The sequence below is a fragment of the Osmerus mordax genome, chromosome 11 (genome assembly GCF_038355195.1).
Source record: "Osmerus mordax isolate fOsmMor3 chromosome 11, fOsmMor3.pri, whole genome shotgun sequence".
In the NCBI taxonomy this organism is placed as follows: Eukaryota; Metazoa; Chordata; class Actinopteri; order Osmeriformes; family Osmeridae; genus Osmerus; species Osmerus mordax.
In genome coordinates, this window is record NC_090060.1 from 6,548,229 (window position 1) to 6,618,647 (window position 70,419).

At 47.9% G+C, this 70,419-nt stretch overlaps 5 protein-coding genes across 6 annotated transcripts in view; 3 read left to right on the plus strand and 2 right to left on the minus strand.

The window, feature by feature from the left end:
* Positions 1-28,521: 28,521 nt before the first annotated feature.
* Positions 28,522-29,745, minus strand: bloc1s3 (biogenesis of lysosomal organelles complex-1, subunit 3). Its single transcript, XM_067246682.1, has one exon. It carries the CDS (start codon positions 29,592-29,594, stop codon positions 29,001-29,003), a length of 594 nt encoding a protein of 197 aa, XP_067102783.1. The 5' UTR covers positions 29,595-29,745; the 3' UTR covers positions 28,522-29,000.
* A 262-nt stretch (positions 29,746-30,007) lies between these two features.
* On the plus strand, positions 30,008-32,924 carry si:ch211-116o3.5 (uncharacterized protein LOC325902 homolog). Its single transcript, XM_067246775.1, has 4 exons — positions 30,008-30,170; positions 30,708-31,244; positions 31,331-31,663; positions 31,911-32,924. The coding sequence occupies exons 2-4, from the start codon at positions 30,818-30,820 to the stop codon at positions 32,534-32,536; spliced, it is 1,386 nt and encodes a 461-aa protein (XP_067102876.1). The 5' UTR covers positions 30,008-30,170; positions 30,708-30,817; the 3' UTR covers positions 32,537-32,924.
* A 129-nt stretch (positions 32,925-33,053) lies between these two features.
* Positions 33,054-37,781, plus strand: trappc6bl (trafficking protein particle complex subunit 6B, like). The gene is made up of 7 exons (XM_067246971.1): positions 33,054-33,108; positions 33,362-33,444; positions 33,535-33,605; positions 33,819-33,936; positions 34,047-34,130; positions 34,467-34,560; positions 35,439-37,781. Exons 2-7 carry the CDS (start codon positions 33,364-33,366, stop codon positions 35,468-35,470), a joined length of 480 nt encoding a protein of 159 aa, XP_067103072.1. The 5' UTR covers positions 33,054-33,108; positions 33,362-33,363; the 3' UTR covers positions 35,471-37,781.
* A 9,549-nt stretch (positions 37,782-47,330) lies between these two features.
* zgc:114130 (uncharacterized protein LOC570332 homolog) lies at positions 47,331-50,991 on the plus strand. 2 transcript variants are annotated; one of them, XM_067246552.1, is made up of 2 exons: positions 47,331-47,457; positions 48,784-50,991. In XM_067246552.1, exons 1-2 carry the CDS (start codon positions 47,404-47,406, stop codon positions 49,897-49,899), a joined length of 1,170 nt encoding a protein of 389 aa, XP_067102653.1. In that variant the 5' UTR covers positions 47,331-47,403; the 3' UTR covers positions 49,900-50,991. The 2 variants fall into 2 exon arrangements, with proteins under 2 accessions (XP_067102653.1, XP_067102654.1); XM_067246553.1 differs by having other exon boundaries at positions 48,787-50,991.
* Positions 50,992-68,688: 17,697 nt separating this feature from the next.
* Positions 68,689-70,419, minus strand: part of zgc:162730 (uncharacterized protein LOC564559 homolog) — a 1,791-nt gene continuing 60 nt past the window's right edge. The window contains exons 1-2 of the mRNA XM_067246953.1: positions 70,354-70,419; positions 68,689-70,150 (exon numbers count right to left, since the gene is read on the minus strand). The exon at positions 70,354-70,419 is cut by the window's right edge and continues 60 nt beyond it. Coding sequence (XP_067103054.1) covers positions 69,092-70,150; positions 70,354-70,386 — 1,092 coding nt within the window. The 5' untranslated portion in view covers positions 70,387-70,419 and the 3' untranslated portion in view covers positions 68,689-69,091. The remainder of the gene's footprint in view (positions 70,151-70,353) is intronic.

Here is a 70,419-nt window from a genome sequence, read left to right on the forward strand (position 1 = left end):
CACCAACACACACACACTCACATATACACACACCCTGACACACACAACCCAGCCTTTCTGATTGCCCGTTGGCTACTTGGTAATATAGTAGAAGCCATTATTCTGGGGCCTTCACTGTGAGTCAACAGAAATGGAGTTACTGTTGTTCTATATCAGCTACATATTCATGTGTTTGGGCTCTGGAGGATTCCGAAAAGGAACACATTTAAATATTTATCAGATTGTATCAGGGGTCATCTGCTTTCCACATACATTTGTCCTGTGGAATGTATCATTGTGTGAGCGAATTCATGATTGTGTCCGCACATATGACAAAGCACTTCTCCGCTGGGCTGAGACAACTGCATTACTCCCAGTGGAAGTACAGAACAGAAGAAGAAGTGAAGGGAGGAAGAGGAAGGGGAGTGTTTGGGTGTTGTTCCAGGAGTGGCAGCGGTGTGAAGGCTTCATGAAGTTCACATGAGTTCACTCATAACCTTGAGAGGCAGCAGGACTGAACTGGTGAGATCAAACACAGGGGCTTACCGTCAGGCAGACAGACAGCTAGCTGGGGGATTACACCCCCACCTCACCTCCATCTTCACCCTCTCAACCATGCCCCTACCACCCCCCCCTATACTGACACACACCTGAACCCCCTCTCCCCCCCCCCACACACACACACAACACATTCTTCTTCAGCTCCACCCTGCTCCAGCCTCTCCACCTCCACAGTGCTCTGGTGGTTTTCTCTGCCAGAAAGTAATCAAGCTCTGACACATTTAACACCTTGACTAAGCTCAGCTAGAAAGATTATTTAATTGAGAGGGAGAGGGAGAGAGAAACAGAGAGAGGAGAGAGAGAGAGAGAGAGAGAGAGAGAGAGAGAGAGAGAGAGAGAGAGAGAGAGAGAGAGAGAGAGAGAGAGAGAGAGGAGAGAGAGAGAGAGAGAGAGAGAGAGAGAGAGAGAGAGAGAGAGAGAGAGAGAGAGAGGAAGAGAGAGAGGAGCGCATTTAGTCAACAGCGAGAGAGAAAGAGGAGAGAGAGAAAACTGGGGAAGGAGGAGAGAGAAATCTTCATTCTGCTTAAAACACCCTCAGGTTAGTCAGTCAAAAATACCTCTGTCTTCCCAGCAGGCATAGCATGCAGACACTCCAGACTAAGCGTGAATGGCGGTTTGTTACATCACAGCTCTGCTTGTTTCACTCACACGGAGGGTTAGATAATCAGTTTTTCAAGGGCAGGCACAGGAAGGAGTATTTAGGCACATCGGTGAGACAATATGTGTTTTACTTAACGCACTATTTTCTATTTTGATTTCAAAGTGCAATGTTATCTTGCACGACAGGAAACAGACACTCCTGAGAGAAGGGGGGGGGGGGGATAGAAAGGGGATGAGAGAGAAAGAAGAAAGAGTGTCACTAAAACTAGAAAGTGCTAATTGACTGTTAAAATGTAACTTGCCAATAATTTTCTCTGTACATACAAACCCCCCCTCCCCAAAACACACACACACACACTCAGACACACACACACAGAGACACACACCTCCAATGATGAAAACAAAGCATGGCCTTTTTAGTCATCTTCTGATTTTCTTCTCAACCTGTAGGGATGTGTCCATCATACAGCTGGGCTGTTGTCCAGATAAAGAACCTCAATATTTCATGAACCCAAAGTCAACCCTGTACACTCCACAGTGGACAGATTTCTTGCAGAAAAACGTGTTCAATAATGGATTGTGTTCTGTCGTTGTTTTTGATCTCTGGCAGGCTGTGATGTGGTGTGCAGCGCTTGCTCTCATTGTTGTGTTGTGCTGTTTTGTATTCTTTTTTATACTGTTTTCCCCTGCTGGGGCAGGATTTTGTTGTACTGTGTTGTGTGGTGATGTTTTATTGTGCCGTGCTGTGTTGTGTTGTTGCTTTGCTGCTGTGGGTGCAGAGGGCTCTAAAACCATTAAACACACTCTTCATTAACTGCTTCATTAACACCATCCTTAGCAAAGCACAGCTGTGTCCCTGTACCCAGTCCAGTTGGGGGAGCAGGAGAGAGAGGGTGTGTGTGTATGGGGGAGCGGGAGAGAGAGGGTGTGTGTGTATGAGGGACCGGGAGAGAGAGGGTGTGTGTGTATGAGGGAGCGGGAGAGAGAGGGTGTGTGTGTGTATGAGGGGAGCGGGAGAGAGAGGGTGTGTGTGTATGAGGGAAAAGGAGAGAGAGGGTGTGTGTGTATGAGGGAGTGGGAGAGAGAGGGTGTGTGTGTATGAGGGAGCGGGAGAGAGAGGGTGTGTGTGTATGAGGGAGTGGGAGAGAGAGGTTGTGTGTGCATGGGTGGGGGGGGGGCAGAGAAGCCAGAAGGGAGGGAGAGGGGGGGGAAGGAGAGATAGAGAGAGAGAGAGAGAGAGAGAGAGATGAGAGAGAGAGAGAGAGAGAGAGAGAGAGAGAGAGACAGACAGACAGACAGACATACGGTGAGTAAGAAATAAAGAGATTTATGGATCAGAGAGAGGGAGAGAGGAGAGAAGGCAATAGAGAGAGACAGACAGATAAATATATAGGGATCAGGGGAGAGAAAGAGAGAGAAAGAGAGAGAGTGAACGATAAAGCAAGAGGGAGTGAGAGAGTAATGGTCCACATACGACCACATCCATCAGTGCAGGGTCATATTTCAAGGTTTAGGTTGGTTTCCAATGTTTTGACAGCAGCTTATCCCAGGAAGGACTCCTCTCCTGAGTGGAGCAGAGGGCCTGAGGCCCCTGGAGAGGCCCCTTAGAGGGGCAACGCCCCTGGTAACCATGCCTCAATAAAACATCTGAGGTATCAGAGAGGGCTTCAATAATGCAAGTCAGGATGAGAGTCAGGTACTCTTTCTAGCAGGGCCCTGTATTTACACTACAGTAGCTTCCCTGCACACACACACACACCCTCCTGGTCGGCCTCCTCCCTCCCTCCTCCCCTCCCTCTGGCCCTCCCTCCCTCCTCCCCTCCCTCTGGCCCTCCCTCACCCCACATCCCCCTCCCTCCTTCCCCACACCAAACCTCCTCCTTCCTCCCTGTAAGCCTCTCCCTTCCTCCCTGTCAGCCTCTCCCCCTCTCCCTTCCTCCTTCCTCCCTGTCAGCCTCTCCCCTCTCCCTTCCTCCCTGTCAGCCTCTCCCCTCTCCCTTCCTCCTTCCTCCCTGTCAGCCTCTCCCCTCTCCCTTCCTCCCTGTCAGCCTCTCCCCTCTCCCTTCCTCCTTCCTCCCTGTCAGCCTCTCCCTTCCTCCCTGTCAGCCTCTCCCCTCTCCCTTCCTCCCTGTCAGCCTCTCCCTTCCTCCCTGTCAGCCTCTCCCCTCTCCCTTCCTCCCTGTCAGCCTCTCCCCTCTCCCTTCCTCCCTGTCAGCCTCTCCCCTCTAACTTACTCCTTCCCCCTTCATCCCACACCTGCTTCTTCCCTTCTTTCCCCTCCCACCCATGCCAAACCAACACACCTCCATCTGAGGACGAGCGACATAAATCATTAACCTGGGAGAGAGAGAGAGAGAGAGAGAGAGAGAGAGAGAGAGAGAGAGAGAGAGAGAGAGAGAGAGAGAGAGAGAGAGAGAGAGAGAGAGAGAGAGAGAGAGAGAGAGAGAGAGAGAGAGAGAGAGAGAGAGAGAGAGAGAGGTAGAGAGACAGAGAGACAGAGAGACAGAGAGACAGAAAGACAGAGAAAGAAGTAGACAGAAAAGGAGAAGGGGATACAGAGAGAGAGAGGAGAGAGAGAATGGAAGAACACTAGAGAAAGGGAGACACACACAGGAACAGGCCCGGTAGTGTTTGTCAGCAGACAGAAAGTTCTGGAATGAATTCTTCTCCAGGGCTTCCAGTCTTCCGCAACAATCCTCAGGGTGTCCTCTTCCCTCCTTCCCTCCTTCCTCACAACTCTCCGCCTTTCACAGCAGGGAAGGATTCACCTAGAACACAAACTCACAAAGACATACACTGCCTGATCGGTAAACAAGTGGAAATAAAAACAGAAACTCTGGTCTCATTACAGAAGTGATGAAGGTCATCCTCTTGACCTGAGGTAGAAGAAGACAAATTAATCCCAGATGAAAGAGCAACAAGAGACTTAAACAACGTTGTATTTATTTGTGGATTGTATACACATCTCTGTATGCACTCGAGAATGACATAATCTAAGTTGTGTTCTTGAGGATTACATATTCTACTTTATATGTACTTGTGGATACTCTACATATCTCTTCATAATGTATTCATTTAGCAAGATGATGCTATCCAAACCGACGTACAAGGGGAGATTTGAATATAGAACATTTGGATCTGAAGTCAAATCCTCCACCACTGAACTGTAACTCCCTCTATATACACATTTGGAATACAAACACAATTGATTACTTATTTGTGTCATAAACAGTACTCCATACACACTTGCAGATTACATGAATGAATCCTTAGAGGGATTGGAGGGTCGTTGACAGCAGTGAAGAAGGAAATAGTAGCTGCAACTTGCCTTCTGATTTGCTGGTTGGAAAGGAGGACATCTTGTCTCCAGTCCTGTCCTTAGACTTAAGAGTACCGGGGATCATGGGTAAAATACTGAGGATTCTGGGTAAACGTCAGGAGGGTATGGGGTTTGGTTGAGAGTTCCTGGAGTCTTGTCTCTGCAGAGAGGAGAGCTCTCAGGTTGTTGACACGGTGTGAAAAGCTTTTCGTTGTTGTTAGTGAGAACTCAAACAGAGACATTGTGTGCTGGAGCAGCTGAGATGTGCCCTCTGAGTGGTTGATTTGGGTATGTTTGTTTTCCAATAAAGGCTGCAACAGTGTCTCGGGGTACTCAGCGTATCTGGGCTTCTTTTCAGTAGTTTTTTTCCAGGCCCCTGTGTGCCACCAAGAGCTGAAACCAAACCTAACCACTCTGACTGCAAGCTAGGATTATAGCAATCAGGATCCGAAAAAGTGATTTTTTTTAAATCTTTTTTATTGCCTCCTGTGGGTAACCTACAGTGCAGGGCGTGTGAGTGTCTGTGTGTATGTGCGTGTGAGTGAGAATGAATGTACTTGCGTGTACGTGGGAGTGTGTGTGCATACGTGTATGTGCCTGTGTGCCAGTGTGTGTGTGTGTGTGTGTGTGTGTGTGTGGCAGGCCTGGGCTCAGGGCGGAGCAGTGTCAGAGGGGAGGAGAGCAGCAGTGACAGCTGAGCCTGGGAGCTCGTGGGCTGATGAATGTGTGGCCTTGCTTTCTGGCACTCTGTGACTTTGGCTGAGGGTGGAGACTTCACGCGCCTGAGGACACACGCCTGCGCGTCATCCCTCCCCTCTGCTCTCCCCTGCTCATCTCTCCTACTCATCTTCACAGTCCTCTCCCCACCTCTATTCACCTCTCTTCTCCTCTCGTCATCTTCCTCCACCTCCCCGTTCCTCTTCCACTTCCCTCTTCCTCCTCCTCCTCCTCCACCTCCTTCCTCCTCCTCTGTGATACGTTAGTCTCCCAGTTCGATTCTCTGGTTAGTCTCTCCATTCTCCAACCAGCCAGCCCACATCTGTTCTCCTAGGTCCAGAAACCCTCTGAGATCATGTGGTGTTTAGCCACAGATTTACACCCAAAGTCCTCTGACGGAGAACATCCCCCACGTGTGGATTTACTAGGGAGTGTGTTTGAAGGCAGCTTCAAATGCCTCCCCTATTCCTGCCTCTTCTGGATAGGCAGTGTGTTTGAGGATGATAAGTAATCATTCCTTTGCGAACCCAGCACAGCACAGACCAGACAAATAACACAACGTCCGGGGATAAGAGGCTGTTATAGAGTTGTTATTGCAACTTATGACAAACATCACGCATTGTCTCAAATAAAGGGCTGTGTGTTTTTGATGATGGGGGAGACCTAGTGTTTCAGGTGAGTTTGAAGCGGGATTTGAACCCAACACCTTTGTGGTAGAAAACTCATATATCCTGATATGTAAATCGTTGACATATAGCGAGGCTGCAGGTTTCGAGGTGCCCTCTCGCCTGTACGCCAAGTAAGGACTATTCTGTGAGAGGCAGAAGGGGGTCCTAGCAGGGGAAGATCCACTCTTAGCCTTTCTAATTTCCCGCGAGAAAAGGCCAAACCCAAGCAAACAGTGGAGACTTCATTATAGTCTGTGGCCCTGCTGGTTGTGGTAATATACAGCTCTACCTGAGCTAAGTCCATAAGATGGAGCTTCCTGCTTGGTAGTATGTGTTTGCTTGTGTGTGTGTGAGTGTGTGTGTTTGTGCATGTGTGTGTGTGCGTGTGGTGTGTAATGTGAAATGATGTGCTGAGTCTTCCTGAGGTTCACACATGCACGCACAGACACATGTACCCACACACAACACACATACAGACAGATGGAGAAGAAGCTCGTGTGAGTTAGAGAAGGTGATATCTGCCTCATCAGCCGCAGAGTATTCATGACATGCAGGGAGGAACGGGAAGGGAGAGAGGGATGATTGTGGGGATGGAGGAGAGGGAGGGAGGGAGGGAGGGAGGGAGGGAGGGAGGGAGGGAGGGAGGGAGGGAGGGAGGGAGGGGAGGGAGGGAGGGAGGGAGGGAGGGAGGGAGGGAGGGAGGGAGGGAGGGAGGGAGGGAGGGAGGGAGGGAGGGATGATTGTGGAGATAAAAGAAAGGAAGAGAGAGAGAGAGAGGGAGGGTAGTGGGGGATGAAGGAGAAAGAGGGTGAAGGAGACAAACTGATAGGAAATATCGTGGAGATGAAGATGGGAAGGAGAGAGGGATGGTTGGTTGTGAAGATTGGAGGTAGAGAGGGAGGATAGTGGGGGTGGAGGAGAGGGTCTGGAGAAGTGGAAGGAGAGAGGAAAGATTGTGAGGAGAGAGTGAGGGAGAGACGGATGAAGGTGGGAGTACGAGAGAGAGGGATGGAGGGTGGAGGTTAGCCGCGGAGAAGAATAGAGAAAGTCTTCGTGCCATTGTTCCAGCCTATCTACCGAGGCTCTGGAAGCCTATCTCACTGAGAGAACTGGTGGCAGGCTCACAGCTGACAGCTCCCAGCTCACCTCCCTGTACAGTCACACACTAGCACCGCGCATGCTAATTCTCATTCTCCAGAGACGGTTTTATAAACAGGCTGAATAAGAACCATCTATTCACACGTACAACAGCCTTATCGGGTATCTGTATGCAAATTGTCCTGCACATTTATCTGATAAGAAGTCGATTGTTTTGTAGCTTTCTTATTATTCTTTTCCTCCAAAAACCTCATAATTCCTTCACACGCGTGTAACTTTTTTTCAAATTTGGCACACTGAAACTAAAGACCATTTATAACCTTTCCATAGCCCCTGGGCCAGTTTTGCCCCTTGTTGGCGCTACAGGCACCGTCCCAAGTCTACATCATTTCCTCTCCACCTCACAATTCCAAAATGCTAAAAAATGGACACACATGCCTCATTTCTCATGGTGTACCATGAAAACCTTGGACCCATAACATCAGTCTCATGCATTTTCCTGTTTAATGAAAATATGGAAAACCCTATGAAACTCTTCTCCTCGTGAACCGTAGATCCAATTGACTTGAATCAGGATCCTATGTGTGTACGATATGTGTCTATGCATCTAGGATACTGGTGCTCTCTCTAACTGGTGCGATGTATCTCTCCCCCCCCCCCCCCCCCCAGCTCCCTCTACCCCCCTGTCTGGGCATCTCTCACAAACACCCTCCACCCCTCCCCCTCTCTCCTATTCCCTCTACCCACTAACTGGGCACCTCTCCCCTCCTTCCTACCTACAGGTCTAGCTGTGGAGCCAACTCTCTCACTTTCACTGTCCATTGTCTTTTAACACTTTTTAAATGTGTCTTTATTTATCTGTGTGTAGCTCTATGTGGAACTGAAAGAGCTCACCTATAAAAACGGCCTCACGTTTCCCCCGTCCACTCAGTCTCCCAAGTCCTTCAGCTGAATTGTTTTGAGGGTCGATCTCAGTACGCCGGGCCCTGCATGTTAATTCTTGTTCTCAGAAAGTCATTACAGCCAACCTACAGTCCAGTAATTAAGACCCACCGTGTAATCTGTAGCGTGACTGGGACTCCACACTCACGCACACACACGCAGTCTCGCACACACATACATACACACAGTCTCGCACGCACGTACACACACATGCACACGAACACACACATATACAGCCACACACACATGCACACCTGCACACACACACTCCTGCATGCGCAAACGTACACACAAACACACGCACACAAACACACACACATAACTGTAACTCTCCCTTGAGCAGCTGCAGAATGTTTCCATCGGTAATGTGTTTATTGCCACGGAGACAGACAGGGATGTTTGGGAGGCCATAGAGGTCAGCTGTAATTATTATTCTTGGAGGGAAATTGGAATTGATTAGCGGTGAAATTACAATCAAATGCACAAGGCACCTGAGCATGTCCTCTCATTATGCTCCCTGGACACTGCAGAGGGTATGTAAACTTGACAGACAGACAGCAGTGAGTAAGTGCTGCACATTTGATTGTATTGAGTACAAAATCCTTATTCGGCATCATGAAACGATCCATATACATACACGACTTGATCAACCTGTTAACTGATTCATTGACAGATTACATCGTTAATCAATAACATCACCAAACATAGGTACGTTTGAGATAGAGAACATGATGATGGCAGCAAATGAGTTCCTCAAATTGGCAAGTTAATCCAGACCGTTCGTTGACTCTGACGTCCAAGACACTGTTTAAACTACGCACTTCTGATCTCTGATCTTCCGCTGTGCATACACCATTTGTAAAGCATCTGCTAAATGAACCAAAATGTCAAACTAATTAAATTACTCTGAGCCTCTTAGTGTCACCTGTGTGGGTTCCTGTCTGTGTCGGGTGGATGAAGTAGAACGTTCTAGGGAGATGACGCAGTGATAAGGAGGGGACACCTTCAGCAGCACGACAGGAACAGATGCCAGGCTCCCTCTTCTGTTGACTCAGTGCTAAATGTGCAACGTCATGGCAGCCGGACGGGCAGCGGGGCCGAGTCAGGGAGCGAGACGGGCTTCTGGAACGACGGCTGGTGAGAGGCAGTTTTGACAGTTAACTTTGTTGCTGAGTACCACACGTTGTCACAAAGCAGACATCTTCTTAGGTTAGCGGGCCAAGATCACTCCTCTTCATTTTAATGGTGTGAGGGACTTGTCACCGACTCTGGTCTGCGCCATCTATCTGTGTCACTGTCCGTCTCTGAAGGAGGGAATCCCTCACTGGGTTGCTCCTCCCAAGGATTCCTCCATTTCCTTCTCTCAGAGTTTCCCATGGAGGATTTCCTTGTTTTCTTTGAGGGTTTAGGTTGGTGTAAGTGCAGGTATGTGGGCATATGTGAAGCTCTCTGTGACATTCATTGTAAATATATACAAATATAGAAATAACATGTTATTTGATATGATTTGACAGACGGTGATACGCTTTTGGTGAGCTGATTCCAAACATACATGTACAATACATGTCATTTATCACACTCAGCCTGCTTTTTCAGTTGAACCACAGAAGAAATTTAAAATGGAGTTCAGCCTCAAGTTTTTGTTCTATTGGCAGAGACAGCGGCTCTCTGGTGTGGCCGGCTCCTCCAGAGTTGAGAAACTGTCTAACATTCCTGCAGGCTTCCCTCTGGCTATGCAGAGACTGACAATCTCTCTCTCTTCCTCTCTCTCCTTCTCTCTTCAGTCCTCGCTCATCCTCATCTTTCTCCTCCTCCTTCCTTCCTTCCTTCCTTCCTTCCTTCCTTCCTTCCTTCCTTCCTTCCTTCCTCCCCTCCCATACTTTCTCCCCCCTTTCTCTCCTCTCTCCTCCAAGCTCCCCTCCTTTTTCTCTTCTCCTCCGAGTGCAGTCCGCTCCACACTGCCTTGTTTGTTGCCTGCCGAGGAGCACATTCTAATGTTGGTCACGTGTCGGCCTCTCTCGGACCTCTTGATTGGTGGAGACATCCTGCTTTGATGTAGGAGGTGAAAGAGCAGCATGAACTGCAGGCCTGGCCTTCACACTAACAGCCGGGCTAATTTCCTCGTCCTGCCTGCATCTGCCTAACTCTGCCCACTCCGCCGTCAGAAGTCGTTTACTCTCTTTCCCCTGCCCTGCCTGGGAGGGAGGGAGGGAGGGAGGGAGGGAGGGAGGGAGGGAGGGAGGGAGGGAGGGAGGGAGGGAGGGAGGGAGGGAGGGAGGGAGGGAGGGAGGGAGGGAGGGAGGGAGGGAGGCAGGGAGGGAGGGAGGGAGGGAAAGATAGGGAGAGAGAGGGATGGAGATAGAGAGAAGGAGATAGAGGGAGAGAGAGGGATGGAGATAGAGAGAGGGAGAGAGAGCGATGGAGATGGAGAGAAGGAGAGAGAGGGGAAGTGATAGAGGGGAACATCGAGGTGAGAAAAGGAGAGGTGGATAGTGAGAAGAGGGAGGGTTGGAAAGAGAGATACTGGAAGTAGAGAGAGAGGGAAAGGGGGAAATAGAGGCAACAAAGAAAGAGCACACAAAAAATGATAAGGAGAGAGGGAGAGAAACAGAGAGAGAGAGAGGGAGAGAAAGAGTTTTGCAGGGGCCGTCTTTACAGCCTACTCTAATGGGGTTGATCGCTCGGCGCCAGCCTCCACACTCCAATCAGTATTCATTGGACGAGGACCCCCATCACTGCGACCATCGTGCAGAGCAGATGGGGTCGCTAGGTCCCCGTGTTTTAACGGCTTGGTGACGGAGCGTAGATTGGGGACGGAGCGTGTGCCGGCCTGAGGTAATTGTTTGGAAACGGCAGCGATATTTTGAACAGTGCTTTGATACTGTCTGAGGATGACCCTTGCTTATTCACCGACTGCCGGCGACTGCTGCCGCCACCATGAACGGCTCATGCCCAGCTGAGATGAAGCCCTCACAAGTCCTGGCCATGCCTCAGTTAGCAGTGCAGCAAGTGGGAAACGGTAAGCTGGAGGTGACCTCTTATGGAAGGTTACGACAGGTTAAAGCAAACCTTCTTCTGGTTAACGGATCATGGAGAACGCTTACCAGCGGTCAGGACGCCGATGTGTCCGACTTGAGCCCCCATCACCTGTCTGCTAAGGTCGTTAACCCCTGACGCCCCCCCCCCCTCCCAGCACACACACACCTCCTGTCACCTCATTACCTGTTAGACCTATTACATCACCTGGATGGGCCGCGAGCATCATGGGCTAAATGAGTGAGAATCTTCCTAGAGGAGCGTGTATAATCCCCGGACTTCTGTCCTATATCTGACAGTCCATTAAACTCTGCTGTAGCAACACCGTCCCTGCGCCCAGCCCAAGCCCTCTGTCCAGGGTCGACGGGACCCAGCCAGCCAGCACTAACTACTCTCCTGATTGCCAGGTAGGGAACTTTAATAGATTTTCTTAGAGAACGAGGCATGATCCTCTCCCTCACAGTTCCTCAAATGATCATTGCTATCATCACAAGTGGAGAGCTGGGTGATTAGGCCAGACTTGTCCTGTTAGGCTGGTCTTAATAACCTTGTTCTGGCAGACCTGTCCTTTTGTTCTCGACTGGTTCTGTTCCTCCAGGCTCCATCTGTTATTCCAAAGTTTCTGCTTTTCTTTCTTTGCAGGATTTGTTTGGATCAAAAAGAATAGAACGTTTCGTAAATGAATTGACAAGATGTGTCAATGACCTGTCTGGTCATTCTACCCTTGTGTCACATGTGTCTTTTATGACCTGTTCTGTTAGTCTGGTTCCTGTAGTCGGGTTCTGTCAGACAGATTCTGTCAATCTGGTTCTGTAAACCCACCAGATGATGTCAGATGCAGATGACAATCAAAAGATGTTGTCTTTCTGTCGTGAGTGTGACCTGTGAGAGTCACCCAGCAACCAGCGATGAATTATGCAGGCGACGTTGCCAAATATCCTTGTCAGCTTCCCCCGGATTGTTCCTGAAATACTTCTGCCCGTGAAACGGAATCAACAGCTTTGCGTCAGAGTCTCTCTGAAACGATCAGCACACGACGAGAGGAAGAAAACCCTGTTGACAAGATGACATCATGTGACCCTCTGATGTGGAACCGAGGCAGGGGAAGTCACATGGGGTGGTTCCTGCTCATGAAATATTCACAGGCGTTGTTCTACCACTCTAACCCTGGGGGAGCTGGGGGAATACTCCACTGCCAATCACATTGCTGCTCTAGCTGATGTAAAGCACCAGCTGTAAAGTATGTTTATGAGCACTTAGACTGCTCCCTGTCTGCCGTCCTCGGAAACAGCCATGGCACGCACGCACGCATACACACTCGCACACACACTCGCACATACATACTCATACACAATCAAAGGCCCACACACACGTACATACGCACACTTACACGAACAATCACAAGTACACATGCATCTCCATAAATCCCTATTCCAGATGAGGAGAGAGGGCAGGCCCAGTCTCACCAGACAGGCACAGACACTGCCTGGGGCAATGTTACCTGGAGCAACTCATGAGGACCAATGGAACAATTTGTGCAGCTACAAACTAAAAGAAAAACATCCTGACAGCTTCACTGCATCGCCATGACCTCTACTGTACAGGCTGATGTTATCCTTCTGGATTCCCTGTCAGTAAAAGATAAGGTTTGAGTTTATTTTCATGTGCACATTAACAGTTGGCTTGATTTTCGTGTTTCCCCAACTGTGGACACAAAGACGGATGATTTAGAAATCCCTGTGAACGATCTTTCAACGATCTCTCATTCTTATTTCCCTGTTACAACATCGCTATATTATTGTGGAAGCTTTTACTTGGACAGGAATTGTATATCTACAATACTAATGATAATCATTATCAGCATTCTTATAGCAAGAAGTGTTCTTTTTTATCTTTTATGAGGGCCTTCAAGTGATTTGATTGCAGGGGAAAAAATACAATATTGTATCAAGTTGTGGTTTTCAGTGTGTTTCTGTTAGTTTTCTGACAGGTGACACTGTCATGTTTCAGGTGTTTCCGAATAATGTCCTTGTTACCATTACCCAACATACAGGGCTTTGTCCCCTGGCTGATCTAACAGGGCTTCACTGAACGATGTGACTGAGTCAGTCACCGTTGGGTGTTTTCTGCTGAGGCAGCAGTTGTCTGTTGGACTTAAGGAGACTTCCAGCCGTACAGGCGTATAATGAGACGATCTGAAATTTCTGCAGGTATTCCGAACTTGATTAGCATTTTGTGAAGCGAGGCATTCCTAAACCCGTCCCCGAGAGACTGTGCAGTATTTATGGGGCAAACCTCATCTAACCAACTCAAGTTTTTATTTAGGGTATTTATTTATTTTTTACGATTCTTGATGAGCAAGCGCACCTTTATCTTCGGAGGGTGCATCCGTCATCCAATTCCCCTCCCAGCCCCGACAGACCGGTGTGTCAATCACCTTGGTTCTTATTCAGAGTTATTGATCCCCGGCCTGACCCGTAGACCCTGAGTGGATTCTTGGACGAATGTATGGGCCCTGGGGGGGTCACGAGTAACCGAGTTCATCTGATGTCGTAGATCAATGGACAACGTCGAACTTCAATGTTTAGATTTTTTTCCGATCGTAAGTGGTTTTCTCGCTTACGTTTGCAGATCTTAAGGTACGTAATGTAAATCAGCGATCCTGAAAAAAAGCCCTCACTGAATGTTGACATCCAAACAGATTCGTTTGATTTGCGTATTCTCTTGATTTATCTCAGCGAGAACAATTATGAATGCTTGACTGTGTTTGTACTTCCGGTGTCTAGAATGCTTCTCATTTTAAATGTCAGGTAAAGTTTTTCCATGACAAACATCCCAGTCTGATGGTGGTTTATTTATAGATTCCAAAGTTAAAGAGTTTGATAGGGTATGTTTTTTGTGTCCCCCATCTATCTCCAGAATAAAGTCCCAGCGCCTACGAAAAATATTGTTTATAACTTGTAATGAATGAACAGAGCATCTGGTTGGGCCATCTGCTAGTGAACGTAGGAAGCATAAAAACAACATTTTACAACTGTGTGGAAGGTATCCGACTCCAAACCCATAGTTTTCAATCGGTTTCTCTGGGTGTGACTGTAATGTGGTTTCAGAGCGAGCAGGGTCAATTTCAAAGGATCCATTTTACATGAACGCGTTCGAAGGTAATTGAGGTGCGTTTGATTTGTTTGAAAGATGCCACTCGTGAAACTGACCTATTTCAGGTAGTCAGTGAGAGTCAAGCGTGTGTGAAGGCTATGCAATACACACTTGACCTGAGTTTGTGGATGCGACCATGTTTACATGTTTACAAACCCAGGTTGTGACACAAGGTCTGATAACTTTGTCATCCTTCACTCAGATGTTGACAGTGGAAGTTTCTGATCACACTTTCAATTGGCAAACCATTGCATTACAGCTTTCAAGAGTCTGGTAATTTGTATCGAAATTGATTAAACCGTAATGGCCTCTTTACTCATTCTGAGTGTTTAATGTTTGTTCATTCCTTTATGACCGTACGCTCAGCGATACTTTATTAAATAATCCAGGCCAATTGGGCTTTCTGTTTGGCGTGGATAAAAAAAAAATATTACAGCAATAACATTCCGAGCTTTGGTAAATGCTGAATCGATGGTTATAAGCGTCATTCTGCCACAATATTTATAAAGAGAACAGATTTAACAGCATCAATAACCACAGGTTGTATTTCACAACACGAAACCTAGTGTGACCAGATTCTTTTCACTAACTAATCTGAGCTGGAATCGATCTGACGGACGTCAACAGCACAACTATCTCTAAACAAACGGATATGTTGTTAGCTTTGAGAAGACAGCTCTGACTGAGAGGAGGTGTATTATGTGTGTGTAAGTGTTGGGGTACTGACTGTATTTGATAAGCCTGACTGCAGTAATATCCATCATGCTGCTGGGACAGCTGATCCAGGACATGTGTGTTTGGGGGGTAACCTATATCCTGGAACATCACTTTCTACATCAAGCTGTCAGCCAGCAGGATAACACTGTACTCTGCACTCTCTCTCTCTCTCTCTCTCTCTCTCTCTCTCTCTCTCTCTCTCTCTCTCTCTCTCTCTCTCTCTCTCTCTCTCACAAACAATCACACACACACAGTAATACCGGAGAGATCTGGGTCCGCCACGGGAGGGAATGAGGGAACAAGGGAGGAAGAGAGAAGGAGAGGAGGGAGGTCTGTAGGGAGCCATGGAGGAAGCCTGAGGAAGACCTGGGATGATGGAGGGAGAATCTCAGAGAACGGAAGGGGAGGGAGGTCTGAGGGGGAGAGGGGGGAGATACCGAGGGAGGATAGAGGGATGGGAAAGATGGAGGTTGAGTCTGGAGGGAGTGTGAGTGGGCCCTCCCTGTTAAAGTGCTGATTAGAGATCTGTTCAACACTTTTCCTAATTCTCTTCTTCTTAGAGTCACCTACCCTGGCTCTCCTCTCGCTCGTCTCTACGGCGACCCTCTGTTGCCTGGCAGCACCGTTCTCTTCAAAGGGTTGCCGCCGCACGCCAGGCATCGGCTGATGATAAGAATGGCTCACACACACACACAAAGTAGTCTCAACCAGACAGCTCACAGTATCTCTTCAGTGGATGACAGGTAGCTGACCTAATTAAGACAGACCCCTGCTACTTAACTTTCATCACCAGCCTCCTTCCCCTCCTCCTCTGCATCCCCCATCCCTCTCCGGCTGTCATTCCCACTCTGTGCTCCGCTCAGCTCAAACAATACAAGTTCAGGAGGGTCTCCCTCGGCTCCAGAACACCAGAGCACCCTTCTGAAGCTGGGTCTGCACCAGGGTGTTAATAAAGTTTAGTTGGAGCAGGAAGTAGACGTGAGACGGGGTGGGGGGGGTAGGGTCAGGGGGGGTAGGCTGGGTGGCAGCTAACACCCCCCGCCGTGTGCCCCCCCCCACACATACACACACGCACACAATCACACACACACACAATCACACACACACACACTAGAGGACTCGCTGCTGCACTCTCCTGCAGAGCTGATGGGAAACACGCTGGGTGTTGAAACACACCAGAATCAGAATTCGGTTTATTCGCCATGTATGTTATACGAACACGGAATTTACTGTCGCAGGGAGGTGCAAACACTAAACATATACGAATCTTAAATTAAGTAAAGGTACAGAACTTTAACTATTCCTAATAACTAAACAATCTAAGAATAAAACAATTTAAATATATAAATAAAATATATATAAGAATAAGAATAAGAATGAGCAGCATGTCTGCGACATACACACAGTCGGAGACGCACACACACTGTCACACACACACATAAACACAGTCGCAGACACACACACACTGTCACACACACGCTCACAGTCGCAGACACACACACACTGTCACACTCACACATGTTCACAGTCGCAGTCACACACACACTGTCACACACACATACACACAGTCGCAGACACACACACACTGTCACACACACACGTTCTCAGTCGCAGACACACACACACTGTCACACACAAACGTTCACAATCGCAGTCACACACACACTGTCACACACACACACGTTCTCAGTCGCAGACACACACACACTGTCACACACAAACGTTCACAATCGCAGTCACACCCACACTGTCACACACACACACACGTTCTCAGTCGCAGACACACACACACTGTCACACACAAACGTTCACAGTCGCAGTCACATACACACACAAAGTCATAGTCACAAACACACACGCTCCGCTGGTGGGCTGGTAGACACAGATCTGAAACACAGACAACTGAATATTTGACTTTAGGCAGCTCCATCAGAGATGAATCCTGGGCCTTTTACATTCTCCTACGACAATACATCGTTAGTTCATTGCGTCAATGAAATTCACTTCACTGTAAAACCAAAGGACGTTCACTGTCTCAGTGTTGTTGCAATTTCATTTATATTTACTTTCACTAGCCACTTTTGAACATTTACCAATCCGTGTGTGTGCATTTGTGTGTGTGTGTGTGTATTTGTGTGTTTATATGCAATTCTGTACACATGCATCTGTGTGTGTGTACATGCTTGTCCATGTGTGTGTTTTATGTGTGTTTTTAAAGCCTCTACATTGCTCAAGGCAACTGCTGTACATGTGTGGTAGGTCAAACATGCCCTCTGATTGGCTGAGCCTTTGTTTTCCTGGAGCATCGTCTCTGTGGTTCATGAATGATGACCTCAAACGTGACCTTTACTGTAACAAACTTCCACAAACACCAGCATATTTCTTAGGCGATGTTGTAAATGATTTATTCCCGTTGACACGACATAGACCTCACCTCTGTAGCAGGTTTGGTCCGGTTCATTCTTCACTAGAAGTTACCATCCAAGACTGTCGTGAAAGGCTGGACTATGTGGTTCAGTTCTTTCCAAGTTCTGCATGGCAAGACAAACAGCTGATGTCCCTCCCTCTATATGTAGTCAACACCCCCCCCCCCCTCACACACACACACACACACACATGGACTCTCTCTCAAACACACTCACACATCTGACACTCAGAAAACACGCATACACATGCTTTCACATACACACACACTTGCTCACACACAAACACACTATCTAACAAACACACGCCAACATGCACACACACGCATCCACACACACACGATGTGCCGCAGTTAATTAAAACAGCCCTAGCTTAGCATATGCAGCCGCACTGCAGCTTGAAGTGGAAGCAAATAACCAAATACAAGCATGGTAGGCACCGTCACAGTTTAGCCATGGCTAGACTCATTACCACAGATGTCTGGTCTGGTAGAAGAGATCGCACAGTGAAGGACGAAAGTAATTAGAACAAGCAAACAAAGCTGCAGACTCCAACACATGTTCTCTGTGACAGCACATCAGGCAACGACACCTACAAAACAAAGACACTTACATAAATGCATTTGCCAGGGAGCCGTCGACGTGGAAACCCTAGTAATGAGTCATGTTATTCTGACAGGAGAACAGGAAAGGACGGCTGGCTGGGACAGGAAGTTGTGAAGGATTCACATGTCATATCCTGCCAGTCACCAAGGGATGAACAGGCTGGCTGGCTGGCACAGGAAGTTGTGATGCCTTCACGTGTCAAATCCTGTCAGTCACAAAGCATGCTATGCTAGAGGATCACGGGAAGGCCCCAATTTTTGTTATCTTTGCCCAGCAGACATGTATCATGTTATCCTTAGAGCAACTGTCTGGTGTCACAACAACTAAAAAACATACTATTTAACCACATTGACTTGAACACATTGCTTAAAATGTTATGACCCTTTAAAACCACCAAAGGCCCATCTCCTAAACCAGTCTTTAATCCACATTTGTGCCCCCCTTTTCCAACCCCAATACCCTGTCCAACCTCCACCATCCATCCTCCCACCCACCCAACCCTCCCTCCTGGCCTGCTAAGACAGCGACACGGGTCAGGGGGTGTGCAAGGATGGAGTGTGGATGGACCCAGGCCTCCAGGCCAGCCAGTTGAGACAGCACAGGCAGTCAGACACATCCAATAACAGCCTGTCCTCCTGCAGCCTCTATCCAGGCAGAGATACCATGACTGGGGTGTTCTTGGAAGGTATGTGTGAAGGTGAGGGCGGCATTTCATCTAGAGTGTGAAGTGTGTGTGTATATAGGGACCTCAAATTTTAATATGTGGACTAGTATAGATAGTCCACATATTAATTATTAATATAAAAATTACAATTTTAGGTCCCTATATGTTTATTGTATGCACCTTCCTGCCAAAGCAAATTCCTTGTCTGTGCAAACTTTCATGGAGAATAAATCCCCCCATTATGATTCCAGGCATAGATACCATGACTGGGGTGTTCTTGGAAGGTCTGTGTGAAGGTGAGGGCGGCATTTCATCTAGAGTGTGGAGTGTGTGTGTATTTCTGTGTGTGGGTGTGTGCGTTTGTGTGTGTTTCATGTGTGTGTTTTATGTGTGTGAGCCTTTTTCTGTATTTCTGTGTGGGTGTAAGTGTGTCTGTGTCTGTCTGTGTGTGTCTGTGTGTGTGTCTGCAAGCGAGCATGTGTGTGAAGTTGACATCTCACCCCGGCAACGTCCTGTGTGTTCTAAGGTGTTATTGAGTACTTCAGGGTGAGGCTGACCCCTGCAGAGGCTTGTTAGAGAGGCCTGCCACAGGGTTAACCAGCTCCTGCTCCGTAAAACAGTCCAGACCACCACTGCTCCAGCCTCACATCCTGGTCTATTGATTTGACCTCGGGGTCATGTGGCGTGCTAAACAGTGATGAATGGTTGTTGTCTGTCCTCGTGAGACCTAGGATTTTCTATTTATGACACCTCTTTCTTATGCAAATCTCACAATTTGAAACTGCTGCTGTAAAACGGTCGGTTTGAAAAAATCCACATTTGTGACGTCACAAATGTTGGTCCACCTTTTTTGGCTCTGGTCTGTACCTTTGTCACACCCCAAAAAAGTTTGTGCGCTGCTCTGTGTACTTCCACGGGAAGTACAAATAAGAACGTTTCAAAGTTTTTCAAGGATATTGAAAATGGACCACGGTCGTAAATTCAGTGTTCCAGGCTCTACAGGGAATGCTGACACTTTTCAAACATGAGCAAACATCCCAGGGGGCATGGCTGATGGCTATGTAAGTATAGTAGTAGGCTAGTAGTCTATGAGAAAATCCCTGTGAAGTTTGAGACTCAATTATTCATTTGCTCGAACCATTTCACCAAAGACAGTTTTGAAAACCTTGGACAATATAAAGCAGGATTTGCTAAGCCCCCGTTGCTGAAAAGAGGTGCTGTTCTGACTGTATGTTCATCACAACCACAAGCTGAAAGTAGCCTATGATTTTGTCACTAAGAGTTATTAGCAATGCAAACGTATCCTGTATCTAGCATAGGTAGAATGTGTGATGATTTTGTTTATTGGCAATGGGGCTAACGTCATTTCATTTTCCTGACTGTGTTTCATTCGAATAAATAACTTGTGTTTTCATGTAAATCTACAATTCACGATGCTTGTTTGGCTATGTTGCGTCTTTGCTACGCAGCTTCGCTCGTTGTAAACCAACCAATCAGCGCGCAGCTCATCTATATATTCATGAGCATGCCATGAAAGGGAGAAAACCTCTCGTTTTATTCCAGGGCTATTTCACAGGGTTCATCAGGAAGCATAGAACAGCACCCGGGCCATTTTCAGCCCAACCAATGAGACCTTAAGGAACAGTGTGAAATACCCTATAAAATCAGTAAATGACCACTTTAAAGAGCTGAGTTAAGTGTCGCAGCAGGTATATTTCCATAAGTGCTACACAGATCCTCCAGGTCATTGACAGTCTCCCCTGTGAGAGCAACCCTGACAGGTTGACAGAGAGTTCTGATCCAATCGTACAGCCCATCCACAGATATTTCACACTGTGTAGAACAATGGGGTGTTCTGATCTAGTTCTGCAGGCTGTAAGTCCACAGTGACTCTGAGTTCTGTGGAACACTAGAGTGTTTGGATCCAGACCCACAGCCAATCCACAGAGACAACAGATTCAGAACTGTGCAGAACACTAGGATGTTCTGATCCAGTGTCACATCCAATCCACAGAGACAACAGATTCAGAACTGCAGAACATTGGAATGTTCCGATCCATTCCATTTTCACAGTGACATAGGACCTTGTACAACAATACAATGTTCTGGTCCAGTCTGTCAGGTCCAGATGGTAGCAGAAAGACGACCTCCTCATCCCACTTCCTTGATCTGGGCTCTTTTCCCCCTGTCAAAATGTAAGGATGAAAGGATTTACCATCAATAGTGATCTGCAGTTATTCTGTGTGACTGTTTTAGCAGCAAGCTCATAGACTTTGAAGGCCACGTTATACAGGCTCCAGGCCTCTTACTGTAGGAATATAACAGAGAGAGAGAGAGGGGGGGGGGAGAGAGAGAGAGAGAGAAAGAGAGAGAGAGAGAGAGAGAGAGGGGGGGGGGGAGAGAGAGAGAGAGAGAGAGAGAGAGAGAGAGAGAGAGAGAGAGAGAGAGAGAGAGAGAGAGAGAGAGAGAGAGAGAGAGATGAACAAAAACTGAAAATGAAAGGACTGAGTCACTCAGAACAAAATAACTTCTATTTCTGCTTTTAGCAGTACTCCAGTTAGTGCTGAGGCTTGACATTTGCCAGGCCATTCGATACAAACCAACACAACACCAACAAACTATCTGTTTACAGCTGAGACCAACATGACTCATTCTAATGTGTTTTAATGTGTGTTAAATGTCAGAGTTATAATGGCGAAATCTAATCTGTATAGATGCCAGAGGCAGCCTCTCACCGTCCCCCAGCCCCAGTCCCAGCCCCAGCCCAAGCCCCAGCCCCAGCTCCAGCTCCAGCCCCAGCCCCAGTCCCAGCCCCAGTCCCAGTCCCAGTCCCAGCCCCAGCCCTAGCGTATGTAATACAGATTTCTTCTCCCAGATTCTCCACGCTAGCATCAGAAGGACTGGGGCACAGGGATGCGCCTGGCTGTGTTTAATATTATCCTCCAAGTGCATCTCATCAAACCAACATTGGGGTGATCAATATCGAATGCGTTAGCTGGAGTGCAATGCTGTGCTGTACCAACAAATCAGTCACAGTTATCGGCTGAGCTTTCATTTACCTCTGTGGTGGCCATGTTTTGTATCTAATATTAATAGGATCACAAATAAACTGAGGCTGCCCTTGTCCAGTGTCTACACACTTTATAACACACACACATTCTACCAGAGGTACGTACGTTCCCTCTACCACAAGCACACGCACCCTCTACCACACACACAAACACACCCTCACACACACAAACATACATCCTTTCATTCCCTGCATAAAAAGGGGATTTCCATGGAGACCAATCTGTCTCTGATTCAGCATCCAAGCTTATTTAGAAGTTAACACAGCCGTGTGATTCCTGCATCAAGTGCCTGTGAACATGGAGCTGGGGGAGGCCTTACAGAGCATGCCAGGCCAGGGACAGTAGAGAGACCAGGGTCAGTAGAGAGACCAGGGTCAGTAGAGAGACCAGGGGCAGTAGAGAGACCAGGGGCAGTAGAGAGAGCAGGGACAGTAGAAAGACCAGGGGCAGTAGAGAGACCAAGGACAGTAGAGAGACCAGGGGCAGTAGACAGACCAGGGGCAGTAGAGAGACCAGGGGCAGTAGAGAGAGCAGGGACAGTAGAGAGACCAGGGGCAGTAGAGAGACCAAGGACAGTAGAGAGACCAAGGACAGTAGAGAGAGCAGGGACAGTAGAGAGAGCAGGGCCAGTAGAGAGAGCAGGGACAGTAGAGAGACCAGGGGCAGTAGAGAGAGCAGGGCCAGTAGAGAGAGCAGGGACTGTAGAGAGAGCAGGGCCAGTAGAGAGAGTAGGGACTGTAGAGAGAGCAGGGCCAGTAGAGAGAGTAGGGCCAGTAGAGAGAGAAGGGACTGTAGAGAGAGCAGGGCCACTAGAGAGAGCAGGGCCAGTAGAGAGAGCAGGGCCAGTAGAGAGACCAGGGGCAGTGGAGAGAGCAGGGCCAGTGGAGAAGCGAGGTCACGTTAACCCTGCTCTTCTGCCGTCACTCCAGCTTGCTCAGGTGATTTTTTTCCGTCATCTCCCTGGATATCGGAGTTCTCTTTCACTTAACCTCTCTTCCTCCCTTCCCTCACCCCTCCCTCACCCCCAAAACAACCAAGTCAGGTGGCTGAGCGGTTAGGGAATCGGGCTAGTAATCTGAAGGTTGCCGGTTCGATTCCTGTCCGTGACGTGACGTTGTGTCCTTGGGCAAGGCACTTCACCCTACTTGCCTTGGGGAGAATGTCCCTGTACTTACTGTAAGTCGCTTTGGATAAGAGCGTCTGCTAAATGACTAAATGTAAATGTAACCCGCCGTGTTTGGGTGAGACCACACGGAGCTGAACATCCAGCTCGAGAACTACAGCCGCGCTGACCCTCTGGACTACATTTCCCCACTGAGACAGGAGTTTATCGGCCTCTCTGATAGGACGGTTTGGCTGCAAGCCAAGGCAGTGCTGGGGGCACAGTTTTCTGTACAGAGTCTCGCGGGGAGAGAGGAGCCTGAGAGATGGGCACAGACACTGCTGTACACAAACAGAGACACTGCCCTGGCCTTGTGTGCGTGTGTGTGTGTGTGTGTGGGGGGGGGGGGGTATGCTTGTAAGCTAGTGTTTGTGTGTGGGAGGGTTTGGTGTTTGTAGGCCTACTTGGGGGGAGGGGGAAGCGTGTCTGTGTGTGTCTGGGTATGTGGGGGGCTGTTTGTAGGAGGTGGGGGTTAGTAGTGTAAGAAAGGGTGTTTGGGGGTGTGTGGGGGTAGTTAGTGTTTGATTGTGTGGGTGTCATTATTGGGAGGGGGGGTGCGTGTGTGTGGGTGTTGTGTGCTTGTGTGTGTGTGTGCATGAGAGAGAGCGGGATAGGGGGACAGGGAGATACTCTGAAGGAGAGCGAAGCGTGGAGACTGGAGAGAGCAAAATAGACAAGTTAGAAGGGTGGAGATGGCGGGGTCACGGAGGTTGTGGCAAACCTCTTTGATGTCTGCAGTTAATTGGTTTTCTCCTCAGCCAGAGAGCGAGAGGAGGTTTTGTATGGAGAAGTGGAGAGTTTGTCTGAAGTGTTCTCACCCAGCAGTTTACTCCTCGTTACCTGACCTGTGCATCGGGGAAAAGTCCATTAACAACCCAGACTAACCTCAACTCATCTCCTTCAAACACTCCATAAGTCAATGTAAATACTGTGTCATCTGCTCACTTGATAGACTGTTACTCACTCAGGAAGTTATGAATGTGGCATTGGTTGAAAATCGAACAGACACTAGATGAAAACTGGATAGAACGGGAATACTAGCTAACTGCCACATTTGTTTGACACATTTTTACCACAATATTTGTTATGACTTACAGTACATGCTGAGATCACATCATTTTATTTAACACAAGTTTACCTTCACCAAAAATACAAATGTCAAAGTCACTGTAAAAGTTGAAAGTTAGCCAGGGTGTTTTATTTTGATCGTGTTTCCCTTTTCGCTATAAACTATGCAAACTAATGCGCCCGTACTTTGCGAGGGCAAATTCTAATGGGTAGTATAAAATATGGGACAGGGGCTGGGGCAAAACTCTGAAAGATACAGCACAGTCATAGTCACACCTTCTATGGAGGAAAACAAAAGTACATTTCTTCTTGATTTACTACTGTTGTTGCTCTAGGTGACACTAGTCTAATTGTATTGGTGTCGATTACCATAGCTAGGTTAAGTTGACCGCAGATGCCAAGGTGATTAAACCACTGCCTGTAGCTGCCTGGGTCATTCTACCGCAGAACTCAAACTGCCATCATGTGATCGGTCGTCAAGATCATGTTAACAAGGTCTTGCATCACACACATGCTCACCGAGTACGCTTCATCGGCAAGGCAACCCCCAGGCTGCTGTTGCAACAGATCATCCATGTAGTCATGTCCAGATCACGTATGATCCAGCCGTGATCAGCGATCAACCGGGACAGCCTCCTCCTCCACAGCGTCCTCCACCCCCCACGTCCCAGGCTTGACTGACAGTCAGACACCCTATGCTGTCACTGCGGTGACGTGACACAGCCCAGGCTGGTGATGGAAACACGGCTCAAGTTACTGGAGGAGGGAGAGGAACATCTGTGTTGTCTCCTGAGTTGTGAGAAGGCTTTTCTGCAGCTGTTTCTGGATGTGAAGGTTGTTTACCTTTATCAGTCTGCCATAGGACCACATTATAGAGGAGAGTAGACTGCTCAACGATTTGGAATGTCCTATTACAAAAGACTGTGTATCTTTCACTCTGAAGGCCCCCCGTGGGTGCATGAGAGTGTGTGTGTGTGTGTGTGCATGTGTGTGTGTTCAGATTGATTGTTCTTCGGTCTCCTCAGGGTCCCTGCATGCTAATTGTCCTGTCGGCAGGGTAACAGGACCTGACCATTTCACCTAGTCATGGTTCAGTACAGCATTGGCTGCCATAGCAACAGCCCAGGCATAGTCAGTTGCAGAGCAAGAGAGACCCCTATTGGCCAGAAGATATAACCAAATCAAATCAAAATGTATTTGAATAGCCATTTTTACAAGCAATGTCACAGAGGGCTTCAGATATGCCCATAGAACTGCCCCTCAACCAACCTAAACCCTCAAGGAAGACAAGGAAAAATTCCCAGAAAAACTCACTAGAGGAGAAAAAATGTAAACCTTGTGCTGCCTTCGGGTCACATGACTTCGTGTTGCGACAACTTTACCCAATACAAAAACTAATAAAAAGCATTTTCTTTTCACCTTCGCGATGTGGGGGGTCTGAGACAACCGGACGGTTAAAAGAAAATGCTTCACTTTGTTTTTGTATGCGGTAAAGTTGTCGCAATATGACGGTGGGTCACAATGACTGATGGGTCAGAATGACCCGAAGATAACACAAGGGTTAAGAAACCTTGGGAGGAGCAATTCAGTGAGGGATCCCCTCCTCCAGAGACGGTTGGTGAAACAGAGGTGCAGAACACAGGCTAAACATAGTCAACAAACATGACTTTAGAAGAGTCCGGCTCAGTGAATACCTGAATACTTAAATAGGATTCCTCCAGTAGCATCTTGACAAACTACTGTACCGTGTTATTTAATGTATGCCTGTAGGTTAGAGATTGTCAAGTGTAGCCTAATCTCAATGTGTTTTTGTTTTGTAATGTTTATGTGTGTTGGTTAGCAACAAATTAAACGCTAATATGATATGCGTGCCAAGTTTTTGCAAGATATCAGCAGTAATGAGAGAAAATGCGCACCATGCAAAGACTACTAACCACTCCTCTGGTTATTATTGAAAAAAACTGTACCTACTGTATATTACATTAAAACTCCATGTCTCTGCATATGATGCCTTGGCTTACTGATTGTCCGGCGTGCCTTGAGAGTTGGTGGTACTTGTGATGTGGGGTCTCTCTCTGAGGCGTGTTGCTGGAGGCCTAAAGGTTCATTAGCACGCCCGCTATTTGATTATTCTGCTGGTCTCCCTCCCTGCAAAATGGTGCCTGTAATGGAATTTAAATGAGTTTCCCGGCTGAATTAATTTACCGGCTATGAATACACACTTGCGAAAGCAGGCTAAGGCACAAGCAGGCGGAAGACAAATTTGAGGAGATGGCGACATTTGTAGAGGGATGCTGTGTGTGTGTGTATGTGTGTGTGTGTATGTGTGTGTATGGGGGGGGGGGAGACGTAGGTGAAAGTAATGACAAAGGCACAAGGTAATACTCTCTCACTCTCTCTTATTCTTTCAATGACAAAAACTCTGTTTAAAGTACTGAAGCCTGAAAACAAATGTTTTACTTTCAAGTGGCTGTGTTATTCTGTGTGAACAAGTGGCCAAATTATATTCCCTATCCTTTAGCGATCCCGGAACCGCGATGATAGCGTACTTGGTGTGTATTGATATTTAACTTGTACCTCTGCTAAAGTTCATGAGGCAAAAACCTGAGACAGGAATATCCTCTCCTGGTACAAAGCAACAGATCTGTCCTTATAAAAGTGGGAGTAAAAATCAATGATGAGCAGTCAACACACTTTATGGCGGCAATTACCGCTGTGCAAACTGCTCGCTTTGAAGTTTCAATACAAACATTTCTGAGTAGCAAGGCCTATCTCTAATTCCTTATGGATAGGCCTATTTATAGACAAGGTCAGGACAGCAATATTAACCAGTAACTTAAGTAGGCCTATCTATGAGAGCCACCGAGTTCTTCATCTAAGAACTGAGATCCTTGGCTCAGTGTTTTGCCTCTCTTTTGCTATAGCAGCAGTGGTGTCTTTCATTAAATGATAAAGCTAAAGGTAAGCACCCCTGAAGCACGTACTGTGAGCTCCCCTCCAGCAGGGGGAAGATCTAACTCCACCTCCAGCCAGCCCAACTGAAATTTTTTTACATTTCATATTCAATTCCATTCATTTAGCAGACACTTTTATCAAATAATAAATAGTTTACGTAAAGTACAGCAGAAAATCAAGGATCAGCATAGTGCTTATGGTGTCTCAGTGGTTAATCAAGGAATGAACAGGACTGAGACCTGCAGGGTTCTGAGAGTGGATGCTGGACTTCCGGTGGACATTGGTGTGATAAGAGGGGCTCGGACCGTACCTTACGTTGGGTCAACATGGACTCTCAAGCCTCCAGACAGGAGGCGAGGAAAACACGGCCGAACTCAGACCCGTTGCCGAGGAAACGGATACATCCCCGAGTGTATGTGCGCCCCAATGAGCCAGTTCACTCAAGAAAGCTTCTCCTGAGTGCTTTATTCGTCTAAACTGTGATTAACCTTCACAGAACAGAAGTATTTCCACCGAGAATGACGACCACCGTAACCATAGCGATCACATTCACCGCGGCCTCATGGTTGCAGGTCTTATGTCTACGCATGAATGCGGCCCTCGACGTAATCGCAGGTTCACCATAAGTTAGTTTTAATGATCCATGTGCGAGTCATCACCATATACATGGGTCATATCATCATGTTCTGGATGTAAATGTGACATTTAGACACTCATATGGAGTTCATTAGTTGTTTGCAAAATAATGACAGTGAAGTGTTCCATTTCATTTGGCATTAAGCCGACCCTGGTGACCCATCAACCAATCGGCTGGCAGCGCTGTCTTCTCCTAATAACTCAAAGAGAATGTCAGCAGACGTGAGGATGAGTGGGTCTCGGGAGAGAAGTATGTTTTTACAGCTCCACTCTTCAGACTGTAGGATCCCAGAGACAGCGCTGTGTGTGTGTCCTCTGACCTGCCGTATAGCGGGAGAAACCGCCCACACGCCCTAACCTTCTCCATTAACCCTTCTGTCCAGCTGGAAGCAGCTGTTAGAGCCTTGTCTAATGACATCATTTAGAGCTGGTGTCTTGACACGTCAAAACACATTTTCAATCGGGCCAAATGCCAATAGCTGTATGTGCAGTTAGCATTTCACCTCCCACCCTTTCTGACAGTTTGGGGCGCATCCAGAAAAACAGTTGTTTTAGGCAACCATGACACATAAATGGTACTGAACTGACCATGATACAACATGTATTGTTGTGATTCTGATTCAGATGGGGAGGCTGGCTGGGAGGCGCCTCTGTGGTGTACAGGAGCTAAGGTGACCTCCAGTATGACCTTTGGATGACCCCTGAGGAACACTCACCTTTACACATCCTTTCCTGAAAGTCCAGCAGAACAAACTTATATTCTTGTCTGAATTATACTAAAACCCTTTATATGTATATCTTTATATTATATATTGAAAGCATGCAGTGTTTCCCCTAACATTATATTAGGGGGGTGCCCCGCCCCCCCCCAACGCCCCCCCGGAAGGTCAAGTTAATAAAAATAAATACAAATCTTTTTATATATATATATATATATATATATATATATATATATATATATAGCGCCCCATCACAACATAAGTCATTTAAGGTTACCTTTCCTATAAAACAGGTCTATAGCTTGCTCTTTTATTAAACAAACTAAATGGCCTTATGTTATTTATCTTATTTACACAACGGCATGTCATATCTGTCTCTACATGGTTGCCGTTGCCGCCCGGCAAAGCTGTAAACCTAGGGGAAAGAAGCATGATATTTACTGTCAAATCATTTATGTATCTTGCAGAGAGTAATTAATCAGATTTCTTTGTTGTCATTCCCCTTCACGTCTCTGGTAATTGCAACAATCTGGAAATACTCACCAACTGCTAAAATCCATCTTAATAGAATATTATTTTATTAAATGCTATTTAGACTGTATTTGTATAAGCTCAATGTTGTTAACACATGGCAAACCATTTCAATCTTGACAATTCTGTACCTTCACTAACCCTCAGGCCTATGCTACTGTAACAGGCATCATATCACATGCATTATTTCATTAGGCCACTAGGAGGGGCTGTTAGCTACAGGTATGCATTAATTCTGAAGGTGAAGCGACATCAATCTCGTCCTATCCTGTCTTCACTTGTTGAACTGTGAACGCAGTATTACAGTTAAGATTGTCGTACTTGTGCTGAATTCGCATCATTGCCATTGGGTAGAAAATCCTATCCTTCACCTCACTGACCAGGCAGACTCTCGGTACTGGGTATAGTAATATCTGGCAACAGGTGACAGCTGGTGATTATGTCAATTTTCTCTGAGACGGATTTGAGGTCCTCGAGGATTAGCCGGATGCTGTGAGAAGCGTTGATGATGCCGCTCTGCGAGTTGTTCAGGTGACCGGTGGCCACGCGGATCTCTTTGGTGGCATTACCGTAGACCTGTCGGAGGGTCTGGGTCACGTCGGTGCACAGACGCCCGTTACTCTCCAGTAGTTTCTGTTGCAGAAGGGTATTGAACTGTTCAGTAGGCTCGGGCCTAGAAACCGGGCGGTCCTCCAACACCGATGGAATGTCTGGGTTGTCTCTGATCACAATGAGCGGAGGCAGCTCCTTAGACAGTGTCCGCGCGTTCTCCGAACTGGAGGCGATAACAAATTTCCGTGCTTTCTCAACCTCTTCTTCGCTGTCGGTCTCTGAGGCCTCGCCGGGAACCTTAACCCCGGCTGCGGCCGCGGAGGGAGGGGAGAGGGAGGTGATGTACACCTCGTCGTCCGAGTCTGTCTCTGAAGCCTCTCCTTGCACCACTATCTGGTATTTGTTGCTCGCCATTTTACTTAGAACACTACACACAACGAGAGAACACAAGTATAACTATTGTAATGTCCCAATGCTAAAATGAATTGAAAATGATTACAAAGAGGATACGGACATTTGATCAGAAACTGACATGCCTTCACATTTAACCAGTCACGAGCAGGAAGTAACGCCGAATGTAAAGAAAAGACCAATCGAATGTGGAATCGGAGGACATGTGACGTTGGGAATGTCAACAAGCCCCAATCACATGACAGGAACACGCACGCCGGGGTGCTTCTTTGACGCAGCCCCGTGCGCTGCGTAGAACACTAAAACATCCAACTGAATGTTGAGGGGATGGGGTTGTATCTGTTGCAGACAGTATGCACGCTTGTTGTTACAGTGTTGAAAATGATGAAGCAAGCTCTACCGTATGCTGTTAGACATGGTCGCAGACTTCCATACACCACCGAAAGGCGTACGTTTGCTACCTCGTCTCGACATCAGGCACCCGTGATGGCTACCGCAGTCACTGTGCATCGACCACTGGACCTTTCCTAGCTAGCGTCACCGGTCATTCTGGCTGCCAGCTTGGTCCGCTTCTGTGTGGTACGGCACACATTTTTCATCCACTGGTTTGTATTGTGAGGATGTCAGTTTACTGTAGAAAGGAAAACTTGTGATTAGGATGTTTGCAAACTAAACGTTTCAAGGCAATGTGTTTCAGTGCAGGCAGCTATTTCGTGTATCATGTTAGTGAAATTGACGTGGGAGATTCACTGATTTGTCTTATTTTTTTTCACTTTGAAAGGGCTTGCTGACACTTTTAGTTGTATTCTTAGGAGCGCGTTCCAACAAATTATTCGAATATTATGCTAATGAATTATCCGCTTGTCGCTTGCTGTCATTCTCGTTTTTCTCTCCAGATGTTATTGCACACAGTTTATCGTATAGAAAGATTTAAAAGCATAAGTAAAGACCTAATTTTCTAGCATAATTAAAAAATAACACGTTTAGTTTTAAAATCCCTTACAATACCTATTCTACTAATTCCATACCATGGGAAAAAAAAATATTTTATATAAATCCTAAGTTTTTAGCCCCCTCACATTTTAAATGTACATGTTTTAACTCTTAACCCCGAAGCCTTGGAGCCATAGGAGCCCAGGTGGGCCCAGTCCCCCAGGGCAGAAAACAGGAGGCCAGGCGTGGAGAGACCAGGAGGGGGAGACCAGGGGTAAATCCGGCAGACAACCATGGAGCTGAGAGAGAAGAAGCCCAACAAATGGTGGACGGAGTCAGACACGTTTGCCATGCTGAATCTGATCCAACAGCTGGACCTTGTTCACGAGCTTGACAAGAAACGCCAGCGCAACTACTCTCACTTCCGGCGTCTCCGTAGCAACCTGGCCAGGCGGGACATCATGTTCACTGTCAACCAGATACGCAACCGCTGGAAGAGCCTCAAGCACAAGTACCGCAAGATCAAGATGGCGGGCTATCGATCACCAGCGGCGAGGCTGGCCGCCATAGAGTCCTTTCGCTACTTCCGGCTGTTGGACCGCATGCTTGCCCGGAAGCCTCGTACATCTGGCCCTGACCTAGAAACAGGCTCAACAGAGGGGCACACTGGGGTGGAGAGGACCCCCTCAGACCTGGAGGACCCTACTGATGATGGAACAGGTAGGTTAGATCTCACTTTGTTCCCTTCTCTCCTCTTTTCCTCAGTCCCCTCCCCTCCTCACCACCCTCCTCTCCTCCTTTCCTAGGTGACTACATGCCTTCCTGGCAGAGCTCCATGGCTCCTCCACTAGAGGGCGACAGCGACAACCCCAGGGCCAGTCCTGATGAGTGCCAGGCCAGCCCCGGGGCACCAGCCTGGGGGCTACACCCTCCAGAAGAGGCCTGGGGGGGCCCTGGCCAGCAGAGCCCCAGCCTTGGAGTCCCTCGCTGGGAAGAGCATGGCTCTGACGAGGTGATGACCCTGGGGGAGTCCGGGGAGTATCTGTATCCAGTGAAGACAGAGCCACAGACTCCCCCCTGCTTGGCTGGAGGGGAACTGGGCAGTGAGCATGCTAGCTTCAGCCCAGGCATGCCTGCTGGTAAGTGGGTTTTGATGACAGATGCTGTTTTTAAAAACACAATTCTCAATGGGACTATACCGATTTTGAAATCCCCAACGCTGATCTATCAATTGAACATGCACCGTAAAATATTCATGTATTTGTTTAGCAGACGCTTTCATCCAAAGCAACATACTTGGTAGGGATTTAAACCAGCAACCTCTTTATCTCCTGTCAAATGCTCTACCACTGAGCTATGCCTGTTCGCCAACTAATTTCTTCTCAGGCACTTGTGAGGACAGCCCCAGTCTGGTGCTGCAGCAGCTGAGCATGTTGAACCAGCAGGTGGCGCTACAGCGAGCGGAGCAGCGGGCCTTCCACTGCAGCCTGCTGGGTCTACTGGACCGCCAGACACACCTTCTGGAGCAGCTGTCTAACAACACGACACAGGCCTCCAAACGCTGCCCTGACAGCTACACCCACCAGTCACCCAGCGACTCCACCCACCAGTCACCCAGCAGCCCTATCAAACCAGACCCTGACAGGAATGACTCCTCCAGCAAACAAGCCTTTCCATCCCGGCAGGCCATAACGACCTCGTTCTTGCAGAATGACCCCCCAAATAAACAGATGGACCTTTTGGGGCAGGCTGAGCCTATGTTACAGACAGACCCATCCACCATGGTGCTGCAGGTCCACAGCGCCTTGGTCCAGATCCTAAGAGGGGTGGAGCAGGTCCAGACCCAGAGACAGCAGCCCTGCTCATGCAAGACCTCTCCGTCACAGCCCCCCTCCCTGGTTCCTTCCCCCTCCCAGCCTTCTTCACAGCCCACATCCCCCTCCAAGCCTCCCTCAGAAACCCCTGCCCCACCTCCCCCCTGCAAGACCTCACCCTCCAAGCCTCCCTCCTGACAGACTTCCCCCTTCCCAGAGCCTCGATAGACCAGCTGTCTGATTGGTGTTTAAGGAACCAGTTACAGATACAACAGAGCCCTCCTGCCCTCTGGTGGTGGGAGGACTGAACTGACACCAGAGACCCATCCAAGGACTGTGTATGAGCTGGGGAGACCTCAACACCCCTTCCAGCTGTTGTAATAATGTCATTAGTCAATAGACCTTTGTTTTGTTGGCTATTTGCTGGTTTGCTGATGGACTGGTTGTGTGGCGCTGGTCAGTGAGTGTAACGCTGTTATGTCATGGACTAATAAAGCACATGGAATATGTAGGCTTTAATAGAATGAGCCACCGGCTTGATTGTGATTGTACTACAGAATAACCTTATATATGGTCTGACGTGAAAATATTTATTTGCATTTTGGAATTAAAAATGATGAAAAACGTGTTTTTGGAAGTGTCATGTTTGCATGTCAGTGAAATACGACTACGACATTCGACAGCGCTCAGACGACGGTCCTAGAGGCTTCCGTATTCCGGAAGTAGTTTACATTGACGATTTGTGTCCCCCCAAAAATATTTATAGACAGGTAACTACTTTTATATAATTTTCCAAACATTTGTGTTTTCACATTTCTGAAATAATTTCGTTGAGAAAGAAACATTGCGATAAGAGCCAAGCCGTAGCTAACCTGGATGCATGCATATGAACCGACGTCAGCTAACTACGTCGTTAGCTTGATAGCCTTTACTGACTTTTTCATGTTGTTCGACCCTTATCAGAAGGTTTGTTAGAGAAACGATTACGTTTATAACGGTTAGAAACGTATTTTATCTTTGCAGATATGGCGGATGACGCCCTGTTTGAGTTTCTCCATATGGAGATGGTGTCCCTTGTTTACAAAGACCACGCTTCCATGAACAAGGTAGCTAGCAAGCTTGGCAGTTTGCTACCGAATCACAATATTGTCTCATCATGACATGCTGATATGACCGTTTTTCCTTTCTCTTCACAGCAGGACCGGGCGACTTGTGTCTCTACCCTAGAAGGAATGGGATTCAGAGTTGGACAAGGCCTGATAGAGAGGTGGGCATAACGTTAGATATTATACCGTACGAGCCTGAACATAGACTACAAGTTATAAGGTTATGGTTAAACCCATAACTATACATAATTTGTAACTATAACTAATCAGAATCTTCCGTTGAAACTCGGACCAACAGAGCAATCAAAAAAACTTTGGATCTACAGACACAGCTTACAACCTGTGGACTAACTGGTTGAACTTACTCATGTCAGGTTCACCAAAGATTCCCCTAGCTTCAAGGATGACCTGGACGTGATGAAGTTCATCTGTAAAGACTTCTGGATCAATGTCTTCAGAAAACAGGTGGACAACCTCAGGACCAACCACCAGGTGAGCTTGGCACACAGGAAGTAGCGCCCACAATCTCAGAAATACTACATTTCCCATGATGCACAATCTGTTCTTTCTGTTCTTCATGACTGTTGTTGTTTCCCCTCCAGGGAACATATGTTCTCCAGGACAACAAGTTTGCTCTGCTGACTCAGTTCTCCAGTGGAAAACAGTATCTTGAGGATGCTCCCAAGGTAACACTGCATTCTGCAGGTTCTCTAACCCAGGTTCTCTAACACAGGTTCTCCAACACAGGTTCTCCTACTGTACACAGGTTCTCTTTAGGATCTCTATAACAGGTGCCCAAACATTAGACCTGAAGGTCCCCTGTGAACACACACACACACACAAACCAACAGAAAAAACTCAAACATGTTGGGCTGTGTGATCAGTTGTGGTCACATCTATGTTGCTACAGTTACACGGCTGGAGGGGAATGAGGTGATCTGTAGGTTGATTTGTTGTTTATTGTGGTATTGTTGTGTGTTATGTGATCCACCGGCCTGTGTGTGTGTGTGTGTGTTCCCCAGTACCTGGCGTACTCATGTGGTCTGGTGAGAGGAGCACTGTCTAACCTGGGCATGGACAGTGTGGTCACAGCAGAGGTCTCCCTCATGCCCTCATGTGAGTCCAACACCGCTGGGAATTCAGAGCTCTGTCTATTTGTCTGGTTGTTTCTGTCTATCTGTTTGGTTGTGTCTGTCTATTTGTCTGGTTGTGTCTGTCTATCTGTTTGGTTGTGTCTGTCTATTTGTCTGGTTGTTTCTGTCTGGTTGTGTCTGTCTATCTGTTTGGTTGTGTCTGTCTATTTGTCTGGTTGTTTCTGTCTGGTTGTGTCTGTCTATCTGTTTGGTTGTGTCTGTCTATTTGTCTGGTTGTGTCTGTCTATCTGTTTGGTTGTGTCTGTCTATTTGTCTGGTTGTGTCTGTCTGTCTATCTGTTTGGTTGTGTCTGTCTATCTGTTTGGTTGTGTCTGTCTATCTGTCTGGTTGTGTCTGTCTATTTGTCTGGTTGTGTCTGTCTATCTGTCTGGTTGTGTCTGTCTATCTGTTTGGTTGTGTCTGTCTATCTGTTTGGTTGTGTCTGTCTATCTGTTTGGTTGTGTCTGTCTATTTGTCTGGTTGTGTCTGTCTATCTGTTTGGTTGTGTCTGTCTATCTGTCTGGTTGTGTCTGTCTATCTGTTTGGTTGTGTCTGTCTATCTGTTTGGTTGTGTCTGTCTATCTGTCTGGTTGTGTCTGTCTATCTGTCTGGTTGTGTCTGTCTATCTGTTTGGTTGTGTCTGTCTATCTGTTTGGTTGTGTCTGTCTATCTGTCTGGTTGTGTCTGTCTATCTGTCTGGTTGTGTCTGTCTATATGTTTGCCAGTACCCACGTGTTCCTGTCTATTACTGCATGTCTGTCTGTATGTCTGGTTGTGCAATGTTTGACAGGCCTGTCTGTCTGTACCTTCCTAAATCCAACCTCTTATTCTAAACACCACTCCATACTTTGTCCCTCATAGGTAAATTTCAGGTGGTAATCCAGAAAATCTGACCCATGATAACCTATTCTGGACCTGGTCAGGCCTTCTCCCAAAACTTGACAAAGAAGAACAACTTCATAATGTGAATGTTAACCTGTAGCCTGTTGAGGGTTACGCACACTTAGAAAGATAAACACACACACACACATCCAGAAGGGTTTACTACATGTTATTTTTGTACACAGATGTTTATTTATTGTCCTTTGTCAACGATTGATTCTAAAGCGATATTTACGGTTAACTTTTCTTTAATAGAATTCCTAAAGCAGCCAGTAGATAGTCTTTATAGTTTTTCATCCACAAATCACTGCCATCTCCTGTCTTAATTTCCGATTTGTAATTATTATTTGTGTTAAAAATCTTTTCATTGTCTCTCTCCATCCACTAAGAATGAGTTTACAATTTCCCTTCTTAAAATGTTTACTTTTAATAATGTGTCTTTGTGTTCTCCGTTGTTCTCCCCTGTAGATGTAGTTCCCTTTCTTACCACTAGAGGTCAGCCTCTGCTAGATTTACTCTGCAGTCTGCCTTGAGAGTGTGTGGTAGGAGCCAGTAATATATTCATGCAAGAATATATTTTACATGAACAAAGCAATCAATCTGCGTTAGTACGCATCAAAAGCAATAGACCGACATCATAGACCAGGTTCACCATATTGTACAGATGTTTAGCAGCGGTTAACTCAAGGTCTGGAAAGTGGATGATATTGATGGATAAAACACAATCCTCAGTCAGAATTTGGATGACCAGCGACCGTGAAAAAATAGTTCTCCCTCAGGAACGCTTTAAAATTGAACCAGATGTCACTAATAGATGGTTCTATACATCACAGTGCGAGAGTCGAGGGACATGACTGATAGAGTATCTGGAGTTTATTTTGGTATGCTGATGGAGTCAAGTACAGATTCATGACCGCGTCTGTAAACCTGTCAGTTTGAGCCTCTGCTTGCTTCTATCACACGTTCCCTCGTGTTCTCTAGACCTCGCTACTCACAGATGTGTGCAGAGGGAGTGTGTGTGTGTGTGTGTGTGTCTCAGACAGTCTGTAGAGGGAGTGTGTGTGTCTCAGACAGTCTGTAGAGGGAGTGTGTGTGTGTGTGTGTGTCTCAGACAGTCTGTAGAGGGAGCGTGTGTGTGTGTGTCTCAGACAGTCTGTAGAGGGAGTGTGTGTGTGTGTGTGTGTGTGTCTCAGACAGTCTGTAGAGGGAGTGTGTGTGTGTGTGTCTCAGACAGTCTGTAGAGGGAGTGTGTGTGTGTGTGTGTCTCAGACAGTCTGTAGAGGGAGTGTGTGTGTGTGGCTAACAGTGTGTAGAGGGAGAGGGGTGTGTATGTTTGCAAGTAAAAGGGAAAAGAAAGCTGTCCCAGATATGTCTTGCCTTGAAATATAGGCCTCTTGCTGAACTGACATGTGACTTGGAACCCTCTACAAAAGTTCTGTTCTGCAGCTTTGCCCTGGATCTTTGAGCTTGAATTCAGAGCAGGTTAGTTTAAAATGACCTCCCCTTCGACTTTCAAGCGAAGGCATTCAGAGGAAGGATGTCAATTCTGTTACTCTCACATCTCCTGAGAGTTTATTGTGAATCTGAATCTCCCAACTCTTACCTACTTATAAAAATGATCTTCCAAGCATTGCCAACAAGGTCCACAACCCAGCTGGACGGATTCTACCTTCCAGAGGACAGAAGCCAGCGCTGGTGTCCTGCAGCAGGGCTGCACAATGGAGACCAGAGTGGAGCACAGGGGCCTGGGGGGAGCCTTTCACCAGCTCTCTTTGTGGAGAACTTTCAAACGCTCCTTCTCTCAATCTGGGGCCAGGCTGCGTTATTGTAAACATCCTCCACTGCTCGCTCGCTCTTTCGTTCTTTCTTTTTTCTTTTCCCTCTCATTCATTTCTCTGTGTTGAGAAGCAGGACTGTGAGGTGCTTTTATGGAGGCTCTCCCAAACACCACCATCTGTGCTGTGGAGATTTCCTTCCTCAATGTGGTTCCCTCGCCCGCCCGCCCTCTTTCTCTCACTCTTTCCCTCCCTCCGTTGTTAATCTCCTTTCTATGTCTGTTACGTTTCCATCATTATCGTCATGCTGTTAGTTCCCTTTTCAGTAAAGCGCGTAAAAACTACTATGCAAGTTTTGTAACCAAATAAGTCCTAATTTTGTAGTCAAATCACATGTACAGCATCGGTGTCACCGCAAATATAAAAGGAATGCTTTTCTGAATCACATTTTCTTTAGCTTTTATTTGAGATCACTCACAAAAGTCTTCATGATATTGGTTCCATTCAAAGGATCTTTGACAAGTTGTACAGCATTACAAATAAAGCAGTGTGTATTTGTGATCGTGTCTAATGGGTCATTTGAACCTGGTGCAGGGGCTTCTGGGAGAAATCCAACACAGAGAGTGAATGAACATCCCAAGAACGGGGTGGATGCCCTCACATTTACACAACAAAGTCTGCTACACAGACAAAATGATGTGTGAGATGACCCCTCCACCTATAAAGTGTCTCCTGATAGGACTGGGGGTGGGGAGAGACGGGGGGGGAGGGGCCGGATGGAAGACAGGCAGAGGAGAAGAAGCTGTAGATGGAGGGGACTCATGTGAATGGCAGAGGAAGAGGGAGAAGGGGGAGGAGAGAGGAGCCGTGGATGGATGGATAGATGGGTGAATGGGGGGTGACCAGGGGAGGGAGGGAGGGAGGGAGGGAGGGAGGGAGGGAGGGAGGGAGGGAGGGAGGGAGGGAGGGAGGGAGGGAGGGAGGGAGGGAGGGAGGGACAGCTGCTGGCCTGCATAGCGCAGCATGGTCCTGTGTTTCCGGCGCTGCCTGCATCACAATTTCACCCATAAACTTAGAAGAGGAGAGAGAGGACTTATTACAAAACAATAACCCCGTTAACCCCCCTCCCCCCCACACAGACACACACACCACCCAGCAGCAGACCCAGTGGGTGGAATGAACCCACCTCCCTCCACTTATTCTCTTCATCCTTCTCTTATTTTCTTTTCAGTGCACCACACACACATACACACAGGAGATTTCATCTTGGGATGGGAGTAGGAGCCTCAGTTCCACTCTGCAGCTGGGGATTGAATGAGGGAACACAGAGCTGCTCACACAAAAGCTGACCCTACACACACACACATGCACACGCTTACACACACTGACACTGCACACACTCAAACACAAACCCGCGTTTACACACACAGACACACGCAGTGCTCGTATGGTGCTGGGCTTTACTGATTTGTGTTGCTGTCACTGATTCCCTCCAGAACTCACTCTCGCTGATGGAAAGAAGGAGAGGAGGAGAGAAGGCTATTTTCTGGCTCATACCCCTCGTAATTACGCTCTCATTCCCTTGTCTCACACACCATGTGTTTGTGTGTGTGTATGTGGGTGTGTGTGTGTGTGGGGGTGTTTATTGGCCTGTCACTGTCTCTGCTTTACCTCCTGCTCTGTGACATGTGACATAAGGCCTCTCCAGACCAGGTTTAGAGTTTTCTAACTAGACAAACATACACACACAAACACGCTAATACACACACACCCACAAACATCCCTGTTTCCACTTGTCCCTGCTATAACTCTACCCTAGTTTTCAAGCCAGGGACTGAAAGAGGAGGAGTAGGAGGGAGGTGAGGGAGGGACGGAAGGGGATGAAGTGATGGTTAGGGAGGGTGAGGGGCTCCTGCAGGAGTAAAAAGTGGGTGATTGAGAATGAGGGAGAATAAGGGAGAGGGAACGAGGTGGGGTGAGGGGGGAGGGGGTTGAAAAAGGGAGGGTGAGGGTCTCCTGCCGATTGCTTCTTTGCGGCTCAGTCAGAGGAAATCTGGCTACAATACCAGAACGCCTGAACGGCGCTTTCCTCTCTTTCTCTGCCGCTTCTGAAAGGATTACCTTTTTTGTCTCTCTTTTTTTTAGGGGGGCCTGTTGCTAATCACTTCCCTCAGAGGGAGACCCAGCCTGATTAAAAGAGGGGGGGGGGGGGGTATCAAGGGGAAGTTGGGTCTTTGAGGGGGGGGGGGAGACAGAGGCCTACCTGAGCCCCCTGCCTGGATAGGAGGAGCCAGTGTAACACTTGACTAATCAAAGGCTTCTAAGGACAGAGAGTCTCTCTCTCTCTGCCAGGTCACTACTGTTAGAGACCTGGCCTTCTGACTGGAGCTGAGGCTCGCACTGTCAACGAGGATCAGGAAAAGATCCACGCCGATGATGAAGTGACCCGCCGGACACATCTGCTTCTCGTTGCGTTCGTAAAACATTGTAAACCTCGAAGCGTCACACTTTGTTGTGGGAGTTAAGGCCCAGTCTTGGAAAAACAGATGGTTTGAAAGCTGTACTTTCTTCCGTTTTGGCATTAGCCAACTAATCTGAGCCCTCACAACAAATCTGGATAATCACACAAACATTCAAAGTGTGGTCTCACACACACAGTCTTGGCACACACACAAACACACTGTGGTCACATGTGCTGAGCTTGGGATTGTTTAGGTTTTACCACGAGTTGAAATGCTAACATCAGATATTAGCTCTACCTCGGCCTTAGTTTAGCATCACAAAGCAGTTTCAACTCCAGGATCATAAACACCCAGATAACAGTACTCAGTTCAGTATTTGTTTTTGTTTGGTATGTTTATGGTCTGTTAAACTCTATCTCTTTTATTTGGATGGTCTGTTTGGGGTTAGGAGAGAGTCTGGGGTGAACGTGAGGGGACTGGAGTTCCGACCAAACTGGGTTGAGACAGGAAGGAAAGAACACTGTTCTCTCAAATCACTATAAGTGCTTCTTTCCTAAAATTACTAAAGTTCACACACACACATCTGACAATGGAGCCAGAGTTATACAGGTATGGACGTTTAGGGTTTCACTAAGCTCAAGGCTAAGTTAATGGATTGTTCTGGTGAACCAGACAGAGTAGCACCCTTATTTTCCCTGAATCAGGGACAAAGCCCATGGTGCCACAGGCTGTATAGGTGTGTCCTTCTACCTGGAAACGTGCCAGGGTCCACCTGTGGAAAGGTGTGTCCGTTTGACAGATATAAGATTAGAATGGCCATTTGGAAAGCAGGAGGACACTAGCCTACAGCAGAGGGCTTTGTTCTCAAGGCGAGACACAGACATCTCAAAATGGTGGTTGGTTACACAGACAGAGAGAGAAAGATAGAGGTTTGGTTTCTTTACCTAAACACAACTTTGTGGGTTTGTGACTTTCTGTATCCCAGAGAGGACTTTATCAGGTTTTGATGACTCCCTTGCCCAATCAAACTACCTCACCACAATTCAAACTTTGATTATTTATATGAATATACGTAGATACCTCAAGATTTAGTTGGACTTAAGTTACAAAACCTGTCAGAATCTACAACAACGACAAACTGCAGCAGTGCATTCAGCTATCTTCTCCAACAGTTCTCAAGCGGCTGCTCGCTTCGCCAGCAGACTAAGACAACAACACACTCTCTCTTCGCTATCCTCCCCTCCGCTGTCCTCCGCTCCTCCTCCCAGGGTGGAGCTGGTGTCGTACGGAGGGTCTTGTCCTCCCTGGCTTTGGGCAGGCCTGCAGTCCATCCTGTCTCCCATCCTCCGTGTTTACCAAATGACATGTCCCAGCAAGGCTAATCTGGCTATTGGTGCTCAGTCAACCTCACACAAGCTTTCACAGCTGACTCACCCTATGTCACTGCTGCCAAGGAACCAATGGGCTCCCTGCTGAAGAATCACCCCCTTTGTCCTGCTCCTCACCCCTCACCCCTCTCTAAACCCACTCGCTCTCTCTCTCTCCACTATCTATCTCCCTCCTCCTCCTCTCTCCCTCTTTCTCTCCTTTTGCCTGCTGACTGGTTACAGAGCGTTTGTGTGGCTGACTCCCTCTGACTCATCCTGTGTCCCCTCGTCCCCTTTTCACTGGTCTGCCTGACCCAGTTATCCCTCCTCCTCATCCCTCCCTCCCTCCCAACCCAACCCCCCCCCCCCCCCCTCTCCACTTCTCCGATGTGTGGACGTTTAATTGAATCCACACAGGTCCGCTGTTCTGAAGAGAGGAATTGCTGGGGGGAGGGGGGTTAGTGGAAGGGTCATGTCGGGAGGTCAGAGGGCAGGTGGTGACCCCTGACCTCTGTGTGGTACCTGCTGGGCTGGCCCTGTGGGGGGGTCAGGAGAGGGCTGGATGAATCCAGTGTAGCTTGTCCAAATGAGACCCAGCTGGAAAGGAGAGAACTGGGACTGTGCAGAAGAGATGGATGAAAGTAGAGGGAAAAGATTGGGGGAGGGAGCGCGTATGAGGGATGTTTGTTTCTAACCTTTCCCCGTTCTCCCCCCCGCTCCTCCTCCTCTTCTACCTCTCAACTTCTGTCCTCCACTGCTCCTCCAAGCCCTCGTGATCCAGTCACCAGTTTATTGTTTGAGAATCCTTCAATAAGACAGCAGGCGAGGAGAGAAAGGGGGAAAAGGAGATGGTAGAACCTTCTAGGAAGGAGGGAAGAGAAAAGAGTGATGTTTCAATCTTAAAGTCATGAGTTTAAAGAGCCGTTTGGCCCGTTACCATGGTGAGCCACAGTCAGGAGTGACATTGACGCCTGATATGAATTAGCATACCCATACAATCATAACATTCCATTGGCAGATGCAGGTTATGAATTTGCATTTCTATACATTGAACATTCCATTCCAATGGCAGAACATCATGCATTCCGTTAAACTGACTGACATCGCAATAGGCTTGCAGTCAAGCCTAGTTCACACGTTGAATTGTGAACCTTAAGGGTAACAATCAATAGTAGTGATGCGGTCTAAACCTTTGTGGGCTAAACCTTTGTTATTGTGTATGTGGCTATTTGGCTTCAGAAGGTTGCTAGAAGCTTCACTTTTAGCAAATGTATGTGCTGTAGATTGAATCTGAAATAGTTAAATTTGCAATTTGTGTCCATTACTCTATAACCAATGGCCCATAGTGACCAATTGAATGAATACATCGGAAATCTTTTATTTACAGAAGTGTTACAGAATATGCTTGCTATATGCACTCATACAGTATGTGCGTGTACATATATATATATACAGTATGCACACACTGTATATGAAGATATATATACATTGTACTACTGAATATATGTATCTGAATATGCTATTAAACCCTAACCATTTTACTAAGGTTTGTGATGACAGACATAAGATCACAGGACATTCAGCCAAGCACGACCGGGCAGCCGCCTGCTCTGTGGGTCCACACACCGCTTCTACATGTAGTTCATCCACTGCTACTTCCTATCTGTCTCTCTACCAGGCCAGGCCAGCTTGACCCCCCCCATCACCCTCCCCCTCCCCCCGTCCTGTCTCCCTGGTGGGGGGGGGGGGGGGTCGTCCTGCCTTGTTCACTAGGAGCAGATGTTTAGCAGCCTCCAAATAACTCCAGGCCCTCTGAAATAACCCCCCCCCCCCCCTCCCTTCAGCCGTTTCAATAGGGTTTTATACTGAGGGCCTTGTTTTCTATACCCCCACCCTGCCCCCCACCCTGCCCCCCTTCTCCCTGGGTGAGCAGAGCAGCACAGGGCCCAAGGGCCCGCATGTGTTTCTGACATTACTGAATGTCTGCTTATGATGCGGGTGTCTGTATGTGAGAGAAAAAAGGACAGAGAGACAGAGAGAGGAAGAGAGAGCCAGAGAGAGGGAGAGAGAGCCAGAGAGAGGAAGAGAGAGCCAGAGAGAGGGAGATAAGGTTAGTTAAAGGGTCCGTTAGCTTAGCCACTGTCCTGAAGCATAGAGGGGTCTTGTTACCTGAAGTGTAAACATACTGCTTGACCATGAGATCAGGTATCTATACACACACACACACACACACATAGCCTGGGGCGTGAGGGTGTGTTTACCTGTCGTTGTGCCTTGATAGAGTGAATTCACCCCCTTTAGGAAAATAGATTGTTTTGGCTTGTTTGAGTATGTCTCTGTGTGAGTGGATGTGTCTGAGCGGGTGTGTGTGAGCGTGTGTGTCTGAGCGTGTGTGTCTGAGCGTGTGTGTCTGAGCGTGTGTGTCTGAGCGTGTGTGTGTGAGCGTGTGTGTCTGAGCGGGTGTGTGTGAGCGTGTGTGTCTGAGCGTGTGTGTCTGAGCGTGTGTGTGTGTGTCTGATTCCCCTGAGGTGAATCCTGCTGGTGGGGTGTCCTCCTCCTCACCTGTTAAAGACATGTCAACAGATAAGCTGCGTGGAGAGCAAACACAAACATAGACACACACACTTACACAACCATTCACACACACTTATGCACAAACACAAGACTCAAACACATACTCTCACACACAAGCACACACATGTCCATGATGATTAAACAATCCAGACTCCCTGCTGGTTAACTACTGTCCCTGCACCAACGTAATCGTAGCACGCATGCACGACACACACTTATCTGGAGAGTCATCCCTGGAGAAGCATGCTTCATTCCTACAGCCTACTAAAGAAGCATGCTTCATTCCTACAGCCTACTGGAGAAGCATGCTTCATTCCTACAGCCTACTGGAGAAGCATGTTTCATTCCTACAGCCTACTGGAGAAGCATGCTTCATTCCTACAGCCTACTGGAGAAGCATGTTTCATTCCTACAGCCTACTGGAGAAGCATGCTTCATTCCTACAGCCTACTGGAGAAGCATGCTTCATTCCTACAGCCTACTGGAGAAGCATGCTTCATTCCTACAGCCTACTAGAGAAGCATGTTTCATTCCTACAGCCTACTGGAGAAGCATGCTTCATTCCTACAGCCTACTGGAGAAGCATGCAGCCTACTGGAGAAGCATGCTGAACTAATATTTTCACTAGACACCCCATACCATCAACAGAGGGTGTTAACAAAAGGTTTGGTTTTAATCTCAGGGTGAAGAACTGGGTTACTTTTGATATGCTTTGCACCTGTACATATAGCATTAGCATGACAAAGCTAACGGAAGCTACAATGACTGGCCTGAAAGAGAGGTTTGAGACACTGGCTGAGGAGCTACTTTTCATCTGCTCTGACTGACTGTCGACCACATCAATGCAGGACCGTTCCTATACAGCTTTGTATAGGAACGAGTGTATGTGTTATGTGTGTGTGTGCTTGCGAATGTGTGTGTGCATGCGTGCATGTGGACGCTTAGGTGCATGTGTATGATTTATTTTTGGAGGCGTGGTTTGGCAGGACACCATGCATTGTAGGCAGGATAGGAGCTTCTTCATACATTCCCACACAGAGGAACATGCGTGCGCACACACACACCCCCTGTGTGTTGGCATGAGTGATGAAGGGAGGTGGAGAGGTCTGGAGAGGTCTGGGGTGTGTGGACGGGGGTGTGAGGGCAAGGGGGGGTCTGGAGGGGGGCAGGGGGGGGGGGGGGTGGTTGGAGGAGTGCCTCCTGACACTGTTGTGATTAAGGATTAGAAAGGGGGGGGCGCACGGATAGCCCTCTCTCTTTTCTCCTGCCTAAACAATCACCCTCCCCCCTTTTCTTCCACCCTCCATTCCCCTCCTCCCCAAAGCCCTTCCCCCGGCCTCTCGGAGTCTCCACTCCCCCCCCCCCCACACTCCTCAACGGGGGGGGGGGGGGGGAGGCATTGTTAGCCAGCCTTAAAACTCCTACTCATTATGCTCTAAAGCCCCCATTACCCCAGCTGAGAACTCCTCTGCTCCACCCCCCCCCCCCCCCCACCAACCCCCCTTCTCATCACCCTTTCCCCTCCACCTCTTCCTCCACTCCTCCTCCACCCCTCTTTCTCTCAGCCCCCCTCCCTCCTAACCACACAAACCCCCTCCCTCTGGCTCCCCCCAGTTTGCAGGCTCTGTGACGTTAAACACTGACAAGCCTAATGCTCACCTCAACAGTACTCTAAACAAACCCTAAACAAACTCCCAGATGCCTGTTTACCCCACTAATGGCTTGTACTGAGGACCAACAGGTTTAGGAGTTTGGGGGGGGAGGTCCGAGTATAACGAAACAGAACCAGAGTTCTAACCACACTAACCGTATGTCATTTACACTAAATGCTGTCCTTCCTATAACCACTGGGGAGAGAAACCTCTAGGTTGTTCCACTGAGCAATATTTTGACGCTATGTTGTAGAAATGATTATCCTATGTTTTAAACTGATTAACTTTACTCATCTAATCCGGAAGTTTTTTTTTCTGTATCCCCTTTTAAAGAGACAGACGAACTGCTTAATTAAACATTGTCTTTATGTGAACATGCTTTCAAGAACCCTTCTGGTGACCTCTGCCCTGTCCACAGGACAGTTCATGACATCATCGTGTTCTGAGAGGCCGTGCAGACCGCAGACGGGGCCCAACCCAAACAGTCACCGGCTCTGGGCCTTTGTTCCTGTCTGAAGTTATGTTTCTGAAGGAGTTGGCTGAAGGATGAGGCTGAAAGAGCTAAAGAGTTTGGCCATAAGACCCTCCAGTCAGCCTGCTCTCGGGCTCCAGAGGGCCCTGGACTCCGCCTCCCTGCCCTTCAGGAGGACTGATGGGCTGGCATGGGGAGACGCCAGCCCTCCCCCACCCTGGCTCTCAGCTCCCCCTTCCAACAAAGGAGAGAAGCTTGTTAGAGTGGGGCTTCATAGTGAAGGACCCCCTCTCTATAGAGCTGGTCACAGCTGGGGTTCTATCACGATTAGGAAACCAGAAATAACCAAATGTTTCTTCATACTTGTTTTACAGTTGCTATAAAACCAGTGGTTGGCATCAGGAAACCGCCTGTCTAGCATCTCCTTCCCCTCACCGTTAACCCACCAACAGCCTCTGTTCACACAATGCCAGTCCTGGTGGTGGCTCCAACCAGTCCTCTGCCCTGTATTTAAATCTCCAGCACAGTTATCTTCAACTCAATTCGCTGTGTTAATCCCAACGGAAATTCAACCCCGGCCATAACCATGTTGTTATAGACTAATCTCGGCCCTGGGTTTCCAAAATGTCTGATTGGTGAGAGTATAGGGCCGTGTTATCGCTAGCATGCTGTCCTCTTGTCTCGTCTCACCTCACACACCCCTGTTCTGTTTTGTCTTGTCACCTCCTCACTTCTGGACTTTCATGTCTCAAGTCTTCACAGGGGAAGCTTCAACACCTCTCATATCAAAGGCCTTTCCCGAAGCTTACTGTCTCCTGTCTGCAGTGCAGCAGTGACAGGGGAGCTGGCTATCCTAGGGGTGTCACTCATTTGCGAAAGGCCTAATGTTTTTATGTGATGAATTTAACTTGTAACTTAACTACTCTTGGTAAATGTAGCCTTTGAGTTGGCTAGTCTCATGCAATCATGGATGGGTCTATATAGCCTTCACGCACACTCACTGTCTGGCGTGGCCTCATCTCTCTAGTGAAGAAGCTCTGACTTTCGTCGGGTTCGATAATATTGAATGAACACGTGTAACAAGCCTCAAGTATGTTGTATGTGATTTTTTTGTCTTTGCGATTTGATTTTGCTACATTTGATTTTTTCAAATAAACTAGGCCTTCCACTACACAATTTCGCCACCATCCTTAGAAATACTGTGACAGAAAGCGCAATTTGTGCTCGTGGCAGACTCGTGGGGGTGGATGCAACTGTAGCAATTTGTCACGGGGCAGTTTTGTGGGGTAAAAAGTTAGGCTATCTCAAACGTTTCTTGGTCTCTATTATTAAACACGATAGAACGAAGTTGTTTTGGCATTCGCAACTTCCGTGTGCGATTAACTTACTTAGAAACACGAGAACAAAACAAGTAACATCACTCTTTCTGCATTAGGCATGTTTGTGGGCGGGATAAATAGAAAAGAGAGATGCAGAGGCGTGGTCATCTCGTACAGTGGTGGCATTAAAACCACGTGTACCCACACACAGGGAAAAATTCGCAGACAACTTTGGAAACTTATACCATCCGAAGCAAGCTTTCTAGACAGTCTACCAACTTAAACCGTCGCTTCAGAGGGGATCTAAGATTCGGTTAGCGGACATGCCGTTGTATGCACTCAATCAGTTTCTTGATTTGGAAGAGGTTATGTGCAAGGTAATTTGTTGTTTATCACTACTTAAACGAAGCTAGTAACGTCAGCGCGTGCTTGGGAATGTGGATGCAGTTAGATAGCTGCAGCTAGCTAGCAAATGCCAGCTTCTTCACACATGTTGCATGCATGCACAGAATATGGCTATACATTATCTTGCATTGGCTTTACCTTGATTTCATATTTAGGATTATGCACATTCAATCGGTGTGTACGTATATTAAACATAGCTCCACCGTGGGCATGTTTGTATAAATAATGCTTCCTCAGATGGAAAGGCAACCATCGTTAGTGCGGTCTCTTGTGCACGAGGAAAGTTAGTTTTTAGTAACGTCCGTTCTCTCAACTGTGAGATTGGCTAATATCAGCTTGCTGCTTGTGTGTAAACTAGTAACACAGAACAAAAAAAACTGCATAAGCAGAGCTAACACAACTTCCGTGATCATACATTCATACTTTTCACGCTGCACAGAACACTTGTTGCATTTGGCAAGGTCATGCAGTGTCTACCAACGCAATAGGAAGCTACGTATCTCTGACAACTAACTGCTACACCCGTCGTGTTCATTGTATAAATTAATTATTTTTACATCTACTGTTTTGGAACTTTTTTGTGCACTTTTCGAATGGTCACCCTGATACGGATTCAAAACATATCTCTTAACCAGCTATCGAGTGCAAGTATAATACCCGATTAAGCGCTGCCATTGTAGTTGCTTTTTTGTTATTCGTGCACTGTAGAGGCACATCTAGCCAGCTAATTTGCAAAACGGTATTTAAAATGAGCTGAGCAAACACCTTTTGGTCGAGCACGCTTCAAAAGTCAACAGGTAGTCTGGCAATATACACAAGCTAACGACCTAGAAAAAGTAGCGCTAAGTGTGTAGTGACAATTTAGACTTTTTTTAGCCACTAAAAAGCAAACGTTATTTTATTTTTTTAAACATCTTGGAAATCTTTACTTTGGAATAAGGTAACATTAAAATAGCTACTCAATGGTAAGATTAACTTGAAATTGCATTGGAGCGCTGTTTAACTAACCACGTCAAACATTGATTGCCTTGTTTAGATAAGAGGATCAGATGTTGACCACCACGAGTGCAATGCATCTTACGTTACTCCACAGTACGATCGCCTAGCATAGTCCTTACGTTGAGGTTGCCTGATACGTCCTAGGTAATATCTGGGTAGTGAAGATGTTTAGAATGTGTGTAGCATTCTGCCATGCTATGTTTAGTTAGTTATTATTTGCTGTAGGTGGATGAATGTTATGTTGGGAAGAGATGAAAAGCCCATCACTGTGAGCAAATACTGATGTTTCTCTCTTATAGCAGCTGCTCAGTCTGGATCTGAGGGAAACCACCGGACCCCCAGGCCTACCCCAGAGGCCCATAGGCTACAAGAAACCCAGCGCTCCCTGCTCCCTGTCCTCCCTCTCCTCCTCCAGCTCTCCTCTGTGCCCTGACCCACCCCAGCCTGCAGCCCTGGCCTCCAGCCACTGGGGGCAGCCCTTTGAGCGCTGTAACAGAATGTCTTTATGGGCGGAGCGATCTGTCAGCATGGTGGAGACCGGTTCCAGCAGTCTGGGTTGGGCTTCCTCTCCCGGCGAGCCCAAACAGCCGGCATCTCTCAGCCCTTCTCCTCTCTCCTCCTCCTCCACCCTCCTCACCTCCCCCACATCCTCCTCTTCCTCCTCCATCTCCTCGCGCTACAAGACCGAACTGTGCCGCACCTTTGCCGAGAGCGGAATCTGCAAGTATGGGCCTAAGTGCCAGTTTGCCCACGGGCAAGATGAGCTGCGGGATTTGAACCGGCACCCCAAGTACAAGACGGAGCCGTGCCGCACCTTCCACACCATCGGCTTCTGCCCCTACGGCATCCGCTGTCACTTTGTCCACAACAACGAGGACGACCTGGGGCCCCCTGGCCGCCCGGGGCCTGCCCGCACTCACAGACCCCCTGTCTTCAGGCACAGCTTCAGCTTTGCCGGCTTTCCCTCGGCCCCCGCCCTGGAGCCATCCTCCCTGCCCTCCCCGTTCCTCCGCACCCCCTCCGCCTCCCCCCCGGCTGCCGACATCACAGACCTGCTGTCGCATGCCTTCCAAGAGGAGGACTGCGTGTTCGAGCCCGCCCCAACCTACCCCAACGCCCAGGCCCGAGATCCCCGGTCTCAATTTCTCCCCTCGCCCGACTCTGCGTGCAGCCTGTCCCCTGGGACCTGTCTCCTGGAGCAGAGCCCCCCCGTGGGGCCCACCCTGGGGGTCCGCAGCCTGTCCTACACCTCCCTGTCTGACCAGGAGGGGGCGTGTAGCTCGGCCAGCAGCATGACCGGCTCGGATTCTTCCGGAACAGACTCCAGCGGCCGCCGCCTGCCCATCTTCAGCCAGCTCTCTGTCCTTGACGACGGCTTCGTTAGCGACGCCTGCAGCGCCAGTTTCTTCCTGTAGGGTGCGGGGCGTATTGCCACCCATCCCCTTCTGGCCAACACTGGTCTGCTGGTGAAATAGTTTTAAAGAGACAGTGACTATATACCTACTGTGTAGTATTGTATTGTACAGGCAGATGCTTGGGACAGATTCACCACAACAAATGACGCTGCTGAGGGTGCTACTCATCAATTGAAACAGTGACGGAACCTTCCAGAATGTCTCGTAATGTAGATGCCAAAGACTTGTGTCTGCCTGGTGGTCAGCTTTTCCACAAGACGGTGGGGAGACATTAATATGGTATTTTTTTCCTAATATATATATTTTTTACATGAGCTGGGGGAAAGTTCTGTTTTCCACTCCAGTAGTAATTACCTTCCTGACTTCAGAAAGGTATACCTTTTTTTTTCTTCTTCAAACTCACGTGTGTTTTAAATGAACTCCTGTGCCCGTGAGCTGTTAGGCAGGTTCATTTCATTGTTCCAAGTTTCATCAACCCACAGTCGGTTCTATTTTAGATCAAAAGCTTGAATCGGTTTCCTGACTTGGCGAGTGCAGCTGGTGAGAATGGATCAGAGTTTTCACCCATGTTGTTGGTTTCCTGGTCTTTGCCAAATCAGTTTGACTTTTGCTAAATGCAAAAGCTCCGAAGACAGACAGGGGGGTAGACAGGGGGTTTGGATGGACCTCTCAGGCGTGTGCGCGCTTTTTTCTAACCTTTTCTGTTGTGATGAGCAGACCTGGGTGTGTTCTGTAGGATCAGCCGAGCTCTGCATCTCTCCTGTCTGCTTCATCAGACAACATGACCAGCCTGTAGCCTGCGTGACCAGAAGGGTTCTGTATGTTGTAGACCTCCCTGAGTTTCCTCAGGAGCCTAGTGGATAGTGTGTCTGACATTGTGGTAGCTGGTTTTCGCGAGGGTCTTTCACATCCTATTTAAATGCCTTTTCGACCAACTTGTTTCCAGCATGTTTAGAGTTAAAGCAGAATCTTTAGTAAATTAATTTATTTTTAATGTATTTATAGAGATACTTTTTGAGTTTTTTCTGTATTAAGTTTAATATATTGTTGGGGTTTTTTGTACTTGAAATAAAATGTTCTTTTTTTAAAAAGATGGTGGTTGTTCGTAATAAAAAGATGCGCTTCAGACGTTCTTAGTGGTGTAATATGTTCCTAAAATAAACAAGCTTATTATTGGCACATCATACACATGTATAACTAGTCATATAGAATGCTCAGTAATCACCAGATTAATCTTCTAAATCTCTGGTGTCCTTTGCTACCCCCAGAAGAGTGTTTGTGACTATGTAAAGAGTTAGTGTGTGTGTGGGAGTAGCCTTGCAGATCAGATTTCATATGGAGATAAGATGGCTTTTGTTTCTTCCCTAATCTCTCCTCCTGGGTCTCTCTCTCCTTCCTGCTGAGAGAGAAGGCCTTCACACCCAAGCAGTATCCTCGCAAAACAAATTGTAGCTGTACTGCCCCGATTACGAGCAATATCAGAGAACTTAACATATGCCCATAGAAGGGCACCCAAACTAACCTAAACACTCAGACATGAAAAAAGAAGGAAGAATCCTTGGGAGAAGCACTCCAGTGAGGTATCCCCTCCTCCAGAGATGGTCGTGGACAGAGAGGTGAAGACCGTAGGCTGAATATCTGCTCCTCATTCTGCTTCTCCATCCTCCTGTCCTCTTCTTGGGTGCTTATAGCCTCTTAGTTTCCATTGTCTTCTCTCCTCCGCCTCCATCTTGTGGGTCCACACACATGACCTTCCTCCCCCTGGTCCTCACAGCAGCTGTCCACATCTCACCAGAGACCAGATGAATATTAACTACCATGTAAACCAGCAATGGCCTGATATAACCGCCCCCCTGTCCACACACACACACTGTCACACAAACACCCCCCCCACACACACACACAGTAACACAAACACACCCCAGACACACTCACATCATACACAGTCACCCCCATACACACCATCATGCAAACACACCCTACACACACTCACAGAATCATAGTCACAGAAACACACAGTCACACCCACACACACAGTCACTGACTCCCCCATCTCCCTTTCTTGAACAAAAACACATAATCATCTTTACGAACAAAGTCTTGTGAATGCCATCCCATAATGGTTGCCCTTTTTAACGCGTTGATCTTCTGCTCCCCCGGTCAGAACCCCCAGGTCACCGCGGCAACCACAAAGAGTCCCTGGAGACAATGAGGAGGTGGGCGGTGCTACTCTCCGCTTGGCTGTTCAGGAAAGGGACACATATAGTTCATCATTCCCTTGTCAACAGAACAATAAGATGGGCTGACTGCCATGGAGAAGGTAGAGGCTGGGAAAGGGTTAAAAATGTATTCTTGTCCTTTATCATGTGGTTGTTGTGTGTGTGTGTGTGTGTGTGTGTGTGAAACAGAGAGAGAGGTGCTGGTGAGTTGTCCTTGCCTCTGTGTGAGTGAATGTGTGTGCGTGTGTGTGAAAGAGACTGGTGCTGGTGTGTGTGTGTATGTGAGTTGATCTGAGACGTGTGTGTGTGTGTGTGTGTGTGTACAGGGCTCTGAGAAAGAATACCCATCGCCCAGTGAGCTGGTACAAAAGCAGCAGCATTCCCTCACAGAGCAAGCCTGTCTGCAGGGCCAGCAGATGTCTCATTCAGAGCACGGGTCGACCATATGGTCCTCCCAGAGATGGGATCTCCTCCAGGGAGGGGGGGGGGCGGGGTCATGCCCCCCGCACGTATCCCTGAGAGGGAAAGGGGAGTGGAGCGGTGGGGGGGGAGGGAGGGAGGGAGGAAGAGGGGATGGAGGAGGGGTGGGGGTGAGGGGGCGGAGAGAAGGAGAGAGGAGAGATGTGGGGGAGGAGGCAGGGAGAAGGGAGAGGTGGTGGTGGGTGTCTAAACAGATGAATGCAAACAGACTTCCTTCCCCAAAGTGTCTTTCCCAGAGGGTGGGTCAGTGTAACGTGAACACCTCAGTTATAATGCCGATTCTGTGTGGAGGTGGAAGGAATCTGCCTCTTTTCCTCTCTGTTACGTGGAACCAGCGAACTGTTTCGTCACTGTGCCTCTCTAAAACCCCTGCGTGCAGAATGAGTTCTTGATGACTTCTTTCATGATGTTGGAACCGTCTGTCAAATTGGAAGATAATGACAGTAACATGTCAAATAAAAATAGACATAATCCACGTATTTAATTTTAATTTAATTTTAACTTAATTCAATTGTTAATATGTGAGCACAGATCAACAAGTAGGCAGATACACCATGGAAGCAACAAGTGTCCTGCCTTTTCTACCTGCAGTATCAACGCCAGCCACTAGAGGTCAGCAAAAGGCTGTGGAATCTCCATTATCCCTCCTGGCTTCCAGATGAGACATTACAGATACACACAGACTTTGCTTCCTACTAGGAGAATATTAGAGAGAGATGTAACATACAGTCCTATATGTGATGGTTGTTAACATAAAGTGCTTTTGTCACTGTTTACCATTGTTTGTAGGGTATTGATTGTAAGGGATTTATTGTACATGTACTTGTAAGTTGCTTTGGATTTAAGCTTCTGCTAAATGAATACATGTAAATGTAGTGTGTGTTTGAAACTGGATCCTGGACTTCCTGTCAGGCAGACCCCAGGAGGTGAGAATGGGTGACCTCTGACCCTGAGCCTCGCAGCCTCTCAAGGCTGCGTTCCCAGTCCCCTTCCTGTCTGGCCCGTTCCGACGTGGTCCTTGACGATGACACCGTCTAAAGAGAGGAGGTCAACGCCCTGGTCACATGGTGCCAGGACAATGACCTCTCTCTCTCAAGACCATCTCTCATCTGCAAGACTAAGGGGACGATCTGGGGGGGGGGGTCGAGGCCCTCCATGTGTTCATCAGTGAGGATCTCTCCCGGTCCAGGCAGTCTGTTGTTTTTGTGGCAACAATCCCACCTGAAACCAACCAATCACAATCGCTGCCTCCTGTCGTCCAGGCACGCCCCGACGGATGCTGACCACCTGCATCGCCATGGCTTCACTTCCTCTTCCTGCAGGGCTCACTTCCAGTCTCGGACACACAGGGCAGAAAGAGGCAGGAAGTAGTGGAAGTCTTCTCAAGGGCCTTATTCTGCTTTCCCCCCTCTCTGTCTTTCTGTCTTTTAATCTCCCCCTCTTTCTGTCTCTCAGTCTCCACACACCCTTTCTCTCTCTCTTTTTCTTTCTCACGCTCAGTCTTTTCAGGGTTTTTTTATCAATGATTGCCATGAAACACCTTCTTTGAAATTGAAGTGATATTCATCATCCTTCATCAGCTATGACACAGAATAAAAACAGCCTCAAGGGTTTCCATAGATAATAGGGTCCGTCAAAGAGACTGATGCCGTGGGAGGATAATTACATCACTTCCTTTGGTGTTCGGGTATTATTTTATGTTTCTTACACAACACTTCAGATCACAAATGCAACTACCAAACTTCTGTCACCTTCTAGTCTTACCTTTTCCCTCTGTGTGTGTGTGTGTGTGAGAGAGAGAGAGACGTGAGAGCTTGAAACTGTGTTTGCTAGTTTTGAAATGAGTACAGTACATTCTCTGGTGAGCATAATATTGACTGATTGAGCTGCTTCCTAGCACAGTGTAGGCTGGTAGTCCAGCAGGCCGCTGCTACTGTGGGGTGTAAAGACCCAGCCCTGGACCTGGTGGAGGAGGAGGAGGAGGAAGATAGAAGGAGAATGCTCCCTACCGATCACTGCTGCTGTCTATATAATGTTTGATCTCCCTCCCTCCCTCTCCCCCCCCTTCCCTCCCTCCCTCCCTCCCTCCCTCCCTCCCTCCCTCCCTCCCTCCCTCCCTCCCTCCCTCCCTCCCTCCCTCCCTCCCTCCCTCCCCTCCCTCCATCCCTCCCTCCCTCCCTCCCTCCCTCCCTTCCTTCCTTCCTTCCCTCCCTCCCTCCTCCATGCGTGTGTGAATCTGTTCCAGCCCTCCAGGCGTTCTATCCCCCAACAGGACTTGCTCAACACTGTTCTCCCAGCGCCGAGGAGAACATGTGTAGGTGTCGCAACGCAAGCTGCCGCGGGTAAAATGCTGCCCGTAAACAATCCAGTTCCTTCTTCTCCTCAGATGTTTTGCAAGAAGCACCGTTTGGCCTCAGAATCCTGGGAATGTGAGGAGTTAGAAAACACACCCTCCCTTGCTGGGCTGAATCCCAGTTTGGTGGAGAAGAGGACAGTGTGTGCTGTTTTGTTTGTATATGAACCGGATGACGGCTTTTTTTCCCTCAAGTGACCTTCGACCTGGAATGGTTGCCATGGCGTTGACCCCGTGGCGAAGGAGAGCTCAGGGAGGGTACGCCAGAACAAACGCCAAGCACAGCCTCGTGATGGGAACGTTGTTTGGTTTCAATGTGTGTGTTTATTCAATCCTGGGGCCCACACCACTGATAAGGGAGGTGGAGTGTGGTGTGTGCCTGTGGGTGGGTCTGTCTACTTGTGTGTGTGTGCATGTGCGCAATACCACAGATGCATTTTGCAACTCCAAAATAATGTCCCTGGTTGTCAGAGGCGTTTTACCCTGTAGCTCAATACAGTTACTCCCCCCCCCCCCCCCCCCCCGCTCTCTTCCCCTTCTCTACATCTCTGTCTCCCCACCTCTTTTTCATCTCTGTCTACCCTCCTCTCTTTCTCTTTCTCTCTCAGTCTCTCTCTCTCCAAATCTTTCTCTTTCGCACCCTTCTCACTCTGTCCCCATCTCTCTCTCTCTCTCTCTCCTCTCTCTCTCTCTCTCTCTCTCATCTTCAGCGCTCACCTCTCTGGCTCAGAGACCATCAGGGGTGAGCACTGACAGCTGGAGACACAGTGACTGAGACAGGAAATAGATCATCAATCCCAAAAAGCTCTACTGCTATGTCAGAGTGGTTTCAGGGCTGTGACAGTGTGTGTGTGTGACAGTGTATGACAGTGTGTGTGTTGAGTCAGAAGACTTGTGATGCTGCTTGAAATCTGGGTCACAGACCAGCCCTGTAAATAGTTCCAGTCTACAAGTAAATTGACATTTACATTTAGTCATTTAGCAGACGCTCTTATCCAGAGCGACTTGCAGTAAGTACAGGGACATTCTCCCCGAGGCAAGTAGGGTGAAGTGCCTTGCCCAAGGACACAACGTCATTTGGCACGGCCGGGAATCAAACTGGCACCTTCAGATTACCAGCCCGCTTCCCTCACCGCTCAGCCACCTGACTCCCCAAGTATGAATGTAAAGACCCCCAGTCCCTCTCCCTCTGAGACCAGCTTCTCTGTAAGATGCTGCCTGTTTCCCTATACACTGCCAATTTCCCTGTCTGACTGCCTGTCTTGCTGACTGCCTCTGACTGCTCTCGCTCTCTCTCTCTCCCTGTGTGTCTAATCATGGCCATAGTGCTTGACTGGGCAAATTAAGTGTTTGTACAAGACAGTGTCACTATATAAACTACCCCCTGTCAGAAAGAAAAAGAGAAGGGGGGGATGTGGAGAGAGAGAGAGAGAGAGAGAGAGAGAGAGAGAGAGACGAGAGAGAGAGAAGAGGGAGAGAGAGAGAGAGAGAGAGAGAGAGAGAGAGAGAGAGAGAGAGAGAAGAGGGAGAGACAGGAACAAAGAGAGAAATAAATAGAAAAAGAGGAAGATAAGAGAGAGGAAGAGATAAATAGAGGGATAGACAGAGAGAACGAGAGATAGAAAAAAAGAGATTGGGATAGAGACAGAGAGAGACACAAATTAAGAGACCAATGGAGAGCGAGTGAGAGACAGAAAGAAAGAGAGAAAGTAAAAGAGAGAGAAATACAGAGAGAGAGTTAGCAGGAGAACAGCAGTGTTTCTCCTGAAAGCACAGCTGGGCCTCAGCCTCCTAGACCCTGACAGGCAGGCCTGCGTCAGGGGCTGGACTCCTCGCTGCGTTTCGGGGATGTTTGCCAGGCCAGCAGGATGAAACACAGGGTCTGTGTACTTACCCCCCAAACCCCAACCCCAACCCAACCCCGCCCCTGACCAACACCGTTCCCAGGCAACCAGGCCTAAATATTGATCCGTGTTGTTTGATGAGCGGGATTGAAACACGCTGCCAGACAATCGTGTCTGATGACGTCTCCGCCTTGTCTCTCGTCGTTTCCCACCAACGGCGCTCTCCCATTCAGCTCCTTATCAGCCCCCCCCCCCTCCGAAACCCCCCCCCCCCCCTGCCACGCCCCGGCCGGGTCCCATAATTCCCTGATCTGATCTATGAGGTGGTTCTTAGACAACCATGTCTTCCCGAAGTCGCTATGGAAACCGATCGATTCCTTTATGTGACCCGTGTTTCCGGATCATTCCTTGTGTGTGTGGGTTTAAATGTGTGTGCACTCATGCTTCTGTGTGTGTGCATGTGTGTGCGTGCGTGAAAGTGAGAGTATGCCCGCATGCGCATGTGTGTGCACGTCTGTGCGAGACCTTATGAACACGTGTGTGAGAGTCCATTTACTAAATGCTCAGCGAAGGAAACCTAAATGGACGGATGTGCGTCCGTGTGTGTGTGTGTATGTGTGTGTGTGTGTGTGCGTGTGTGCGTGTGTGTGTGTGTGCATGCCATCCACTCCAAGAAGAGAGAGAGGGTCCATTAGGTAGCTGAGTATGGGAGGGTTGATCCCTCCTCATAAAGCAGAACAGTGACAGGGTGACGGGGTGACCCTGAGTTCACCCGCACTTAACACTGACCAATCACCTGCTGCTGCAAACACACAGCGCTGGTACACTAGTACGCTGCTACACCGCAGTACGTTACAAGACAGTCTCACTGATGACATTGGATTGAAGTACATCATGTTGTATTTATGTTGTTTGTGTATTTATGCTGCTGAACAGCCTTCCTGCTTGTTGTGTATATGGAGCTGAGCTGTACTCAAGTGGGAAGGTTCTGTATTGTAAATATTCTGTGTGTTATAAAAGAAGAGGATCTCTGTTTAAGTGTGTGTGTCCACTTTCTATGGATTGTTGTTTCTTTGTAGGTGTGTCTCTGTGGGTGTGTCTGTGCCAGTGCGTGTGTGTGTGCACGTGCCTCTTTGCCAGTGTGTGTGTGTCACTATGTGCATCTTTGCCAGTGTGTGTTTGGGACACAGGATGTGAGCATTTCCTCTAAACCTGCCTGCCAGCACTGTCTTCAGTAGCTCCACGGCCTCTACTTCAGCCTCCACAGCCTCCACAGCCTTCAGCCTCAGCCTCCGCCTCTACAACTCCAGCTTCTACCTCAGCCTCCATAGCCCCGCCTCTACCCCGGCCTCACAACCCCTCACTGGAGTCAACGAAGTATCGGTTGTCAACGTTACTTTACCAGAAAATCGATATGAAAGTTTCATGTTGAGGTTCTGATTTGATTTGAGGTTGACTACTGTGACTCCGTGAAACGTGTGGGCTTGAACCAGATGCAGGAGAGAGACACAGGGGGACTGGTGTTCAGGCAGGAGACTGCGCTGAGTCAGTGTCTTACTAACGTTCATATTTGGTTGTTCCCTCCACCAGCCCAGTCTCCACCCTTGCTTCTTTCTTCACCTGTCAGGAGGGATGATGGATGTCTAAGCTCTCTTCTGCTGATGTCGAGACTAAATCTCACGTCAGGTTTTCTGGGGCAGAGAGCCATGATGAATTGGACCAGACCACCATAAACCACCTGTCTGTCCTGTCAATAACTGTCATGCCAGCCTCAGTATGGCTCAGGGGTGGAATGTTGGACCACAGGTCAAGAGGTCGCAGGTTCCAATACCCCTCTGGATGGCTCTTTGAAACAAAATCGCTTAAAAAAAAAAAAGCAACTACCTCCTGACTGAATCGGTGTTTTTGGTCCCAGTATGGGAGGTTTTCCTGGGTTGCCCCTCCTCCTCCCCCTCCTCCTCCTCCTCCCCCTCCTCCTCCTCCTCCTCCCCCCTCCTCCTCCTCCTCCTCCCCCCTCCTCCTCCCCCAGCTCTGACCACAGGCTCAGGAGGGGGGGGGGGGGCTCTGGAGGAGACTCCCCCCATGTTGGCCGTCGTCTCTGTTTCCATGCAAACTGATGTCACGTCTCTGGAGAGGAAGATCTTGACTTCCTGCCAAGCCCTCCAAGAGTCAGCATTCCTCAACGTGCTTCCCCGGCCTTGTTATTCTAGGCTGCAGGTTGGAACACTTAAACACCCCCAGCGTCTGCTCAACCCCTCTCTCTCTCTCCCTCTCTCTCTCTCTCTCTCTCTCTCTCTCTCTCTCTCTCTCTCTCTCTCTCTCTCTCTCTCTCTCTCTCTCTCTCTCTCTCTCTCTCTCCCTCTCTCTCTCTCTCTCTCTCTCTCTCTCTCTCTCTCTCTCTCTCTCTCTCTCTCTCTCTCTCTCTACCTCTCTTCATCTCTTTCTACCTCTCTCTGCCACTCTCGTTCTTCATCTACTTCTCTCTCTACACCTCTCTCCCCCTGTCTCCTCAACCTCTCTTTATTTCTCTGTCTACCCCCCTTTCTCATATCGATCTCTCTTTCTTTACATCTCTCACTCCCTCTCTTGCTCTCTATGTTCAGTTCAAAGGGCTTTATTGGCATGAAAACAACAATTGTTCATATTGCCAAAGCAACGGTAGAATTACAGAAATATTAATCAATCATGGCCTTATATATACTTATATTTCACACACTCACATACAGAGACACACACGGCAGTTTAACATATACATACGTGTAGCTACACCACACAAAATATTATGTCTCTATGTCTCTCCCCCTCACTCCCTCTCTCTCTCAGAATGACTGTGAGGCAGAGTGAAAGTCTGGGTCTTGTTCAAGGTTCTTCGACACCTCTGCATACCAGTTGCAGTGCTTCACCACACTGTGTGTATATGTGTGCGTGTGTTTCTGCGTGTGCGTTTTATGCTTGTTTATGTGCAAAGAAGCGTCATAGGAAACACTGACTCAACGGGCCCGACACCTTTGGCAGTATTTGGTGGTCCGTACACTTGTTGAGTGGGTCAAATTAATTCATTACTGCACAGCACGTCAGCACTCCTACAACTTCTGTATTTAGTGTTGTCACAAGAACGCTACTTCCCATACCAGCTGCGTTCATATGTACGCACACACAGACTAAAGTGTGACGACACCGGTACTGGCACTGTCACCCAAACAAGCTCTGTCTGTCTCTGTCTCTCCTCTCTCTCTGAATCCATCTCTCTCCACCTCTACCTCTCTCTGTCTCTGTCTCTCCTCTCTCTCTGACTCCATCTCTCTCTACCGCTACCTCTCTCTGTCTCTGTCTCTCTTCTCTCTCTGAATCCATCTCTCTCCACCTCTACCTCTCTCTGTCTCTGTCTCTCCTCTCTCTCTGACTCCATCTCTCTCTACCGCTACCTCTCTCTGTCTCTGTCTCTGTCTCTCCTCTCTCTCTGAATCCATCTCTCTCCACCTTTACCTCTCTCTGTCTCTCTTCTCTCTCTGACTCCATCTCTCTCTACCTCTCTCTGTCTCTGTCTCTCTTCCTCTCCCTGTTTTCATCTCTCCCGTCTCTCTCCTCTGAGTAGGAGAAACAGTGAGCAGATCCCCAGGGGCGCAGGTCCGTCTCGTACAGGGGCCTACAGAGCACCAGACTAGACTGTCTCCTCTGAGAAGAGTTCAGGACACGACTGATGATTACAAACAGACCAAGGAGGCAATGCACGGCTCTCTATCCATCATGTGTTTGGGGAGTGGGACGGGTGTGTGGAGAATATGTGTGCGTGTAGAATGTGTGTGTGTGTGTGTGTGTTTGTGTGTGTGTGTGTAGAATGTGGTGGGGGAGGGGGCAGCCTCATTCCTCAGTCCACAGGGGTCAGTTGTGTGTGTAGGGTAGGGTGGGGAGGGGGGGTGAGTGTGTGTGTGTTTCTGTGTAAAAGTGTGTGTGTGTCGTGTCCATTCAACTCCTGAGAACTGTAATGGGTTAGAACCCGTCCACCTTTGAAACGTGGAGAAAAAACAAACCACTCATCTGTCACCCCGGCTGTCTGACTGCTCCTGAACAACCTTGACAGGCTGATTAACCAGGCTGAGCGGTCACCTGATCCAGGCCCCCACTCTCCAGAACAGCCTGATCAGTTCCACATGTGCTTCAATGTTTTCTGAGGTTTCAAACCCTTGTGGCTGTTTCTTTCATGCACGGCTCTGCTCTCCTCCTCTCACACAATCGCCCCCCCCTCCATTTTTCCGTGATGGACTATTTTCATAAGGAGGAATTCAGCTGACGGAGGGAGAACTGCAGCCATGGTATGTTCTCCTGGAGAGAGCTGCCAGCACTAGACCAGACTAACCACACACTGACACACACACTGACACACACCCCACACACTCGTCCAGGCACAGTCTCACACTCGCTCCCACTCCAACACACAGACACAACCGCACACACTCAATTACACAAACACTCAGACACATGCACCTCCCTAACCACAACTACTCTTAATCATACACACACATACACACACACTCACACTTATACATACATACCACCCTAGTAACACTCACACACCTGTTCAAATACCCAGCCAGGCCAGACCAGCGCGACCACAAAGAGGAATTGTCCATGTATTTGCTATGTCATACACTGCATTTCCAAACTCTCGCTTATTTTAGACAGAAAAAAGAAAGAAAAAACACTCAGTTGTAATTACCTGTTTGAAGTACGACCATCTGTGCTACACTAGAGGGTTCCTCAGGGGGGTTAACACACTGCCAGCTCTGCCAAAAACACACACATACATACACGTGCGCACACACACTCGGGCCTAGCTCGAGTGAAAGTATGGCTGTTAACAGGGCAGTGAAGGTTTCAGTGTTTTTATTTCTCTTTTCCCAAATAGGCTGTGAATGCCCAAGCTATGAGTAAGCGGCTAGCTCTTCGCTAACGTTCTCCAAACATGGCCTCACGCTGTGGTCTGTGTTCACCTGCAACTATGTCTCATCTGTTTTCACATCATAGCATAGCGATGCCCACCATCTTACTAAACCAGAAAACGTTTCTTTTTTTAAATTAGAAGTAAATTATAAATCCCCCAAAAGTTTAAAACAAACAAACCAAAAAACATCAACAACTGCTAACACAACAATGCATCTGAACGTGGTCACTATGACGACCCTGTTGGAAGCCCACGTTGGCATGTTTCAGAGGAAGCAGAAAGAGGAAGTGATGTCGGAACTTGGGGAGGTTTCAAACCGGGAGAGGTTGTGAAAGACGTTCTTTTCTAGCAGAAGCAGATGTGAAACACTCAGGGGGTTTCTAGCACTGCACACTGGGGTGACGCAAACCGGACGGTTCTGGTTTTGCAAATGGACACAATCTGGCCTGTCATAAACGGGCCATCACTGTACCAGCGTAAACAGTTCCCCAATTCGGCAAGCATGACTCGACGCACACTTCCTGTTACACCTGAAATAGCTTGTCTTCCAGTAGGTGGCCTTTGCTCTAAGTCAAGATGTGCTCCTTGAACCGAACCAAACCTCGAGGATCAATACGTTGAAAACGTCTTGTTTTTCACTCAGTGACGACGACGAACCACATGAGAGATAACCTTTGACCCCTGGGCCAAACTCCAGCTGCACCAGGGGCAGGGAGGAGAACGTGTGTTTCGTCTGAGCAACAAGGCACCGTGAACTGGGAGCAAAAATAAGCCCTGAGCCCAGGTGAGCAAAGTAGCTTGTGAGAAAGAGTTGAGGAGAGAGAGACATATAGGAGAGAGAGAGAGGGAGGAAGAGAGAGATAGAGAGAAAGAAAGAGTGAAAGACCGTATAAGAAAGAGACAGAGCGTAAGAGATGGTAAGAGAGAAAGAGTGAGAGAGCGGTCGTAAGAGAGAGAGAGCTAGACTTAAGCCCTTTGTAAACAGAGATCCCTCAGTATGACCGCAAAGTAGACCCCTCATTATGCCAGCTTTGTTGGTTTAGACAGACGTCGATTTGGCTCTGTGTCTACCTCTGCTGCCGGCTTAATACCGACACAATAATGACCCCCCATTCCACGTCCGTGCCTTTCAGACAGACCTGCGAGGCGGCAGAAAGGCCCAACATTTCTGCTTTCATCAGGTTGAGAAAGAGGGGGCTTTAGAAAGAGACTGTACGAGCGAGAAAAAGTGAAAGAGGTCAGAGAAGAAATGAATAGAGTGTAAACGAGAGAGAGAGAGAGAGAGAGAGAGAGAGATAGAGAGAGAGAGAGAGAGAGAGAGAGAGGGGGGGGGGGAGCAGAGTGCTGGAGGAGGACCAGAAGGAAGTCTTGGAGGGAAGGAGGCACATAGCTGGGATGTGACGCTGAGGCCTTGCGAGTGGAAGTGCTTTCCTTTTATAGCCCTGTTCTCTCTCTCTGTCTCTCTCTGCTCTGCATTCCTCGGCCTCGGCCCAGATCCTGGGGGGTGGGGGGGGTGGGGGGAGGGGTGAGGAGGTGGGGGGAGGGCGTGACGCACATGCAGAGGAAGGGGTGGAGTGGAGGAGGGCTGGAGGAGGAGTGTTGGCACACGCCACGGCTACAGGCAGAAGGAAGAAAAATCCCCGCTCTCAAAAACTTTTACTTTCACTGGCTGGGCCTGGAATTAGGCTGGGGCCGGGGCTGGGGCCGGGGCCGGGGCTGGGGCTGGGGCTGGGGCTGGGTTAGGGTGAGGGTTAACCCTAAGCTCTTTATCACTAATGCAAAAGATGATATGATGTGGCAGGGACATGTGACCCTGACTGTGACCAAGCATAAAAATCTCACCTCTCTCTGCTCAAACAGTCCACCGTGGCTGACAACCACAACCACAGAGGGAAAAACTGCGTTCTGATTCCTTCCTTTCCAATTCTCCACTTCACGATACAATTGACCGTATTTTAGAACATTCTATCTCCTACCTCAACAGGTTCCAGAATATTGTTCACCTACCCTGGTCTGTTCTGGGCCTTAAAACCCACTACAACACGGTCCAAAAGCCCCCTTTTGTTTTTCTCCTTCTTCATCCCCATTTCCTTCCTCCCTCGCTCAGAGTTCATCAGATTACAGGCACAGAGAAACAGGCTGCTTCTCAACTTCCCCTCCAGGAAACTGCTCTCTGGTATTTTTTCCTATGGTGTGTTCATCCAGACACCAGCGCCAAGGCTGCAGTTTCACAATCTCCCCCTGGCACAGCTATCACTGAGGGGGATGTAAAGAGGCAGGGAGACGGGGATGAAGGCAGGGATGGATGAGGGCAGGGAGGCAGGGAGGAAGGAACGAACAAAGGAAGGAAGGAAGGAAGGAAGGAAGGAAAGGGTGAGGAAGGGAGGAAGGGAGAGAGCAATGGAGAGAAAGAGGAATGGAAGGAGGAAGGGGAGGGAGGCAGGGAGTAGGGGATGGAGGGGGGGGGGGGCAGGGACGTGGTCACTCAACCTTGTGCTGTCAGAGCAGAAACACAAACAAGAGTCCTGGGTGTTGGCAGGGTGTCAGAGTAGAGGTCGTCTGGAGCAGTGAGGCTGGAGAGAGTTGGAAGTGAGTGTGACTGTCAGGCACAGCTCTGACTAACCCTCACACAAACCCCTCACACACACCCTTCACACACACTCCTCACACACATCCTTCACACTAGCTCAGTAAAGAGCAAACTAGAAACCAAACCAACTTCCTTAACGTGTACACGTGTCTATATTTATGGGTGCGTGTGTATTGAGTAAGTCGTCTGTGTTTGTGTACTTGAGTGTGTAGTGTGTGTGTGTGTGTGTGTGTGTGTACCTCTCTCTCTTTATCGCTGTCTTAGTCAGAGGCTAAGGATCAGGTGAGAGGAGCAGAGAGCAGTTTCTTCAGCCTGGTTCCACAGTTAATCATTACCATGAGGAGGCCTGCTAGCCCTGGCCCCAGCGAGGCTAACTAGAGCAGCGTGGATGAATACAAACCCCTCTAGACCCCGAGCACAGCCAGGCCTGGCCTCACGCAGAGGCCACAGAAGCAGGCTGCAGGGGGATTTTGGAAGGCAGAGGAGGGTGAGGTAAATACAAACTCTGACCACCGAAATACTGTGGAACTATGCACTTCTGATCCTTGATATTCTGCTGTGTGCAGTATTTGAATGTCACTTTGGTTAAATACGTCTGCTAAATGAATACAATGTAAAGGGAGACGAGGCCTGGAATAAAGGAAACAGGCTGTCTGAAGGTTCTCTCTCTCTCTCTCTCTCTCTCTCTCTCTCTCTCTCTCTCTCTCTCTCTCTCTCTCTCTCTCTCTCTCTCTCCCTGTCCACGCTATTTACTTTGGCCAAAATGACCTCAGACGTCATGGCAACACATCCTGCTTGAAGAGGAGAGAGGATCCTACCCTGGGCCTGGTCTTAGATCAGCTCTTGTACCAGGCAGCACACTCTAACAGCACAGGACCTACTGTAGGGCTGATCCTAGATCAGCTTTTAAACTGGGCTGCACATTCTATCGGCACAGGACTTTTTCTGTTTCTGGCTTATAAATTAATTTCAGTGTTCATAATGCCTCTTCCCCCTGCCCTTCCTAGTGAGTCACCAGACCTGCGTGTGGTTCATATATCCAGCCAGCCAGCCAATCAGTCAGTTAGTCAGCCAGTCAGTCAGTATGCCAGCCAGCCAATCAGTCAGTTAGTCAGTCAGACAGTTAGTCAGCCAGCGAGCCAGCCAGCCACCCAGTAAGTTAGTCAGCTAGTCAGTCGGCCAATCAACCAGTTAGCCAGTCAGGCTGACAGCCAGTCAGTTCACCACCAGACTCTCTTGGAGAGGCAGTTAGAACCGAAACTGTACTGTACTGTAGCTAGTAGTGGTACGTGCCAGTGGAGCGAGTGGTACGTGACAGTGGCTAGTGGTACATGCCAGTGGGAGCTAGTGGTACGTGACAGTAGCTAGTGTACATGCCAGTGCCTCCGCTGGTACATGACAGTAGCTAGTGGTACGTGACAGCGCCTCCACTGGTATATGACAGTTACTGTTCTGTTGATAGTGGTACGCAAGTGTCTCGTGGCAGTTTCATTGGGTGATTTGGCAGCTTTTTGTTTACTGTCATGTAGCCATTTTAGAATAGAATTGTTTAAGTATGTGTGGCGGCCTGCGGAAACCCGTGGATGTATAAGCCATAAAAGATCGAAAATCGTTTTCTGTCAAAAATTGAGATTTTTGATGTTTTGTATAGTTAACACCCTAAACTTCATTGTAATGTACAAAAAGTATATGATTACTTATGAAAAACTATTAATTTCGACGGTTTTTGGACATGTCAGCTAGCAAGATTTTCAAGCCATGTCAAATCAAATGCTGCTCTTTTGAGTGCTGCAGCAGCCCCAACAACTGAGAAGTTATTAATGTAGCTTATACTTAAACTGACATTTACATTCACAACGTCATTACGAACAAAATGATTTTCTCCCATATCACTTTTTTGACACAGGTCGACTTTAAAATGATGTAACTTCAGCTGTGATAAAGATATTTGAGTGATTTAAACAGATTTGTATCCAGGAGAGTTTGTAGTTTCCAATATGTATAATACCCAGAAAGTACATTTGCAATCATAGGGTGTCATTAATTGACAAGGTTCTTCATATGAAAATAATGAATTATTATTAACAACTATATTTACTCAGAGTATCGAAATGCAAATGTAGGCTACCTATATTGACTTCAGTTATTACAATTAATGATATACGCCAATAGGAGGCGCTGATAACAACACAACGATGTGCATCAGAGACGAGAGTCTACAACGGTGGCTCATGTGCACGCTTAAATTCAGTTACTCTGAGTAAAATAATTTGTTACTAATTCATTACGTGTGTACAAGTCTGCTTTCCATTACAGTCACACCATTACACTATATGCAATATAATGTTTAAATCGACTACTTTGTATGGTGAGCTTGTAGGGAGACATCAAAAGTATGGTTTGGAGTCTGTTAGCACAAACAGTTTAACTTATTTTTTTAAATAAAAGTTTATAGCCTGTTCTCCTATTCTAAAATGGCCGCGGGGGCAGTTACACGACAGTAAACAAAAGCTGCAAGACACCCAATGCAACTGCCACGACACACTTGCATACCACTATCAACAGAACAGTAACTGTCATGTACCAGTGGAGGCGCTGTAACGTACCACTAGCTACTGTCATGTACCAGCGGAGGCACTGGCATGTACCACTAGCTACTGTCACGTACCACTAGCTCCACTGGCACGTACCACTAGGTGCCAGTAGAGGCACTGGCACGTACCACTAGCTACTGTCACGTGCCAGTGGAGGCTCTGGCATGTACCACTAGCTACTGTCATGTTCCACTCGCTCCAATGTCACGTACCACTCGCTGCAGTACAGTACAGTTTCGGTTCTAACCGCTACTGCTCTCTTGGTTAGCTTAATCTCTAAGGTTGTGCCACCCCCTCCCGCTCCCTTCCCCATCTACTCCCTCTCTCCCCCCTCTACTCCGTCTCTCCCCCCTCTACTCCCTCCCCACCTCCTGCTCCGTATCATGGCTGTGTTGATAACTTCCCCAGGACGAGCTTTATCAGAGACATTAGCCTGTGGCCTAGCCACCGTATCTAACTGAGAGATAGAGAGAATAGAGCGAGAGAGAGAGATATATGCTGGGGCAGTATTTGTTTCGGAGAAACCCACACTTTATGAAACTTTTGATTATCAATGTACTCTACATAAGTACACAGTTACTAACTAGGCCAGAAAAACCCAGCCTTTCCTCTTATATGACAGACAATGCATTCTGGGAAGCATAGTATTGACAGATCGGACCACACTGCACAGAGATGATTGATTATATGTTCAGTCCCCTGAAACTAGGCCAAACCTCTGCTATAATCCTGGCAGGTTGAACATCATGACTCAAGCTTACCAAATCAGATGTAAGGTTACGAAAGATGGCTTAACTCTCTGGTTGTTAAGGCTTATGATGAGGCATTGTGTGTTGTGCCTACACTGGCTAATATTTAGGCCAAATACATTGGCTCCTGTGGCTGTGTTGTCATAACAGAGCACTGAGGGAAGGCTTATCTGGGGTTACTGGAACACAAAGATTTTTGGTTGCAACACTCTCCATGTCTCTCTCCAAATGACCACACAGCAATGATATAATACTGATGTGTTTATGATCCTATCATTGATGATGTGATGACAAAAGGCTGTTTATTTTGCACTTTAGAATGAGATTTGGAGAAAAGATCAAAAGAGGTCTTGATTTTGTTTTCTCTGTTTATTTCATTTATTTCTCCTTTTCAGGTGATTAAAAATATTAAATTAATTAAATTTTTCCACACAGTTTTTACAGACCCTGAAACATCATTGATAAATAAAGTACAAAATACATTGTTTTTTTGTTTACCACAATAAATATCATAATAAATAGATTAGTTATGTTTTACAATTACAAAACATGGCAGGTAAGCCCGCATATAATGGACATACTGTGATGTCACTGTCCCTGGTGGTGGGCAGGCCACAACATGGCTGAACTCCAACCAGGGTTGTCAAAACGTTATGCAACACACCTAGTCTGAGTTGGCAAGGTTACAGACACACGCACGCACGCACGCACACACACACACACACGCACACACACATACACAGGTGTTCAATCGCCTCCTGATCTCTGTCAAAGCCAAGGCACAATATCGAGTATGTGGCAGAAACAGTTCTTAAAAGAGCATTGCAAAATATAAAAGTTATGTATAAAGCTTTGGTTAAATGCTACATGGAGAGACTGACCTCCCAATACCAACAGTAAAGTGCGTCTCATTTGAGTGAGTTAATGGTCGTCATGTTTCAAGTCACATTGATGGTTAGAACATAATTTCATAAGTTTGTATTACCCAGGCCTAGAGGATACCATCGCTACAAACAGACCTAAAACTGACAGACATGTTTGCAGTTTACCGTACGGATATGGCCCTATACGTGGACATTTGAGGGTAAATAACTAGAAAACTCAGACTCGTCTTCGTTGTCCTCGTGATTGGTTCAGGTTACAGGCACTTAAACTTCCATCTTTAACACGGCCATCAAGGCTTAGTTTAAAGACGCATGGAAGACAAAAGATACAAATACAGAAATGCACACTAGTATAAAAATACAGTTTCTGATAACATTTGGGTACCAAAATAATTTCACTGAGCAGATTCTTTAGGCACATAAATAAACAATATAAAGTGTTGACGCGCATCTTGGTGACAGGTTGCGGTTGTTGTTATTGTTGTGATCTGAATAAGCTGTAAGGCTTGTGACGCATAGTCTGGTGTGGTGACAACCCTAGTCGGAGAGAGACAGGCGCGCGAAGACGGTGAGCCTCTTGTTGCCTGACCCGTCAAAGGTGGGGGACTCGGAGCCGCTGGTGCTACCGGTGCTGGTGTAACTGTCACGGTCCGAGAGCGAGTCTTCAGAGGAGAACCGTTGCAGACCGGGTGCGGTAATGTACAGGTTACTGCTGTCCTCCGTGGGAAAGGATTTGTGGTTCTGAGTTGGGAAGTTATTTCCGTGGCCACAGACACAGCGTGAGGGTTTTTGAGGCTCAACTTTCATCGGAATGTTGTGGATGTCACCTACACTGGCTCGGCTGTGACCAAACTGGAATGCCTCGCGCATGTTGTGGGTGTCAGCGAACACGGGGGAGAGAATGTCCGCAGGTGGTGGAGACACCGAGGGCGCACGGGTGAAGGCTAAGGGGTCGTGGAGCGCGGGGGGAGGAGAGCTACGAGATGCCAGAAATCCAGCAAAACTGACGCTCTGTCGGAGCTGACGGGGATTGTGACCAACAGGTGACTGGGTTTGAAACTTCGACGTCAGAGGGGTGAGTTTCTCCTCATGAATGAAATGACAGCGGGCTCCATAAGGACAGTAACCAAAGTTGTAGAAAGTGCGGCACGCTTCCGTCTTGTATTTGGGATGACGGTACAGCCCGCGCAGTTCATCCTCTCCATGGGCAAACTGACACTTGCTCCCATATTTACAGCTACGGTTCTCCTGGAAACTCCGGCACAGCTCAGTCTTGTAGCGGTTGGAAGGGAGAGGGGTTTGGGGGTTAAGAGGAGGGAATCCGGGAGGGGGAGGCACTGCATCCTGGTTCTTCATTTTGCCAAAGGACAGGATGTTGGACTCGGTGAGGCTCATGGAGCGGTCGGGTCTGAACTGGACTTGCGATTTGCTAGGAGCCGTTTTGCTCCAGATGTCCAGAGGCCAACTTAAGATATCATCGCCCAGCTGCTCCGTGCTGAGACTTTGGTTCTTTTGAGACGGAGAAAAGAAAGAAGTTGACCGGTTGAGGGAAGGCGCCATCGATTCGTCATCGTCCAAACCCATATTGAGCAGTTTCTATATGGAGAAATACGCAATAATTAGTTAACGTTGTGTTGGTACTTTGAGCTGTGTTGGGTGCCTGCATTAGCACCCACATTAAATTACATATAGTTACAATATAACTTTATATTATTATGCTCCAAAATAAAATATTTAGAACTAGATGCCATCTTTACAACATGGACCAACCATATAGCCTACTGACAAATCACACTTACCATTGTGATTATATCGTCGAGCATATTGCACATGCTGTGGTGAACTTGCGTTGTTTCTGAAGTTGG

Excerpts from the sequence above, each read along its gene's own strand:
- bloc1s3 (XM_067246682.1), bottom strand. The coding sequence starts at position 29,594 with ATGGCGAGCAACAAATACCAGATAGTGGTGCAAGGAGAGGCTTCAGAG.
- zgc:114130 (XM_067246552.1), top strand. The coding sequence starts at position 47,404 with ATGCCGTTGTATGCACTCAATCAGTTTCTTGATTTGGAAGAGGTTATG. Across the intron at positions 47,458-48,783 it reads TGGAAGAGGTTATGTGCAAG|CAGCTGCTCAGTCTGGATCT; the intron begins GTAATTTGTTGT and ends TCTCTCTTATAG.
- si:ch211-116o3.5 (XM_067246775.1), top strand. The coding sequence starts at position 30,818 with ATGGAGCTGAGAGAGAAGAAGCCCAACAAATGGTGGACGGAGTCAGAC. Across the intron at positions 31,245-31,330 it reads CCCTACTGATGATGGAACAG|GTGACTACATGCCTTCCTGG; the intron begins GTAGGTTAGATC and ends CTCCTTTCCTAG. Across the intron at positions 31,664-31,910 it reads CAGCCCAGGCATGCCTGCTG|GCACTTGTGAGGACAGCCCC; the intron begins GTAAGTGGGTTT and ends ATTTCTTCTCAG.
- trappc6bl (XM_067246971.1), top strand. The coding sequence starts at position 33,364 with ATGGCGGATGACGCCCTGTTTGAGTTTCTCCATATGGAGATGGTGTCC. Across the intron at positions 33,445-33,534 it reads ACCACGCTTCCATGAACAAG|CAGGACCGGGCGACTTGTGT; the intron begins GTAGCTAGCAAG and ends TTCTCTTCACAG. Across the intron at positions 34,561-35,438 it reads GGTCTCCCTCATGCCCTCAT|GTAAATTTCAGGTGGTAATC; the intron begins GTGAGTCCAACA and ends TGTCCCTCATAG.